This window comes from Camellia sinensis, chromosome 4 (genome assembly GCF_055761805.1).
Source record: "Camellia sinensis isolate YWXY chromosome 4, ASM5576180v1, whole genome shotgun sequence".
In the NCBI taxonomy this organism is placed as follows: domain Eukaryota; kingdom Viridiplantae; phylum Streptophyta; class Magnoliopsida; order Ericales; family Theaceae; genus Camellia; species Camellia sinensis.
This window is the reverse complement of record NC_138964.1, coordinates 22,661,393-22,733,481: the sequence shown is the minus strand read 5'-3', so window position 1 is coordinate 22,733,481 and position 72,089 is coordinate 22,661,393. Positions and strand designations below refer to the sequence as shown.

Here is a 72,089-nt window from a genome sequence, read left to right as displayed (position 1 = left end):
TAAAGGTTGTGGACTCATGCCCAGCATATTCAGCTTGTGGCTATTTCTTCTGGCGACGTCTAGTCGATGCCTCTGGTGAAGGATGGTGGTGCGAATGGATGTGCAATCTGTCAACCATCAACATTGCTTGGCGCTACCCCTGGCTCAATCTGCCAGCGATAAGTTACAACATGTCTCGCCAGCTCGGGATTCAGTTGATCGACCTGACACACTGCGTCTTTTACTTCCCGTTTCGAATCCGACGCCAATTTGGGCATGATCAGACCTGCCCGGAAGAGGGGCTAGAGTACCCTACTGCATTTTCAGTCCGAGGCGCACAACTAGCTCGGTATGCCACAGCATGGAGAACGAGAGAGCTTTTGGCCCTCGTTTCCACTTTCAGTTGCACCCTCTCTGATGAATGCATAGCTTGGCTCGATGAAGAGGCGCAGGTTGGGCCTACTTTGGCATCAGAGGCTTCCACAAGCTCTGGGAGGGGGCGCAGGAACACCTGACTTATCCATGCCCCCAGTACTTATTGCTTTATCAGTACTTTCAAGTTTTTTTTATGAATGTAATAAAAGGCAACTTCAATTTGTATTCAAGAGTAAGAGAACTTTGTACTGAAATCAATGTAATTGAAGGTTGTGGGTACTGAAAATTTTCCGTTTGGTCCAAAAATGGTCTAAGTCGTAAAAAGAGTAATTTGAGCAAAATCAACTTTTATTAAAACGTTTCAAAATCATTTTCGATATGGATCACAACTGGACACGCCCAAGATCTATCACTGAGATGTACAACCCCGGATCCAGCAACTGGAAAGTTTCCCCTAGTCTGAATAGCACTGCATTGGAGATCATAACCGAGCTCTTGAATGCAGAAAAGACAAAGATGACCAACATGATCACACGGACAAAGTTGATTTGGAAGTGTTTATGGCTGGACTTCAGAATGAAGTTGCCTACGTATCCGGAAGATGGGAATCAAGCCTTACGTAGTTTGGTTCAGGTTCACTCATTCATTAACACTCTCCTTTTGCGCTCTAACTTTTGCCAAGGCTGCCCTTTCTGGGTTTTCAACCTTGCGAACTTAGTTTTTATTATTTCAAAATTTTCATGCTCTAATTTTTGCCTAGGTCGCGCTTTCGGGTTTGCGGCCTAGCGAGCCACTCAGGGATAGTATTTCTTCAACTTGTCCATGTTGATTGGTAGGGAGAACTCTAGGCCATCTAGGTCCATCAGAATGATAGCTCCACCTGACCAAATAGACTTGATGATGTAGAGACCAATCCAATTAGGTCTGAACTTGCTCCTAGGGTCGTGGATGGGAGCTCGGTTGTCTTTGAGCACTAGATCCCCCTCTTTCAAATTCCTGGACTTAACGTTCTTGTTGAAAGCCCTAGCAATTTTTCATTGATAACCCTAGACATGGTACAGTGCTTTCAACCTTCTTTCATCAAAAAGCATGAGTTCTTTGAACCTGCTTTGCTGCCAATCTGCCTCAGCTATCTGACACTCAGCCAATACCCGTAATGATGGAACCTCAACTTCGATAGGCAGAACAGCCTCCATCCCATAAACCAAGGAATACGGAGTTGCCCCAGTAGGAGTTCGAATTGAAGTCCGGTATCCCCAAAGAGCAAATGGCAGCTTATCTGGCTAGTCCCTGTAGGTTTTCACCATCTTCTGCAAAATGTGTTTCATGTTCTTGTTAACAGCTTTAACTGCTCCATTGGTTTGCTGCCGATATGTAGATGACTTATGAAAAGCCACGTTATACTTCCGCAATAACTCGATCACCTCCTTCTTGAAGTGGGAACCATTATCCGAAATAATCTCATTCGGGACCCCGTAGCGACGGATAATGTTGTTCCTGATAAACTTAGCGACATGCGATGCCTTCAACACCACGTAAGATTGGGCCTTAACCCACTTCGTGAAATAGTCTATCGCTACCAGAATGTACTCATGCCCATTGGGCCCCTTCGGGGTGACAGCCCCAATTACATCAATCCCCCAGACTAAAAAAGGCCCTGGCGAAGTCATATTGTACAGTTTTGACGGCAAAATGTTCATGCAATTTGCGTGGATCTGGCATTTGTGGCATCACCGGACAAAGCCAGTGCAATCCTCCTCCATGGTTGACCAGTAATAACCTTGCCTAAGCATCTTCCTGACTAGCATCACCCCACTCATGTGTGTTCTGCACTTTCTTCCATGGATGGCCTCCATTAGGCGCTTGGATTCTTCAGCATCAACGCATAGCTTATGTATCCCGAGATGACCCCTCTTGTACAGTTTACCTCCGCAGACGATGAACTAAGCAGCCATTCTTCGAATTGCCCTCTTATCTTTGGCATTTGCCCCTGGTGGATAAGCTTCCTTTTCCAAGAAGTTCTAGATGTCGTAAAACCAAGGGCTTTGATCTTGTACCTCATCTATGGCAGCAATCAGCTCGTAGGTCGGTACCAATTTCTGTTCAATGGTGATCGGAGGTATCCGGACTCCGAAAGGGATGTCTATCATAGAAGATAAAGTTGCTAATGAATCGGCGAACCTGTTGTTCTTTCTTAACAGATGAGCGAAGTTCAGTTTCTCAAACCGAGGAATCAGAATGTCCAAGGTCTAGTGATAGATTCTCATATTTTCTTCTTTAACTTTCCAATCTCCTCTAGCTTGAGATACAACAAGGTTCGAGTCCTCGATGACATCTAACCGTTTTGCCCCTAGTTCCAGGGCGGCTTCTAGTCCAGTAATACATGCCTCATATTCTGCCTTATTGTTCGACACTTTGAACCGGAGTTTGAATGCTAGAGGTATAAGGGAATTGTCGGCTGCTATCAGCAACACCCCTGTCCCACACCCGTATTGGTTTGACACTTCGTCAAAGTACATCGTCCAAGTCTCTTCTTCGACATACAGAATGGCCTCGTCTGCGAACAGATATTCTACTGCTTCATCCCCTTCAACTAGGTGGTCGGCTAGGAATTCTGCTACCGCTCTCTCTTTCACTAACTTGCGCGTCATGTACTTCAGATCAAATTCAAAAAGCAGAAGCAACCAACGGGCTAGCCTACCCGTAAGTGCTGGTTTCTCGAAGAGATATTTAATGGGATCTAATCTCAAAACCAGTATTACAAACTGAGCTAACAGGTAGTGCCTCAACTTCCAGGTAGCCCATACCAAGGCTAGACAAGCCTTCTCCAGCGAAGTGTAGCGGGTCTCATAATCCAGCATTTTCTTACTCAAGTAGTAGATAGCCTTCTACACTTTGTCCTCAGACTCCTGTGCAAGCATACAGCCCATTGTCGTTTCAGTCACTGATAGGTACAGAATCAATGGTTTCCTCGGCTCAGGCGGTGACAACACAGGTGGGTTCTGTAGATATTGCTTGATCTGCTCGAAAGCAACTTGGCATCGGTCGTCCCATTGGAACTTCTTTCCTTTCTTCAGGAGACCAAACAGTGGTTCACAAGTCAAGGTTAATTTTGCAATAAACCGTCTTATGAATTATATTTTACCCAGAAAGCCTCGCACCTCCTTTTCAGTCCTCGGTGGTGGCATTTCTAAGATAGCCTTGATTTTGGAAGGATCGTCCTCGATACCCCTTTATGTGATCAAGAACCCCAACATTTTCCCTGCTGTAACACCAAATGTACATTTTTGAGGATTCAGCCGCAACCGATACTCTCTGATCCATTGGAAGAATTTATGCAAGGCGATGTAGTGGCCCTCTCTTTCCTTGGACTTGACAATCATGTCATCCACGTACACCGCAACCTCTTTATGGAGCATATCGTGCAAAATCATGGTCGCAGCCCGTTGATACGTAGCTCCAGCATTCTTCAAGCCAAACGGCATCACCATATAACAATAGGTTCCCCATGAGGTAGTGAAAGCAGTCTTCTCCATGAACGAGAGTAGTGCATGCCTAGCAGTGAAGTCCACTAATTCGTCGATATGCAGCAGAGGAAAGTCGTCTTTCGGACTGCCTTTGTTCAAATCTCTGAAGTCCACACCTACCCGAATTCTGCAATCCTTCTTCGGCACCGAAACTATATTGGCCAACCAAGTTGGATACTCAGATACTAACAGGAACCCTGCATCAATCTGCTTGGTGACCTCTTCTTTAATCTTCAGAGCCTAGTCCGGGCAGATCCTTCGGAGCTTTTGCTTAACAGGTCAGGCCTCTAGGTCAAGAGGGATCTGGTGCTGTACAATCTCAGGATTGATTCCAGACATGTCTTCGTAGGGCCACGCAAAAACATCTTTGAAATCTTTTAATAAAGCGACTAAGTGCTCGCACTCCTCCGAGACAACATGGACCCGATCTGGACCAGCCGCGGGTCCTTCTCAATACCAACATTAATTGTGGTGATTTCATCAACCAAAGGTTTTACAAACCTCTCATGCTCTTGATTAATCAAACGTTATAAAACTGGAGGAATTTCTTCTTCATCGTTTTCATCAAAATTTTGAAAGTCTTGATTAATGCAATAAATTAAAGGCACAGAAAAGTACTCGGAAGCCACAGTCGTACCATTCTCATTAATAACATCTAGTCCGTCTGATTTCTCTATTACAACAGACTCAAAGGAAAAAGAAAAAGACGACCTAGACAGGACAGCGGCATCCGGGTTATCACCCCCAAGAATACCAAACTCAGACTCAAAAGAGTTGGAATTTGATTTCGACTCCATAGACACAGTGGAATCAGATTCCGGCTCACTACCAGACCCGGAACTGCTCAATAAAAAGCCCTCCTCGTATTGCCAGACAAGGGAGGGTGCGATGGATGCATCAAGAATGCCTGAAGATGGGCCCACAGTCGTTTCATCCCCGATCATGGAAACTAAGAAGTTATTCCCCAAGAGCTCCGGTACAATCTGAGGATCTGAGAGGAGACAAGCCAGCGCTACCCTCATCTCACTTTCTGTGCTCTTGGAATCCTCCTCCTTGCACTGCTCAGCCTCAGCTGGTGGGTCTGTCTATTCTTCGGCAACTTCATCCCCGGACAACTGAAGATCAAAAAAGATTTTGAAGCCGAGCAAACGCCACTTCTATGAATTCATCCAGGGCTCCGAAAAGCAGCAAAATGGGAAGTCTTCTCCCTCCCGGACAAAGCGTCCGTTCAGGGTCCCTTGGATAGGTCGGTGCACCAACTCATAATGCTTCCCGGCTTGCTTTGCCCTGGCTCTTCCGGCCATCTCTCTTCCTTTCCTCGCCCAATCTTCTTTGGTTGGCAGATAACCTAAGCCAAAGGTATATGGGTTATGTGGCACTTCGGCCGATGCTGCAATACCCTTCCGGCCACTTCGCCCTAATCCCATCCTGGGCATGTGCTGAAGCTTGTTCATAAGGTAGACAGACTGTGCACTGACGTATAGCCGCTCATCAACAGCTAGCATATTTTGTATAGCCCGGGCCTCAGCTAGGGTGAATCCTAATAGAAATGCATCCTCCGCGCCATGCTCAATCTCCAGAACTGGTGTAGAAACCTCTGGTGGCGGATGTATCAAAGAAATCCCAAAAACAATTGCCACCCCCTTCCCGTGGGGGTACTTCAGCATTTGGTGTAAGGTGGAAGAGAGAGTTTTCACCTGGTGTAGCCACGGCCACCCAAGGAGTAGATTGAAGGTTGCGGGAACATCCAAGACATGAAACTCAATGTCCTGTTGTCCTGGGCCAACCTGAGTCTTAATCTGTACGGTCCCCATCACCTCCCAGCTGGTATTATCATAGGCCCATATCACCTGGGCCATAGGTACGAAATCCGTGGACTTCAACCCGATAGCATTTGCCGTTCTCGATGGACATACATTGATAGCAGATCCTGTGTCAACAAGGACCACCGGTATCCATTTCTCTCTATACTCGACAAAGATATAGAGCGGTTTGTTATGATCTGAGCTCTCAGGCAGCAGTTCCTTGTCAGTGAAGGTCAAGGTTGGGGAAGCTCCTCCCAGAAAAACTAGCCTTACTAACTACTCCGGAGTTGTATCGATTGAAAGCTTGTCCTTATCCATGGCAGAAAGGAATGTGAACTCTCGAGGCCATAAGCAGTCCCCAGATGGAGATGTCTGCTTGGATTTTCTTAAGCTGTTTCAGTACAGCCTCCTCCTCCAGCAGCTTTTCTTTCTGGCTGTCTGCTTCTTTGTCCTTCCCAGACGCCTCTGGCTGGTCCAAGTGTGGGGGCTTGAAACACCACCCACTCCTGGTCATATGGTCAACCTCCTCAACGTACCAGGTGTCATCTGGTTGGTTCTGTCCCCAATCCTCATCAGTGTGAGCAAGGCGCAAGTCGTTGTCTTGCTACCACATCCCGTCGGCAACCAACAGACAGCTGTCCGGTTCCGTTGCAACTGTTTCTGTGCTCACAGCACATTCGGTCCCCACGGGGGCCTTGGCCTTCCTAGCCCTCTCAAGATCCTCGATCTTTTCTTGCTCAAGCCGCTTCAATGCAGCCTTCTGTTCAATGTCTATTGTATTCAAACTGCTCGAATCCCGAGAAAAATTCTTCGCGCCGGTGCTCTCCGGTGATTTCTCCTAATTCTCAGCCATTTCGGCCACTGTTGATATTCCGGCTTCTGATTGCCCCTGTTCTGGCTGAGGTTCCTCAGCAACATCTGGCTAGTCACTGAACCACCCCGCATTCTCTACCGATCCATCCAAGTCGAACCAATTGAGGTTCACATCCCCTGAGTCCTGCTCTTCAAAGAACTGCAGATTCGCAATGTCCTCTTCCAGCTCTACTAGGTCATCTAACCCCTGACTTGGTCCATCTTCCCGGACCACACTGATTTCTTTCCCAGCTGGCAACTCTATGCTCGGCTTAACCTGATCTGTTGATGTGATATAACCACTCGGGTTGTACGCAAAGCTCCCAGACCCCTCAGGCTCTGAATCAACATTCCCATCTGCCTCCGAAATCATCCTGGTTCTGTCCTCGACAGACACCACCACCGGTTCGAGTTGGGTTAGGGAGGTGCTTAACATGCACAAGTCTGTGCTATCTGGGATGAACATCTCAGGCTTGGGTAGGTGGGAGGGTGTGATGTATATGCTTGGCTCATATGGAATGGCCGCGGTTTGGATCAGGTTGATGTATTTGGGTGGTGGAGCTTGGTTATGTGGTGGGAGTGGGTTGGTGGTGACATTCGGCTTTTCTGGAGGCGCGATCATCTTGTTGTCGATGAGATCCTGAATCTCATGACGCAGTCTGAAGCACTGGTTGGTGTCATGACCATGTTGTTGGTGAAAGGCACAGTATTTGGCCAGGTTATAGGTTGGTGGGAGGTTATTTGGTAATGGCCATGGCTCCAGGGGCTTCAGATGCCCCTTCCTGATTAAAACCCCCAGGGCTTTGGACAAAGGCATATACGGCGGAGTATAAGTCCTCTGGCCCCGGGGTGGGTATTTGGCTGTTTGTGAGCTGGTACCGGACACACCGGTCAATGGGGTGGCTGCTTTTGGTGTGGTGGTGGTGACCATGCCCACATCAGAAGTTCTAGCAACTGCAGCACTACTCGTGCCTGCATTCAAACTGCGGGTAAATGCCCTCTTGGGTTACTCTCTCTCGTGGTCAATCAGACCCTACTACATGGCGTCCTCAATCTGTACCCCAATCTCGTGTAAATCAGTAAAAGTGGGGAGGGGTAAGACGATCATCTTTTGTATCAGTTTGGGTTGGAGGTTGCGCACAACCATCCGTATCTGATCCTTCTCGATCGGCCTGATGGTCATCATAGAAGCTTTGGCCCTCCAACGGGTTACAAAGTCAGAGAAGCCCTCTTTCGGCTCATGTCTGGTTGTCTCAAGATCACGAGTTGTGATCTCGATCTGTGTGTTGTATGAGTACTGGGCAGTGAAGGCCTCGGCCATTTCTTCCCAACTTCTCTTGATAAAATCTTCCAACTTCGCATACCAGATGGCCGCGACACCCGACAGGGTCCGGCCGAAGAGGGAAAGCTTTTGCAGTCTGGAGAGGCCCATTGGCCTTAGGATATCTGAGAACAACCGCAGGTGTACCATGGGATCCCCAGAACCTTCAAAACGGTCTATATGCGGCATCTTGAACTAGTCTGGAAAAGTCACCACCGAATCGGTGTATCCATCCTCTATGTCCGAAATGGAATTAACGGCTTGAGCTTTTTTGAACAATTTTTCTAACTTGCTCACTTTCAGCGATGTTGGATCCACCACAAATTCAAATGGTGTATCCACTGGATTAGCTGGTGCTTTGGACAGTTGAGGTGGAATTGGGGGTGGAACTGGCCCTGTTGGGATGTCCGTATTTTCCTGGACGTGAGTTGCATCTCCGGGTATCGGAACCCTAGGTGGGGGTGGGGATGGGGATTGGGGTGGATGCGAAGCAGATGCTCCAGCTTGTTGTGGTTGCTGCTGTTGCTGAAGTCTGGCAATCAGCTATGTCTATTGAGCCACAACCTCTGCCTGAAGCGCGGCAAACTCTGCCTGGTAGACAACATCCCGCTGCATGGCTTACATGGTCACTTGGAGCTGATGCATCATGTCCTCCATACTAACCATAAGTTGCTGATCTAACTAAACAATAGGTGTATCTCTCTCTGCGGAAACCTCAGCCCGTCTACACACTGGTGGGGTAGATAAGGACCGCTGATCTGGTAACCGCTGTATTGATGAACTATGCCTAACTGACCTCTGTCTAGTAACCGGGGGTAATGAAAATAACACTGCTTGTCCGTCAACTAGATCCTTGGATCGATGAAGCCTTTTACCTATAACCCAGAGTGCTTTGGGGGAAACTTCCTTTTCGGAAGCAATGATGCCATACTACCTTCCAAAAGGATAAATAAAGCAAAATAAGGAAACAAACAACCAGAAAAACGGACAGCATTTCGGCTTAAATAAACACAACACACAGCTGACATTGTAAGCTGAACACACTGTTCTCAACACTGATCGTTGTCCCCAAATCACTGCCTTAAATCTAATACCCCCAAATACTGATGTCCTCAGACTGATACCCAGAGTTCCAAACTGATACATGCATTCCTGTAGAGACACTCTAAAAGCACATAACAAGCAAGTGAGAGCCAAAACACCCCCATGGAGGGGTAGGGTTCCCCTGTCCTAATTTCATCAGGAACTAGGGTTTAACTACGCACGCATCGGTTTCAAACAACCTACAATCAAGTAAACACCCTATCCTAGCTTGGAATGGTCACTATAGTTTCCAATATGCAACTAGGTCGAATGGTCAAAAAGGGCGCCTCGGTAACAACCGAGGTTTGTGCTCCCATTGTGGCAGAGCTCGTAACCGGTCAACCTTATTGCCAGCTTTTCCAAGCAAGCCTCGAGCAAGCCGTTCAGGAATAACAGATGGCAGACACTGTGACTTAGGCACACCTATGCAAATGCAATGCAAAGAAACACATAAGTGTAAACAAAACAACATATCATGAATTCGAGTCAAGTTCTCTAAATCCCCAGCAGACTCGCCAGAAACTATAGACCACCCGAACACCGCTCTGCGCGCGAGGGCGAGAATTGTAGTTCTAGCTACTACAGTTCGGACTCCTGTCACAATTCTGAATCTAATCTCACAAAGTGCAATGTAAGACTGATAAATCACCAAAGAGTCCAAATCCGGCAAATCATTTTGGAAAATCGATTTTAATCAAAAAGCGCCAAACATGGACTGCTTTGCCAGATTTCAGAGTCGTCACCTAAATATTTTGTTTTGGAAAATTTAGGAAACCCTGACTTGTGCCTAAGGCCACGTGTCCGTCATCACCAAAGTTGCCTCGACTCAGGAACTTGGGTATGAAAGGGGAAGGTCCTGAAATGAGCATCCCCACTCGCCCGATCAAAGGATCGGCCTCTACTAACATGATATGTTATTTTTGAAAACACATGTGTTCTTATTACGATTTATTAGCTAGCTTACTATGTGATGCGCACAGCAAACAAGTATAGACTCAATCACGCGGATTGGAACAAAACAACTCATGTTTGTTTTTTAAAGTGGTTTGAAAATGCTACTCACAACTAGGCTAAAGCGCGGATTTGCCACCCTCAAGTGGGCTTAAAACTCACAATCATCGAGTTGTTCCAATTCAGGCAATCAAACCTTCATCCACAGGCATTCATGCATTTAAACGCATATGCACATAGCCTCATGGCAAGCATGCTATCATAGCAGTCACTTACATACATGCAAGGATGCTAAAGCGTAAACACTCACAGTATACTCCGAGCCAAAACAGAAGCTAGTTAGAAATCATGCATGATCCTAGCTATGTTAAGATGCCTAATGCAACACATGCAAAAATGTAACTAAAATAGGCTCGGCTATTTAGAATGGCATATGAATGCAACACTTGATAACATGCTTTGAAACACGTATTCAAGAAAGTGTATTGAAATAGAATGCAATTTGTATGATGTGCCGAGCCCGGTGCATGCAAGACGAATGAATGATGCATGCATGCAAAGCATAAGTATGCTAATTGAAACATGCCCTAAACTAACCATCGAAAGCTGATAAGTAAAAAGGAAAAAGAAATGGGGTTGGAAGGCATGCATCACGTCACACACACGCACACTTATTGCAACATTTGCCCTCTCGATGGAGGGTCCAAATGAATAAGCTAAGCTATTCTAGGCTAAGCTGAGCTAACTAATCTAATTAAACTAATTAAATTAATGATTACAAACCGAAACCAATTAGCTATTCTAGTTAACTAACTAGTTATTGCAATACAAATCAATTATTAAGCACGTTAACTAATTAAGTACAAAACCGACGAACTAGCTAACTAAGTAAAGCAATTAAAAGAGGTCCTCGGGGCGAGGGGTGCATGCATGCTCGATCGTCTCGCTCAGAAATCCATTACTATGCCCAGAATTGCCTCTGTTTGCATTTGATTTGATCTCAGAACACTGCACAAACTTCCAGATTGCTTCTGCTCCAACATGGTGACCTCCTGGTGGGCTGTCGACCAGAAAAGGGGGCTGTAGACCACCTGTAGGCCAGAAAAACTTGTTGTAGACCAGAAAAAGTGGTCGGTCAACCACCTTTACTGGTCTGCCAACCAGAAATCTGCCAATCTCCAGTTTTACTGCAACAGAGAACAAGAAAGGGCATAGGAGTGTATTTGCAAGATATGTGTGCACAACCACCTTCCCTATCATTTTTCAAGCTCAAGAGAGTGTGGTACTCGACTCTCGGGCCACCAAATGAGCATCGCAATGCACAATGGCCGAGAAGCTGAGTTTGCACAAGTCAATGTCAATGAATGCACAAATAACACATAAGGGCCTCCACCTCTATCATGCATGATCAAGAGGGTCGGCGACCAAGAAATGCAACACGTTTCACCACTTCGAGTATGAAACGTGCCACATTCCTTGTGTTTGGATTAACGTTCGATCCAAACATAATGCAACACAAACAAGATGATCAACCTATCAATGTTAATGTGGCATACACAAGCTTCTATCATGTTAACAATGCATGCAAGACATGTTTAAAGCTAAGGCAAACAAAGCTAATGAAACATACTACACATGAGGCATGCACTATCAATCTCAAATGGTCAAACCAATTATGGATAGACCTAAGACATCTCAAAGCAGTGGCAAAAACACATTAAGACTTAGGCACAAAAGGGCAAGATGTACATGCTCATTCATTCGGTCGCAAGCAAGGCAAAAGGTTTAACTTTCAAACACAGTGAATGAGTGACAAATGTGAGAGTGTAGCTACACTATATGAACTGAAATCATGTGTGAAATGATGCCAAATCATCCAAACAACACAAGCGTAACATCCTAAGGACCTTGAATCATTAGGCTAGTCAAAGCTATTGCACTACAACCAAGCATAACAAATACCATATGACCCAAACTACTCAAAACAGAGTTGAGGCATACTAAATCAAGGCCAAAAACATGCTAAAACATAGGCTCAAAAGGCAAGCAAAGTGTGCTCATTCATTGGCCCACAAGTAAGGCATAATGCATAATCCTCAAGGGCAATGAAAGAGTGATAAACATGGGAATATAGCAAAGACATAAGCTCTGAAATTACATTCCAAATGATGCCATATCATGCACATATCACAAATGAAGCATGCTAGGAGGCTCAAAGCTTAAGGCTAGCAAAGGCACTTGCACCATAGCCATATCAAGCAACCCCCAAAGGGCCAAGATGATTCAAAACAGTCCTAAAACATGCGAAAACAAGGCCAAAAACATGCTTGAACATAGCCAACATATGCAAGAATAAAAGGCCAAAACACCAAGTAAGCTAGGCCAATGAGCATGATTACACTACAAGTGTAAGAAGCACATGAGGGATGCTCTAACCAACCAAAAACAGAGTTGTATCATGGAAAAATAAGACCAAAAAAACAATGAGATGGTAGCCCAAAAAAAGCTTAGGCAAGCATGCATGCCAATTGGCTCATGATTGAGGCATAAAGCATAACCCTCCAAAAGCATCGAAAGAGTGAAGCATGGGAGAGTATGACCACACTTCATGCACTGAAATCATGTGAGAAAAGAGGCCAAAGCATGCAAACAACTCAAGTAAGCCATGCTAGAGACTATGAAACTCAAAGCTAGTGAGCAAGATTGCACTATAGCTATACAAAGCAAGGCATGCATAACCAAAACCACTTAAAATAGAGCTTAAGCATGGAAAAACATGGGTAAAATCTTACAGGAGTGGAGCCAAAAACATGCTAAAATGGTGGTCTAAAGCATGATGCATATTAAGGCTATAGGGAGGATTGCACTACAAGGGTATGAAGCATGCAAGCGGAAATCAAACTGACCCAAAATAGAGATATGTCATGTTGAAATAGCATCAAAAACATGTTGAGATAGAACCAAAATAGGCCAGCATGATAGATCAAAGCATTGAGCACACAAGGCTAAATGGCAAGATTACACTACAAGTGTAAAAAGCATGCATGAGGTGACTCAACCAAGCCAAAACAGAGTTATGCCATGCTAAAATAATGCCAAAAACAAGCTAAGAACAAGCCAACACATGGTAGAAAAACATGCTCAAACATGAGGCCATCAACACAAGCAACCAAGACACAAGGAGAGGGGATGACCCCCTCATATTTTGGACCTCAAAACACACTTTCTACCACTGAAAATCCACTAGATTTCAGTGGCTAAAAGGCCAAACAAAGATGACCTCAAAGGCCTAAAGAGATGGCACAAATCAAAGCTAAACAAGCCATCAAAGAGGGTAGACCACCCCTAACTCAAACACAGCCTCAAACAACCATTTTAAGCACTTGAAAATAGAACTTTTTACACTTGAAAGCTAAGCCAAAAAGAAGCATGCAAAGATTGCTAGGTAAGCAACTAAAACAAAGCTTTAAAGAGGATAAAGACGCACCCTTGAAGAACCACAGCAAAACAGCAACTTCTGAGGTAAAAACCAAGCTTTTGAGCTTCAAACAAACCTCCAAGAATCTCAGCTCAAGAGTGAAGGTGTTTCACTAGGTGTTTAGTGCAAAAGTTTGAACAAAACTCACTTTAAGGCACAAAATGGAACAAATATAGAGAGAGAGAGGGTGAAATCAAGATAGAGATAGATATGTTTAGCCCTAAGAAAATTTCTGAACCTTGAACAAGAGGGAGAAGGCTCCCTTATATAGAATTTCATGCCTCAAGCTTGTTAGACAAGTTAGAGGCTTGAAGCAATCCCTCCATACGCGTGTATGGAGGATGCCTTCTGTGCCCAATAGCTGGCACAGCTGGCAAGGAAAATATCTACAGAAAATGCAGGAAGGCTGCCGACCAGTTAAAGTGGTCGACCGACCACTCCCCCTAGTCAACCGACCACAAAAAGTGGTCTACAGGGAATAAAACTAGTCGGCAAGGGAGGAAGAGGGTCTGCAGGGAGAGTAGAAGGTGGTGGCAAGCTGCCGACCACCAAAAGTGATCTACGGGGGAGGAAAAGTGGTCTGCAGGGGGAAAAACTAGTCTACACCCCTGTTCCACCCTCCAAGCAAAGGGTAACAAGGTTTGGTTCAAAAACAAATCAAAAAGGAAGCAAGACAAGAGTCTGCAAGGCGAGGCACTCAGCCGGAAGCCCCGAAAACTAGTCTACAGGTACAAAAAGTGGTCTACGAGAGGGAAAGGTAATCTACGGCTACAAAAAGTGGCCTACAGGCCTCTGTCTCCCTCTAGGCAAAGGCAGCAAGGCATGGTTCAAAAACCAGGCTAAGAGGAGAAAGTTAAGAGGTCCCGAGACAAGGCACTCAGCTGAAGGCTCCGGAAACTCAAAACGAGCACAAACATGAACAATCATCGAGCGCTCAATCGATGACGTCTGAGTCTTAAGGTTAGTCAAAAATGGGTGTCTATAATCCTTGTCTAACATTTTCAGGAATTGATGAGGTACCACCACCTCAGTGAGATCAAGTATACTCTTTTGTTTTGATTAAAGCGTTGAGACTCATGAATGTTTAAATGTGGAAGCTCTGAGCTTATTTGCTTAGGACCGTGAGTCCATTTTTGTTATGACAAGGCAATGCCTCGAATTATTTTTGTACGCCATTAAGGCATTCTATCTTGTATCCTCTAACTTGTTGAACTTTGTCTTATGGAAGTGTATTTAATATGTTGAACACGGAATTGTGAAGGAAAACCTTAGTTCAATGAGAAAGAGGACCTTTTGGTGTTTAATTATGCTTTGATTGATGTTTTCACGTTAAATATTTTGGGGGCGTTACATCATTTGTGGAATCAATCCCATAGTAATTGTCAGATGTGCGTATTCCATGAATCACGATATTTCCTTGTATATCCAAAATTTGACATTTGTCTTTTGAAAATAAAACCTCGTGATGTGAATCGCACATTTGACTAATGCTAATCAAACTTTCCTTGAGTCTATCCACAAGTAAAACATTGTCAAGTTTTGGTAGCCCGGTATAGACACCCCATTTTTGACTGCCCTTAAGACTTGGATGCTTTATTCTGAACACCCGATGATGAGAGTTACACTGTGCAATCTTTTGAATTCTTAGTGAAAAAATTTGGATTCAAGCTCCAATCCCCTACCTTACACCCTATTTTGGCCAAACTATTTTAGACCTTAAAACCCTATTTTTCAAAATATTTTCTCAAAAGCTTCTACGATGTTCCAAGGCTCCCATTTCGTGTAAAACATTGCACTTTCAGTAAACCGAGTAAGGAAAAAGTGGAAATAAATGAAAGGGAGGTGAAATCTTTGAAAAAAATCTTTAAAATATCTTATTTATAGGTTTGGAGTTGAAGAAAATAGGATGGGAGGGAAGAAAACTAGTTTAGAAAGAAGTTGAGCATCAATCCGTTAGGACAGAAATGAGCAACCTTCACTAAAATAGGCATATTTCTTTGTACACATATAATTTAGATGTGAAGCCACTACCATTAAAAACTAGACTTCCGGGGCTTCAATTTAGACTCAAGAATCACCTAAAATCGAGTTCGGATGAGGGAGATATACCCATTTGAAGTCAAGCCTGAATGTAGATTTTTGAAGCCCGACCGGGTCCATTTAAAACTGGCCGTGCCTCATTGAGGCCCAGCCGAGCCTCAATGAAAACTTTTCCTGGGTTGTTTTTTAGGCCTGGTCATGCATTTTTGGGCCCAGCCGGGTCTCAATGGCGCCAGATGGACAGTTGGAGGGAATTGAACAACTATCGTTGTTTGAAGATATTTTTAACCATTTTGGCTCAAATTCTATAAATAGGACCTCTTCCTTCAGAATTCAAGGTCAGCAAATTTTTCAAAAGCTTTGAAGAGCTAAAAGACCTCCTTCCATCTTCCTTCCTCCTTTGACCCTCAAACCTTCTTTAGCTATACATACACAATACATACACCATTAGAGCTTGTTCTTGAAGCTTTTTGGTAAAGTTTCAAACCATATTTTATAAACTTGAGGGTGTTTAGAATCAAGTTTGATCAACAACCAAAGCTTCCTCTCTTTAAAGAGGTATAATCTTGTCACCTTTTTCCTTACTTTCATTTTAATCTTTTTCTATATTTTTCTTATGTTTTCCTACTGTTTTGGGCCTATTTCAAGTGTTGGAACTTGGGGTTGTAGAGCTACCAAAGGTAGAGAGGCTTAACACCCTTTCTTGCACCTTATCCCATAGCTCATACCCTTTGTTTTTGCACTCTTTTCTTTGGTTTTCATACTAATTTTCAGAGCTTAAAAAGGCTGGAAAACAAGGTTTAAAAGTCCCAAAAGTGGAGGAGGTATCCACCTCTCCTTGATTTTGCTTACTAGCTTTATATCTCTTACTTTTGTCTATCTTTTCGTGCTCTTTAAACACACTTTTAGCCACTATTTTTGGGCTGTTTTGGGACTGTTCTTGGATTGTTTGGGGGTTGAAACATGTGATTTAAAATTGCAAAAGTGAAGGGGTTAGCCACCCCTCCTTAGGCTTTCTTCCATAGCTTTTTCTCTACTCTTTTTACTTACTTTCCCTTGCTTTTAGCTACTTTTTTTTACATTTTCGGGGCTATTATGGGCTGTTTAATTCATTTAAATAGTGTATGCTTTGAATATATAGCTTGTTGTGTCATAAGTCCTCATATCTAGCTTGTTGTGTTGTGTTACCCATGCTTTGGTAGCTTTTCTTTGGTTAATTTTCATGTCAAGAGTCTCATTCTAATAATCAAATTCATGTGTTCATTTCTGCAACCTCCCTCTTTTTTCTTTTCTTTTGTTTGAGGGTTATTTCAACCGATTGACGGTTATTCAAAGCATGAAAATGAGACCAATGCTCAATGGCTTAATCTCTACAGAGGTTCATCGTTAACGGCATGGTCTCTCTTTCATGTTTAGGATCACCACTCATTTGATGTTTCTTAATGGACTTAATTATCACTTCGGACAAATGGACTAAAGAATGGAATGGACTAAGAAAATTGCTAAAATGAACCAACCAATGTAAAGAAAATAAGTTATATTGCTTGGGTTCGGCCGGACGTTATGCCGAGTCTATTGTGTCAAGAGTCGTCACACATCAATTCATGGTGTTCTGACGTCCCTTGAAGCGTCTTTATCTCCCTCTTTGAGCTTACTTCATTACTGATTTTTGTTCAAAATTGTGCCCGAGATCATCAAGAATCAATTTTCCCATTGATGGTTTTGGAAATAATTTTAACCTTCTCTCGAGGATTTCCCATAACAGATAAGTTGAGAGGGACAAACAGAGTTCAGAACAACTCTGTCTGTACTGTTTTCACTTCAGAACACAAAAATAGCATTTTACATGAAATTGAGGCACGACCGGCCTTCTTTAGGCCCGCCCGACAGAGGCAGTGGCTGAAAGTGAAACAAATAGCATTTTACATCAAATTGAGGCTAGTCGATCCTCAATATTTGGTCAATAGTGTAGTTTTGCAGAAAACAGAGGCAGTGGCTGAAAGTGAAACAAAGCAAGCCAAGGTAGACAGTGCTATTTTGGGACCTTGTGCATGCAACCCTTGTGTATTAATGCTCTATCCATTGTTGTAATTATTATTGTTGATTTGTCATTATTGTAGTTAATTAACTTATGGTTACCCTTGTTGTACTAGCCTAATTAGCTTGTTAATGCTTTAATTTATTCATTCAGTTTTGTAATAAGCAGTTTAATTCGGACTTTCGAACTTTGATTCGTACCCTCTTGCACGAGGGTAATGTTGTAATAAGTTGTATGTCTTCCAACCCCATGTCTTTCTCCATTTTACTTACCTTCTTACAATGGTTAGTTTAGAAACATCACGTTTCGTTAGCATACTCCATGTTTTGCAGCCATTGTCTTGCATGCATCCCAGGCTCGGCTCATCATGCTAACCTATTATCAAATGTTCAAATTCATTACTCGAATACGTGCCCTCTCGCACGTCTTGAATGGATTCATATGACATGCTCATAGCCGAGCCTACAAAATAAATAATGTATGCGTTGCATTAGTCATATCGCATTAATTAGGAACATGCATACTTTTCTAATTATTTTGCTTTGTTTTGGCTCAGAGTACTAGGTGAGCTATTTTGAGCTTTAGCATATTGCATGAATGTTTGTGTTTCCATGTCTAAGCATGCTTTCCATGAGGCTAATTACTTAAATGATATAATTGTTTGAATGCCTGTGGATAAAGGCTAATTGCTTGAATTGGGATGATTTGATTTGATTGATTGTCCAGTTTAGCCCACTTTTTTCAAGTGGCATATTGTAGACATCTCATTTTTAACCGTTCTCAAGACTTGGACGTCATCGTTTGACACTCGATGATTTTGTATGTTTGTGTTCGTTTTGAGTGCTCGAAGTTCTCGGCGGAGTGCCTTGTCTTTGAGCCTCTAACCTATCTTTTTTTGTGCTTGGTTGTGGACCAAGAGCTTATTGTTTCAAGTCTGGAGGAGAAGGTGGCCTGTCGGCCAGGCCCATGGCCTGCTGGCCATGACTTGTGCCTGTCGGCCATCAATGGTGGCCGGTCGGCTACTTTGACGGCCAGTCGGCCACTTGTGGTTGCTAACAGCTATTTTTCTCCTTTTCAGATATTTATTTGCCAGCTATGCCAACTGTTGTTCACTGAAGTGCATCTCCATACACGTGTATGGAGGGATGAATACAAGCCTAAACCTTGTTTTTCTATATATAGGGGGTGTTCTCCCCCATTTTTGAGGGTTAAAAAATTTTGATCAAAATTCTTTCTCTTTCTCTCTCTCTAGAATTCTCTCTCTCTCTTCTTATGTTGTGCCTTATAGTTAGATTTCTCTACACTTTTGTACATGGAGCCTTAACCAAACACTCTCACCTTTGAGTTGAGGTTCTTTAGGGTTTAGTTTGAGCTCTTAAAGGAGGTTTGAGCTGGAATTTGTGCCTATTTTGTGCCGTGCTCCAAAAGGTATAAGACTCACCTTGTAAGCTTTGTTTTGACCACTTTTTTTGTCATCTTTTTACACTGTTTTTGGCCTGGTTTTCAACTTCAAAAAAATATGATTTTTGAGCCTTAGCATGGTGGTTTGAGGCCATTTTGTGTTAAGGGGTAGTCTACCCTTCTTGTTGCTTAATTGTGAAGCCTTTTGTGCCATCTTTTAGCATACTCAAATCAAACTTTTTGGGCCTTTAAACCACTGAAATTCAGAGTTATTTCAGTGGTGGAAAACATGTGTTGAAGTCCAAAATTAGAGGGGTTACCCTCCCCTCCTTGTGTCTTACTTGCATGCCTAGTTAGCTTTACATGGTAGCATGTTTTTGCAGCCTAACTTAGCTTATCTCCAGCATATTTTTGCCTCTGATTTGAACTGTTTTGGGCTGCTTTGGTCATATGAGTCTTGTATTTAGTGCAATCTCCTTCACTAGCTTAATGTTTTATGCTTTTAAACATGAATTGCATGAGTTGCTTGCATGTTTTAGTGTCTTTTTGCACTCCATTTTAGCACTGAAATCTCTGCAATCTCCCTCTATTCTTTACTCTTTCATTTATTTTGAAAGGGGCTTTGAACCCTTTGTTGGCTTGAGTGTGTAATTGAGACACTTGTGCTTAATGGTTTTAATCCTCTTTTGAGGGTTTCTACTAACCAACGGCATGAGGACTCTTTCATGCTCAAGGCACTTGTGGTTTAACCCTACTTTCAATTAGAGGGAACTCACTTTTGGACTAATCAATTAAGGAATGGATTGGTAATCTAAAATGAGTAAATAAAACATGACAAGTAAAAGAGGCAAGATAAAGCATCTTTCATGTTGCATTGCATGTGTTCGGATCGGATGTTAATCCGAACACGAGAAAAATGGGACGTTTCATACTCAAAGTGATGAAACGTGTCATTTTTCTTGGTCACCATCACCCTTGATCATGCATGATAGGGTTATGGTTTTGTTGAGTCTTGTTTTGCACTCATTAAACTTGTACAAGCTTGGTTCTTTGGCCATCATGCATTGAAAATGCTTGGTTGATGGTTTGAGAATCAAGAGTTGCACTCCTTTGAGCTTATGTAATGATAAGGAGGGTAGCAGTCTATACACTCCTTGAGAATACACTTCTTTGCCTCTTTTTGCTCTCTGTTGCAGCAAAAAAGAAAAGTCCAGGGAAGCAATGACCAACCGGCCACCTGTATCAGCCGACCAGCCACCAATGGTAGCTTACCGGCTAGAAATGAATTTTGCACCAGTGTGCTCCTGAGTTGGGACAAAAGCATTCTGGAAGTTGGCATAATTTTCAGAGATCAAACGAGTGTAAACAGAGGCATCTGATGGCAAAGCGGTGGTATTTTCGGGTGGAGCAACCAAGCATGCATGCATCCCTCGCCCCTCGAGGCCATTTAACTGTTTTATTTAGTTCATTAGTGGTAGCTAATTTACTTGCTTTGTAATTATTTAGTTAAAGTGTTTAGCTAATTAATTTATTTTGTAATATTTAATTAGCTTAGAATAAGTTAGTTAAATTCTTTTCAATTGTTGTAATAATTAGTTAACTAGAATAGTTATTTAGTATTGTGTTGTAATAATTAGCTTAGCTTAGATTAGCTTAGCTTATTCATTCGGACCTCCTTCGCAAGGGCATAATGTTGTAATAAGTGTGCATGCGTGTGTGTATGTCTTCCAACCCCACGTCTTTCTCCATTTTATTTATCCGCTTTTGATGGGTAGATTAGGGATCAAATTTTGATTAGCATACCTTATGCTCACATATTTGCATCATTCATTTGTCTTGCATGCACCGAGGCTCGGCGTATCATTCAAACTGCATTTCAATTTCAATACTTCTTTGAATACGTGTTTAACCACATGTTATCTAATCGAATCAAATGCCATATTAGTAGCCGAGCCTATTAATTGCATATTGCATGTGTTGCATTAGGCATCTTGTATAGTTAGGATCATGCATTTTTCTAACTAGTTTTTGTTTTGGCTTGGAGTACTCGGTAAGTTTTATGTTTTAGCATACTTGCATGAGTGTGATTGCCATAAGTGCCATGATTTGCATGCTTGCCACAAGGCTATGTGCTTACTTGATAAATTGCATGAATGCCTGTGGATGAAGGCTTGATTGTTTGAAATAGAATGATTCAATAAATGTGAGTTTTAAGCCCACTTGAGGTGGCAAATCATGTTTTAAGCCCACTTGAGGTGGCAAATCCGTAAACTTTTAAGCCCACTTGAGGGTGGCAAATTCAAACCATTTGCGAAAACAAACATGAGTTGAGTTGTTCCAATTCTTGCGATTTTAGTCTATACTTGCTTGTGTGAGTCACATAGTAAAGTTAGATTAATAATTGGGATAAGAACACATAAGGTTTATAAAATAACATATCATGATTAGTAGAGGCTGATCTTTGATCGGGCGAGCGGGGGTGCTCAATTCATAACCATCCCCCCTCGTACCCAAGTTCCTGAGCTGAGGTAACTTTGGTGATGACGGACACGTGGCCTTTGGCACGAGTCAGGGTTTCTTAAATTTCCCCAAAATAAAATATTTAGGTGGCGACTCTGTAATCTGGCAAAGCAGTCTAATTTTGGCATTATTTGATTTAAAATCGATTTTTCAAAATGATTTGCCAGATTGGACTCTTTGGTGTTTATCAGTTTTACATTGCACTTGTAAAACTAAATTCGGAACCGCGGGAGTCCAAACTGTAGGACCAATTCGAGCTTCCGAAAAGGGACAAGAAAAAGTCGAGCTACAGTTTCTGGCGACTCTACTGGGGATTTAGAGAACTTGACTTGAACTCATGATATGTTATTTTATTTACACTTGTGTGTTTCTTTGCATTTGCATTTGCATCGGTGCGCCCAAGTCACAGTTTTTGCCATCTGCTATTCCTGAGTGGTTTGCCAGAGGCTTGCTTGGAAAAGCTTGCCATAAGGCTAACCGGTTGCGGGCTCTACCACGATGGGAACATAACCCTTGGATCTGGATTACCGCTGTACCATTTGATCCTCCATTCACTTCTCAGTGTTAGGAGCGAGAGGTATATTAGATGGTTTGCTGAGGCACCCTTTTTGACCAATCAACCTAGTTACATATCAGAAGCCTTAAAGACTATTCCAAACTAGGATAGGTTGCTCACCCGAATGCAGGATTGTATGAAACCGCTTGTTTGCATAATGAACCCCTAGTTCCTGAAGAAATTAGGACAGGGTAACCCTACCCCATAGGGGTGTTTTGGCTCTCACTTGCTTGATACGTGCTTTTAGAGTGAAACTCTGCAGGAATGTATGTATCAATTGCAAGTCTGGGTATCAGTTTGAGGGTATCAGTTTTCAGGCAGAAATCAGTGTTTGAGCACAGTTGTCCAGCTTATGATTACAACTACGAGTTGTTTCTGTCTGAGCCGAGGTGCTGTGCATTTTCTGATTTCCTGTTTCTTTTTGCAAGGTAGTGTTTCACAATTGCTTCAGACGAGGCTGTTACCCCCCAAGCACTCTAGACTAGAGTAAGGTGAATTTACCGATCTGAGGATCTTATTGGAGGACAACCAATGTTTGTTTCACTACCCCTGATTACAAGACGGAGGAGAGTTAGGCATAGCTCACCGGTTCAGCAGTCGCCAATTCAACGGCCACTATCTACTTCACCTGTGCTCAGTCAGGCCCAATTATCTGCTTCAACTTCGGAAAGGGAATACACACCAGTTCTGACATAACACCATCCTGTAGTCAACATGGAGGACATGCTCCCCCAACTCCAACAAACCATCGAGGCAATACAGCTAGACGCTGCTTGCCAAGCGGAAGTCACCATCCGCCAAGCATAAATTACAGCCCAGCAGGTTGAGTTGATCTCTAGGCTGCAGCAACAACAGCCACAACAAGCAACAGCTTCTGCTTCACATCCATCCCCAATTAGGGTTCCAATACTCGGGGATACAACTAATATCCAAGAGAATACGGACATTCCGGCAGAGCCAGTTCCACCCCAGACTTCCAAAGCACCGATTTACCCAACAGAGGCACCCTTTGAGTTTGAGGTCGACCTTACCGCGCTGAAAGTGAGCAAGCTTGAGATGCTTTTTAAATGAGCTTAAGGTGTCAATTCGATCCCAGATATTAAGGACGGCTATACGATTCGGCGGTGACATTTTCGGATAGGTTTAAAATGCCGCATATAGATCGCTTTGATGGCTCAAGTGATCCCATGGTCCACTTGCAGCTATTTTCAGACATTCTGTGGCCGATAGGCCTATCCAAACTGCAGAAGTTATCCCTCTTCGACCGGACCCTATCAGATATCGCGACCATCTGGTATGCTAAACTTGAGGATTCTATAAAAAGAAATTGGAAGGAAATGGCTGAGGCCTTCGTACTGCAGTATTTCTACAACACACAGATTAAAATCACAACTCGTAATCTCAAAGCAACCCGCAAAGATCAGAAGGAGGAATTCTTCTATTTTGTAACCCGGTGGAGGGCCAAGGCCTCCATGATGACCACCTGACCCACTGAAAAGGACCAGATTTGAATGATGGTTCATAACCTGCAACCGAGGCTGCTACAGAAAATGATAGTCTTACCTCTGCCTACATTTGCTGACCTCCATGAAATAGGGGTGCAGATAGAGAATGCAATGAAACAGAGTTTGATAGACCATGAGAAAGAGCAGCCCAAGAGGGCTTTTACACGTAGTTCCAATGCAGTTATGAGTAGTAATGTAGCTGCAAGGACCTCTGATGTCGGTATGGTCACCACCACACCGAAAATTGCCAATCCCTTTGCCGGTACATCCGAAACCACCTCACAACCTGCAAAACACCAACCCCGAGGCCAAAGGGTCTTTACCCCTTCTGAGAGTCCTAACCAAAAAAAGGCACCTGAAGCCACTAGAGTCTCATCCTTTACCCGAAACATAACCCGGCCAAGTACTGCGCCTTCCACCAATAGCATGGTCATGACACCGACCTATGCTTCAGATTGCGTCATGAGATTCAGGATCTCATTGACAATAAAGTGATAGCACCTAATCAAAAGCCTAACGTCACTACAAACCCGTTTCTACCACATAACCAGGTCCCCCCATCTCGGCAAATAAACCTTATCCAAACACTGGCCGTCCCTTACGACCCCAGTATATACATCACCCCCTTCCACCTACCTAAGTCGGCGTTGTTCATCCTAGAAAGCACAGACGTGTGCATGATGAGCGCATCCATATCCAACCCAAACCTATGGTGGTGGCTGTAGTAGAAGAAGGCATGTCTGAGGGCTCCTTGAGCTTAACTGAGGAGGAATACAACCCATGTCGCTACATTATGCCAACCAGTTAGGCCAGACCAATGGTGGAATTGCCGACGGAAACGGAGGTTAATGTAGTCTAGGAGGACGGACCAAACCAGGGACTGCATGACTTAGCCGATCTCAAGGAGGACATCAATAAACTGCAGTTCTTTAATGAACAAGATCTAGGGAGTGTATAGATTGACAGGTTTGATATGAATGGATCAACAAATAATTCAGGGTGGCTTAGTGGTGAACCGGATGTTGATGAGGGGTCTCAACCAAAGCAGGAACAGTTGGAAACGAGAATTATTGCAACGGCAAGAATGGTCGACGACAAGGGAAAGTTGTTGGAGAGCACCGGTGCTAAGAATTGTGCTCAGGAATTGGGTAGCATTTGTACGGCTAGTACAGAACAAGAGGCCGCACTGAAGCGGTTCAAACATAAAAGAACTGAGAATGATCAGAAGGCTAGAAAAGCCAAAGGCCCTGCGGGAACTGACTGTGTTGTAGATGCGGGAATACTTACACGGAACCGGACAGTTGCTTGTCGGTTGCCGGAGGAATGTTGTGGAAAGATGACGATATGCATCTTGCCCACACGGATGAAGTTTGGGAACAAAATCTGCCAAATGATACATGGTATTCTGAGGAAGTCAATCACATGACTCAGAGCTGGTGGTATTTTAAGCCCCCACACCTAGACTAACCAGAAGCATCTAGGAAAGATAAGGAGGCAGAAAAATAGAAGGAGAAATTGCTAGAAGAAGAAGTTGTACTGAAGCAGCTAAAGAAGATTCAAGCAGACATATCCATTTGGGGATTGCTCATGGCTTCCTGGGTGCACAGACAAGCCGTCCTATCAGCAATGGATAAGGCTAAGCTCTCTATCGACACAAACCCAAGCAATTAGTGGGACCAGTTTTCCCAGGAGGGGCTTCTCCGACTTTGACTTTCTCAGATAAAGAATTGCCGCCTGAGGGCTCTGCGCATAACAAACCGTTGTACATCTCAGTTGAATGTAGAGAGAAGTGGGTGTCAGTTGTGTTGGTGGACACTGGGTCCGCAATTAATGTGTGTCTGTACCACATAGCCTATGCTATTGGCTTGAAGCCAGCGGATTTTGTACCAACGACCCAGGTGATCTAGACCTATGACAATACGAGTCGAGAAGTGATGGGGACAGTTCAGATCAGAACACAGGTTGGCCCGGCGCAACAGGATATTGAGTTTCGCATCTTTGGTGTTTCGGCCACCTTTAACTTACTCCTTGGATGGTCGTGGCTGCACCAAGTAAAAGCTGTCTCTTCCACTCTACAACAAATGCTGAAGTACCCCCTTGGAAAAAAGGTAGCCATTGTGTTTGGAAACTCATCAATACATCCTCCGCCTGAGGTCACCACGCTAGTGTTGGAAATTATGCACGGGGATGAAGATGTTTCCCTGTCTGGATTTACCTTAGCTGAGGCCTGGGTGGTGCAAGATATTTTGGCTGTTGATGAGGGTCTGTATGTCAGTGCTCAATCTTTCTACCTCATGAACAAGCTACAGCATATACTAGAGATGGGATTAGGAAAGAGTGGCCGAAAGGGCGTTTTCTGCACTGGTTAAAGTGCCACATTACCCTCATACCTTTGGTCTAGGTTACACGCCTACCAAAGAGGATTGGGTAAGAAAGGGAAAGAAAATGGCAGGAAGAGCCAAAACAAGGCAAAGTGTGAAGCACTATGAGCTAGTACATAGGCCAATTCAAGGAACTCTAAATGGCCGCTTTGTCCGGGAGGGGGAAGACTTTCCATTTTATGGCTTTCCTGAGCCATAGTTGAACTTTGAGAAGCGGTGTCTGCCCAACTTTGAGATTTTCTTTGATCTACAACTACAAGAGGATGAAGCAACAGGAGAACAGACTGAATTAACTGCTGAGATAGAACAGAGTACAGAGGATGAGTCCAATGGCAGTGAACTTGAGATAGGAGCAGCGCTGGCTTGTCTCCTTTTGGATCCTCAAATCAAACCGGAGAGCTTGGGGGATAACTTCACCATTGTAGACGCGCCCGCAAAGGGGGCCTTCGCTACTACAGTTCGGACTCGCGATCTTGTTGTCGCGGTTCTTAATCTGAACCAAAGAGTCCAAATCTGGCAAATCGTTTTGAGAAACAGATTTTTGAAAAAGTAGTGCCAAACATGGACTGCTTTGCCAGATATAGAGTCGCCACCTAAATATTTTTAAAATGGGGAAATTTAGGAAACCCTGACTCGGTGCCGAAGGCCACATGTCTGTCATCACCGGAGTTGTCTCGGCTCGGGAGCTTGGGTACGATCGGGGAAGGTCAGCTATGAGCACCCCCTTTCGCCCGGTCCGAAGACCGGCCTCTACTAACCGTGATATTTTGTTTTGAAAACGTTTATGTGTTCTTAAACCAATTGTTAGCCTAGAATTACTATGTTGTGCGCACAGCAAACAAGTATAGACTAGATTGCCTAATTTGGAAATAAGCATTACATATCCGTTTGTTTTGAGAATGCTTTGGAATTTGCTACTCGCAAGTAGGCTAAAACACGGATTTCAATGAGTTTTTCCAACTCAAACAATCCACCCTTCACCCACAGGTATTCAAACAGTTTACCGCATATAAGCACTTAGCCACATGGCAAGCATACTGTCATGGCAACATTCACACGCATGCGAGATGCTAAAGCATAAATACTTACATCGTACTCCGTGCCAAAATAGTAAACTAGTTAGCAGACATGCGTGTCCTAGTTCTTGTTAAATTGCCTAATGCAACACATACAGGATGCAATTAGATAGGCTCGGCTAATCTAAGCATGGCATATGAAATGCGATCAACTATCACATATTCAATTTTTTGAATTGAAGTACAAATGCAGTTAGCGTGATGTATCGAGCCTAATGCATGCAATACAAATGCATGGATGCACACATGTATAGCATAAGGTATGCTAAATTAAACGTGCCCTAATCTACCATCGTAAGAAGGTAAATAAAAGGGAAGAAAGACGTGAGGTTGGAAGACATACACACACTCACGCACACTTATTACATATTTACCCTCACTCGGAGGGACCAAATAAATATTACAAATTAATTAACTACGCAAGCTAATTAAAAATTACAAATTGCCTAATCAACTAAGCAAATTGACTAAAACTAAGAAAACAGGGAAAACGCCTCGGGAAACGCGCTGCCATGCATAGGTTGCCTCTGTTTTCCTTCCTTCACTCCTCTGGAGGCTGTCAAAGCCTCAGGACTGCATCCCTGGACACTGGGGAGTGCCACCGGCTGAGTGGAATTACCACCGGCAGTGGTATGTGGCCATCGGCACAAAATGAAGCTGTCGGTAGAGCAATTGTTGCCGGTCGGCACCTTACACTGCCGGTCGGCAGAGTGTTCCTGCAGAATCTGCAAATGACAGCAACAGAGGGCAAGGCAAAGCATGGCAGCACAATTCAAGGCATATATGCACCAACCATGTCCCTTATCATGATAATGACTCAAAGGGGCATGTACCTCGATTCTCGGACCACCAATCACGCATTTCCATGCATGATGGCCCAAAGAACCAAGTATGCAACTTTGATTTCAAATGCATGCAAACCAAATCAAACCAAACAAGGCCCAATTCCTATCATCAAGTCAAGGAATAAGGCATGCATGCAAGATGCAATGCAACCTAAGCATGCAAGCTAAGGATGCAACATGGCATGGCGACTAACTTATGCAAGCATACAAGCAAACATAGGGGCATGCAAATGGATGTAAAGATGGACTTATGCATGAATTAGGCAACTCTAAAATAGGCCTAAAACAGTAGCCAAAATGCTAAAATGAGGGGCCAAATACACATGCACACATACACATGTTGAAAGGCCAACACTTGGGCACAAGTTGAACAACCCTCAAACACATTTGAAAGGAGGAATCATGGACTAATTAGCATGCAACATCAGCATTGAAATCATGCTAAAACATGGTGCCAAACCAAGCAATAAATCAAGCCAAGCATGCAACAAATGGCCCAAATGCTCAAAACAAACCAATGGAGCATTGGACTACACCTAGCAAGACCAAGCATGGCATGAGCTTATTGACCAAAAACAGAGTTTTGGGACTAATACAAGGCCTAAGGACCACTTAGATGGCATCTAAATGACTCAAAAACAAAGGCATGCATAAACACCAAAACATGGAGCATTGCTACACAAGCTTCCAAAGCATTAAAGAGGCATGCAAGGCAATCAAACAAGCATGGAAATGGGACTGAAATAACATGTGGGGGGACCCCAAATCACCAAATCGATGCAAAGATGTCATGCTACACATGCACATACTCAAGGCCAACAAGCCCAAATACAAAGGAGCTATATCAAGCATGCCAAAATCAACCCAAACAACCTAGGACAGACCTAGAACATGGCAAAACATGCACAAAATCTTCACAAGACTAAGCCTAAAACTTGCTCCAACAAAGGCTAACAACCTAAGACATGTTAAGGCGTAACAAGGCATTACAAGGCAACTATGCTAAACATGCATGGAGTACCAAAACCAATTTAAAATCATGTTATATTATGGATATATAAGCATGAAAAACAGCCTAAACATGCTCAACACACACTCAAGCATAATGCTCTCTCAAGAGGCCAAAACATGCCCTTTTCAAGGACAACAAGGAGAGGGGGTCTCCTTCTTGGGACTTCAAGGCATCATCTTCACCACTGAAATCCCTCAAGATTTCAGTGGTGAAGAGACCCCAACACCAAAATCCCGGAGCTAACACAAAATGGCTCAAAATAAGGCCTTTCAAGGCCTAAGGGGGGTCAACCACCCTCAAACAACAAAACACTCTTAATAAACAATAAAGAGGGCCTAAAAACAGAACTTTTTTGTATTATACAACAAGCACAAAAACAGCTCTAAGATAGGTAGAAGATCAATGCAAAAATGGGGAAAAAGGAGACTAGGTTCTCACCCTTGAAGACCCCTTCACAAATGGTGCTCCAATGGCCTCCTTTAGCTTGAATCCAACACCAAAACTTCAAAATCAGTCTCTTAGAACCTCAGTTCCAAAAGGAAGGTGAAACACTAGGTGTTTGTGTGCAATAGTAAGACACAAAACACCTAGTGCACAAAAGAGAGGGAAAGAGATATAGGAAGTGTATCTAACTCAAACCCTAAGACCAGAGCTTAACAATTGCTGTTCTTGCTCTCAAAAATATCTAAACTCTCTCTCCAAGTCTCTCCTCCTTTTTGCCACAAGAGAGAAGGCTCCCTCTTATTGTCTTGTAAAGCTTACAAGACAAGCTTCATAAGAGGGAGATCCCTCCATACACGTGTATGGAGGGATGCAAAAGTAATACAGCTGTCTAAAAATATCTGCAAAAGCAGATGCACAGCAATCGGCCGGCCAAAAATGCCATCTTGGCCAAAAGAGTGCCGGCCGGCACAAAATAGTGCTGACCGGTAACAAATAGTGCCGGCCGGCAATAAAAATTGCCGGTGGCAGCAAAAACCAGCCGGTGGCTTCTAGCCACTGCCGGTGGTGGGTGGGGATGGTCTACAAGCCCTACCCTGCCTCTCAAAGGCAAGATGCAAGTGTTTGGTGTGAAACCAGACACTAAACGGTCGAGTTCGGGGATCCTGAAGCAAGGCGCGCGAGCCGAGACTTCCGGGAACTCCAAACGAACACAAACATGGATAATCACCGAGTGTTCCAACGGTGACGTCCAAGTCTTGAGGACGGTCAAAAATGGGGTGTCTACAACCATTTCCATGATCGGAGATCAATCAGCTGTGGACCCTTCCAGTGGTATTCTGGATACATCTATTGCACCCTCCCTCGTTTGGCAGTTCGAGGAGGGCTTTTTGTCCGGCAATTCTGAATCAGGTAGTGAGTCAAAATCTGATTCCATAGAGTCTGTGGAGTCAGAATCTGATTCCACAGAGTCTGTGGTGTTAGAATCTGATTCCAATTCTTCTAAGTCGGAATTCGGTATTCCTGGGGTTGATAACCCGGATGCCGTTGTTTTGTCCAGGTCATCTTTTTCCTTTTCTTTTGAGTCGGTTGTAATTGAGGAATTGGATGAGCTGGAAGCTTTGAATGAGAATGGTACCACTGCTGTTTCTGAGTACTTTTATGTGCCACTCGTATATTGCATTGATCATGACTTTCAAAATTTTGATAAAAACGATGAGGAAGGAATTCCTCTGGCTTTAAAACATTTGATTAATCGAGAGGAGGAGAGGTTTGTAAGAGCCTTGGTTGATGAAATCATTTCAATTAATGTGGGTACTGAGAATGATCCGTGTCTGGTCTAGATCGGGTCCACGTTGTCTTCAGAGGAACGCGAGCGCTTAGTCGCTTTATTAAAAGAATTCAAAGATGTTTTCGCATGGTCCTACGAAGACATGCCTGGAATCGATCCTGAGATTGTACAGCACCGGATTCCTCTTGGCCCTAAGGCCCGACCCATTAAGCAGAAGCTTCAGAGAATACACCTAGATTGGGCTTTGAAAATTAAGGAGGATGTCACCAAGCAGATAGACGCAGGGTTTTGCTAGTATCTGAATTTCTGACTTGGTTGGCCAACATTGTTCCGATGCCGAAGGAAGACGGCAAAATTTGGGTGTGTGTGGATTTCAGGGATCTAAACAAAGCTAGTCCGAAGGACGACTTTCCTCTACTGCACATCGATGAATTGGTGGACTTCACCGCAGGCCATGTGCTGTTTTCCTTTATGGATGGATTTTCCAGGTACCACCAGATGTTGATGGCACCCAAGGATAGAGACAAGACTGTTTTCACCATGCCGTGGGGAACCTACTACTATAGGGTGATGCCATTCGGTTTGAAAAATGTTGGGGCTACTTATCAACGAGTTGCAACCACGATCTTGCATGATATGATCCACAAAGAAGTTGAGGTGTATGTGAACGACATGATTGTCAAGTCCAAGGAAAGAAAAGGCCACTACACCGCCTTGAAAAAAAATTTCCAACAGATCAGAGAATATCGGTTGAGGCTGAATCCTCAGAAATGCACTTTTGGTGTCACAGCATGGAAAATGTAGGGGTTTTTTTATTACACAAAGGGGCATCAAGGTTAATCCTTCCAAAATCATGGCCATCCTAGAAATGCCACCACCAAGGACTGAAAAGGAGGTGCGCGGCTTTCTAGGTAAAATGCAATTCATAAGACGGTTTATTGCAAAATTAAGCTTGACTTGTGAACTACTATTTGGTCTCCTGGAGAAAGGAAAGAAATTCCAGTGGGATGACCGATGCCAGGTTACTTTTGTGCAGATCAAGTAGTACCTTCAAAACCCGCCCGTGTTGTCACCACCAGATCCGGGGATGCCGTTGATTTTGCATCTGTCAATAACCGACACGACAATGGCCTGCATGCTTGCGCAGGAATCTGAGGATAGAGTGGAGAATGCCATCTATTACCTGCACAAGAAGATGCTGGAATATGAGACCCGTTACACCCCGCTGGAGAAGGCTTGCTTAGCCTTGGTATGGGTTACCAGGAAGTTGAGGCATTACCTGTTAGCTCACTTCATAATTCTAGTTTCGAGATTAGATCCTATCAAATATCTCTTCAAGAAACCAGCGCTTATGGGTAGGCTAGCCCATTGGTTGCTTTTTCTCTCCGAATTTGATTTGAAGTATATGACTCGCAAGTCTATTAAGGGGAGAGCTGTGGCAAAATTCTTGGCAGATCACCCAGTGGAAAGGGATGAAGTAGTAGAGTATTTGTTCCTATACGAGGCTATTATGCAAGTTGAAGAAAAGATTTGGACCATGTACTTTGACGGAGTGTCTAACCAATACAGTTATGGGATAGGGGTGTTGCTGATAGCACCCGACAATTCCCATATGCCTTTAGCCTTCAAACTCCTGTTCAAGGTATCGAACAATGAAGCAGAATACGAGGCATGTATCACTAGCTTGGAAGCCGCCCTGGAACTAGGGGCAAAACGGTTAGACGTCATTGGGGACTCAAACCTAGTTGTGTGTTAAGCGAAAGGAGACTGGAAGGTTATGGAAAAAAAGATGAAAATCTATCACCAAACCCTAGATGTCTTGATTCCCAGGTTTGAGAAGTTAACCTTTACGCATCTGTTAAGAGAGAACAACAGGTTCACTGACGCTTTATCAACTCTATCTTCCATGATAGACATCCCTTTGGGAGTCCAGATGCATCCGATCATTATTGAACAGAGATATGTGTCGGCTTACGAGTTGATCGCCGCAATAGATGAAGTCCAAGATCAGAACCCCTGGTATCATGATATCTGGAACTTCTTGAAAAGGGAGGCTTATCCACTAGGGGAAAATGCCAAAGATAAAAAGGCAATACAGCGAATGGCTGCTCAGTTTAACATCTGCGAGGGTAAATTGTACAAACGAGGCCATCTGGAAATGCACAAGCTGTGCGTTGATGCAGAAGAGTCAAAGCGCCTAATAGAGGCCATCCACGGAGGAGAGTGTGGAGCATACATGAGCGGAGTAATGCTAGCTCGGAAGATTCTCAGACAGGGTTATTACTGGTCAACCATGGATGAGGATTGTATTGGTTTTGTTCGGTGATGCCACAAGTGCCAGATCCATGCAAATCACATGAACATCCCGCCGTCGAAGCTGTACAACATGACTTCACCATGGCCATTTTCAGTCTAGGGAATTGATGTTATTGGGGCAGTTACTCCAAAGGGGTCAAATGGGCATGAGTATATCCTGGTGGCAATAGACTACTTTACAAAGTGGGTGGAAGCCCAATCCTACGCAGTGCTGAAAGCATCGCACATAGCCAAGTTCATCAGGAATAACATCATCTATCATTATGAGGTCTTAAATGAGATCATTTTAGACAATGGCTCCTATTTCAAAAGAGAAGTGTACGACTTGTTGGAGAAATACAATGTGGCTTTTCATAAGTTATCCACATATCAGCCGTAAACCAACGGAACTGTTGAGGCCGCCAACAAGAACATCAAGCACATTCTACAGAATATGGTGGAAACCTACAGGGACTGACCAGACAAGTTACCATTTGCTCTCTGGGGCTATAGGACATCAATCCGAACATCTACTGGGGTAACTCCGTATTCTCTGGTTTATGGGATGGAAGTTGTTCTGCCAATTGAAGTTAAAGTTTCGTCGCTGTGGGTTATGGCTGAGTGTCAGATAGTAGAAGTGGATTGGCAGCAGAGTAGGTTTGAGGAACTAATGTTGCTCGACGAGAGGAGGTTAAAAGCACTGTACCACGTCCAAAGTCATCAACGCAGAATCGCCATGGCTTTCAACAAGAAAGTGAAGTCCAGGAATCTTAAAGAAGGGGATTTTGTTCTCAAAGACAACTAAGCTCCCATCCATGACCCTAGGGGCAAGTTCAGACCCAATTGGACTAGTCCTTACATCATCAAATCTATCTGGTCGGGTGGAGCTATCATTCTTATGGACCTAGATGGCATCGAATTCTCCCAACCAATCAACATGGACAAGTTGAAGAAATACTATCCTTGAGTGGCTTGCTAGGCCAAAAACCCAGAAGGGCAACCTGAGAAAAAGTTAAAGCACAAAAAATTAGAAAAAAAAAAAAAAAAAACTGAGCTCGCAAGGTTGAAAACCCGGAAAAAGCGGCCTTGGCAAAAGAAGAGTGTTAATACCTGTGTGAACCCGAACCGAACTACGTAAAGCTTGATTCCCATCTTTGGGATACGTAGGCAACTTCATTCTGAAGTCCATCCATAAACACTTCCAAATCAACTGTGTCCATGAGATTGTTCTGGTCATCTTTGTCTTTTCTACATCCAAGAGTTCGATTGTGATCTTCACTATGAGAGCTGGTTACAGTACAGTGCAGTGCTATTCAAACAAGGGGTAACTTTCCATTTGCTGGATTTGGGGTTGTACGTCTCAAAGGTAGATTCCGAGTGTGTCCATTTGTGATCCATATCAAAAATGGTTTTGAAAAGTTTTAATAAAAGTTGATTTTGTTCAAATTAATCTTTTTATAACTTAAACCATTTTTGGATCAAAAGAAAAATTTGCAGTGCCCACAACTTCAATTTCATTGATTTCAATACAGAGTTCTCTACCTCTTGATACAAATTAAAGTTGTTTTTTATTACATTCAAAAGGACAACTTGAAAGTTAGATCAAAGCAATAAACTTGGGGCACAAATGAGTCAGGTGTTCTTGCGTCTCCTCCCAGAGCTTGTGGAAGCTTCAGATGCTAAAGTAGGCCTGGTTTGTGCCTCATCCTCAAGCCAAGTTATGCATTCGCCAGAAAGGGCGCAACTAAAATTGAGAGCAGGAGCCAGAAGTTCTCTTGTCCTCCATGCAGTGGGATATCGAGCTAGTTGTGAACCTCGGATTGGAAATGAAGCCGGGCACTCTACCCCCTCTTCTGGGCAGGTCTGGTCATGTCCGAACTTATGCCTGAACCGGAAAGAAAAATAGAAGACACAGTCTATCAAGCCAATGAATTGAATGCCAGGCTGTCGAGACATGCTGTAGCTCATCTCGGGGAGATCAAACCAGGGGCAATGCCAAGTACTGTCGACAGCAGACATGTGGCACATCCAATGGCACCACCATCCCTCGTTCTGAAAATCAACTAGCCGTTAGCGAAAGAAATAGCCTCGTGCTGAGTATGCAGGGCAAGAGTCTACTACTTTCAACCTGTCCATGACCCATTTCTAGGGAGGGATGAAAAATAAGAGAGATTAAAGAATAGAGAGATGTGCGTTCAGAGGAAAAAGTGAGAAAGGGTTTTGAGAGAGAAATAAAGCCTAAGGGCCGAGTGATGTGAGAAACACATGTGAGATAGAGTGGGAAACATTACCTACAAAAGTAGTTGACTTCCTGGGAATTTGGTTGTTTCTCGCCGGTGGAAGACGTCTAAGCCTATTAAAGTCTCGGCTAATGCCAAGCCAATGCAGCTCTTGCCTTCTTTCAAGCCTTGGGCTACTTCGATCAAGCGAACGCTAGACCCTCCAAAACCAGGGGCAAGAAGAAAATGAACCAACATACACAAGCAGAGAGCATGCTGCCAAAAAGCTTGACAAAGACGGTCGCAGCGGTCGCCAACATCAGAAAATCAATGAATGAGACTGGGAATGTCTAGTTCTCTATTGTGAACTAAAGATCGAGCAACGTGTAAAGTGAGCCCACACATCCATCCTAAAGCCTAGATGTGACTAAAACGGGACTGGGGGAAGATTTCCTCGTCATGCTGGGATTCCATAAGAACTTGCAATTCTTCAATTGTTGGACACATCTCTTTTCCCCCGAAGTTAAACACATGCATAGCCAAGTTCCAACATCTAGCCGCGGCGTGAAGGAACGGAAAACACCGCGGGGTATGACTTAGCGAGAATAGTGCATTTATTTCGAAACTCCGGAAATTCACTTTTTTCGATCCATCTAGAGTTGCAATCCAAATTGAGAGTTTTTCCATGAAGAATGGATCCATTTGTGGCAAAAACAGAGCTGGAATGAAGAAACTATGAAGTCCCAACTTTTGTAGAAGATAGGGTGTTGAGTGGAAGACACGTGGCAGCAATCTGGAGGTTCCCTGCACTAGTGGCCGACCGGCCAGTGTTGGTGGCTGATCGGCCACTTTTGTAGCTGACCAGCCAGTGCTAGTGGCCGACAGCCACTTTTGGTGGCCGACAACCTCTGCCTATAGACGATATAATTCCTATGGCTTTCCTATGTGTTGGGAGTGCTGAGAACTTGTGTTTTGTTCTACTCTTGGTGCACTTTGCCTCCTTGTTTTAAGAGTTTTGTTGAGTTGCTTTTTATGTTGTTTCGATTTGTTTATCGAGTTGTTTTGTCGTTGCTTATCGAGTTGTACTTGTTTTGCTTATCGAGTTGTTGTTTTGTTTATCGAGTTGTTGCATTAGTTGTTCATTGAGTTGTTTTACTCTGTTTATTATGTTCATTGCTTGATTTAGAAGTTGCCAATACAACATACAATATTCAATTTCCATTAATCCAGTTTGTGTGCAAAATGGTGCAATGCAATGCTCAGAATGTAAAACGCAACATGTTTCATCAAAAAGCTAATTTTCATTCCAATCATGGTTTCTTTTTTTTACAAAAGGGTACAAGTTTTAAAGAAAATAAAACTGTACAATGTGCTAACACTACTAGTTAAAAGAAAAAAAGCAAAAAAAGAACATATAAATCAGTGCCATCTGCCTCAGGATCGAGAGGCCCTCTTCGTCCTCTTTCTAGGCATGGACTCAGAGCTATCTCCATCAGCACCACTGTCAGAGGACCCTATGTCTGAGCTAGCTGTTGAACCGGCCTCAACATCATCTTAGCCCTCAAAATTTGAGCCAGTGTCACCCTCTACATCCTCAAATGACTCTGACTGTGGACTCGTCGCCTCCTCGTCCTCACTCGTCTCATCATCATCATCGTCCGGAACGGGCTCTGAAGGGCCACTCTCGTCATGGGTGCCCCTAGCTCTGCCTCGGCTACGAGCTGGAACCTCTCGTCTCTTTCTCCCCACTGCTAGAGGAGGCACCGATGGTCCTGCTGCAGCTCCCGCTGGAGCGTTCGGTGGGGGCGGGATCTGAAAAAGACAGTTTGACAAATACATCAATCGCGGTGTATATCAGATGCAAAAGATGATGTACAGTATGCAGTGTATGTATGTAGTGTATGGGTGCAGTGTATGGGAGCAGTGTATCAATGCAGTGTTTGAGTATAATGTGTCAGAATAGTACAGTGTGGAACAGATTATGTTTGAAATGCTAATTTATTGACAGGAAGTTTCATGGCATGAAGTGTGAATTGAAGGAAATTATCAGAATCTTGTAGAGACTGAGCAGGTTCATACTCCTCTGCACCATCTCCGTCAAGGAAGCCACTAGCTCAAGGGCCTGCCCGGTGTACTCTATGGGTGCCTACAAGTGCGTTGAGAAGATCAGTGTTCTATAAACATAACTGAAATGAAGTAAATATGCAAAATTTAAAGTATGGTACATACTGGAGTCGGGCCTTGAACCTTGACAAGCTCATGCCTAGCTGGTGCAGGCTCAATGGGGATCTGGCAAGCCTCCCCAGTATGTTGCTAGTAGGTGAGTGTGGCAGGCAGCTCTGGCCACCCAATCCTCTGTCTCGTCCCAGAACCTCTCCTGCCATGGGTCCTGGTCACCCCAGCCCCTCTGCCTCTCTCTCCCATAGTTGGAGCCCTCGCTCTCTCACCTCCACGGGCGCCAGTCAGAGGTGGCCTGAGGTATGTCTGGATGAAGGCTGTGTAATCACCCTCGACTAGGAAGAAGTCGGCGTCCCAGGCTCTCATGAAATCAATCATTTCCTGCAAAGTGTATTTCTCTATGGCTTTCATGTATCTCGGAGGCGGCATCGAAACTACCGGCTCGGCCAAGCAATGGTCTGGCGTAAGAATCGCTCCCCTAAGAACCATGCCCAACAAACCGGGCACTCGAACAGAAGCAGGAAGCGGGAATTCTCTCGAGCACCAGCAAACTGATCTTTGACTCCCTGAGGCATCGCCGCCCAGGGCTGTCAAGTGTTCTATAAATAAAGAATGTGCAGATTGTTAGCTATCATCAGATATTGCAATATGAGTTAGAATCGAAGGAAAACGAAAATAAATAGAGAAGCTTGAGTTACCTTAGCCGCAATCACCATATCGAAGTATCGATGGAAGAAGGAGAAGGACTCTCGGGACCTCTGCTAACATCTCATGTTGTATCGGTGAGAATATGGTACAACAGGCGGCATATCCACCTCTGGCTTCGGGACAAGTCTCGAAAAATAGGCGTACACCCATAACTGCAGAAAGAAAAAGGGGGACAGTGAGTATACAACAGATAAATACAGATAGAGTAGAGAGTAGATTGTGTGTAGTGTAGTGTACAGTGTGTGCAGTGTACAAAAAGTGCAGAGCAGAGAGCAGATTGTGGGTAGTGTAGTGTACAGTGTGTGCAGTGTACAAAGAGTGCAGAGCAGAGAGCAGATTGTGGATAGTGCAGTGTATAGTGTATGCGGTGTACAGAGAATGCTAAGCAGAAATCACAACAGGAAATGCAAAACAGAGAAGTAAAGCATACCTCATAGGCCCTCCAGTAGCCTCCTATCAGATGCCCGCTCCTGCGAGAGGTAGAGCTCATGTACCCGTATATGGTGGCCAAGCCAGCGCCGCCCCAATCGTAGAGTCGGACATGGGATAGGTCCACCAGGGCGCTCATGAGGTATAGCCCGACAGTGTTCGCCTGGGTGGCAAACAATGTAGTGCCAAACAAGAACATCAGAAAACCTCGGGCATACTGCTCGGTCTCCTCTCGGGTTGTAGGAGCCGTCCCTCTTTAGTTGTCTGCAAACCAGGAGTATCAAACCTTCCTTGATCGGGAGATAGGTGGCCGAGTCCCCAGCAGATAAATCTGAGCGGCCTCCCACTCGCCCATATCAGTATCATAAGGAATCATATGACCTCCCACCTTTATGCTGGTGAGCATAGAGAAGTCGAAGGGAGTCATCGTCATCTCCTCTACAGTAGAGAAGTGAAAGGAATCGGTGGTATTCCACCACCTCTCTTCCAAGGCACCCAGTAGAGGTCTGCTCGCTATGAGGCATGAGAGCCCCATGCGGAATGAGCCAAAGCTGGCCTCGTTGATGATGTGGCGAACATCGTCAGGGAGCTCCATGTACCACTCCCTCGCTGATGTGGTCTCGTATCCTCTGATGGCGCATGAATCCCCTTGTGATCAAGACAAGTAGATGAAATGTAATGTAAGTAATACAGTGCAAAAGTGTGATTGGGTAAGCAATGCAAGGTACATTGAGAAAATGCAAGAATACAGTGTATACCTCGGAGGTGCCATGAGATAAATGTGACTCCAGCTCACACAGTAAAAGGTCTTTCGGTGTGCCTCGTGTAAACCCCCTAAACTGACGAAGGCTATCGGGCGGTAGCACGTGTATCTCGGGATGATACGTCGCCGGGTCAAAAGGTCGAACACTAAGTGGCAGTGGCTCAAACTTCGGATCCACCTCCATTTTTGGAGAAGCTCTATCATGTGGGATGTCGTCTGCCATCTCGAGGAAAGATGAGAAATTGGTCAAAAATGGGGAAAATGGGTGAAGAATGCCAAAAGTCAACAAAAGTCAACTCTAAGAGAGAAAATGGGGAAAATAGTCAAAGCCCAGGAAAGGGCACCAAACCCAAGGGTAACTAAAGGGAAACAAGCCTCAAGTGGTGGGAATGAAGAAAGAAGCACCGAAATTGGTTTTCAATCGGTTCAAAATAGAGTAAACTACGAGGGTTTAGCGAAGAAAATGTTCGTGGGGCGTTGGAAAACGCGTATAATGCTCGGATCGAAGGAGAAAAATGGTCTTGAGAGAGAGGAGGATGATTTTCGGCAATAGAGAAGTGGGGAAATAGGGTTTGGAACCCTATACTTAAACACCCGAGGTGAAATAGCCATTTTGCCCCGAATCTACCATCGGTGGCCGACTGGCCAGCACTGGTGGCCAACAACCTTTTTAGGTGGCTGATGGGTGGCCAATCACCTTCCTTGGTGGCCGACAAGCCTTCAGTGCTCTCCATGTGTGTTTTACTACTGTTTTGTGCCCTTAGTTCTTGAGAAAGTGCAAGGAAGGCTCACTTTTATGCTCAAAGTGTCTCTACGGAAGCCCTGAACTATGTCTTCAGTGCATGGCTCATCACTACTCAACATGGGCGAGGTGTATCCTTTCTTAAAACATAATGCAACTCTTCTGAGAGATAAATCGGGAGTTGCGATTGAGTCGTCTTCATCAAACACGCTTTTGTCGTTGCATAGAACGTGCACGTCTTTGTCGTTGTATGGAACATGCATTTTGTATTGTTACATAGAACATGCATCCCCATGTTTACATAGAATATGCATGTTGCATTGAATATGCATTGTTGTTATTTTGCATGGAATATGCAGGTTGCATTGAATATGCATTGTCGTTGTTTTCATAGAATATGCATGTTGCGTTGTATTGCATTGTACATGCTCTCATGTTTGCATTGAATATGCATTGCCGTCATTTGCATAGAGTTTGCATGTTGCGTTGTATTGCATTGTACATGCCCTTACATTCGCATAGAAAATGTTTGTATCTGTTGCATAAAACATGTGTTTGCAATTATTGCATGGAATATGTGTTTTGGTGTTGCATAGAGCATGCTCTCGCTCGCACCGCATAGAATATGCTTCTGTTTTGTTCCTTGCATGTTGTGCATGAAACATGCCTCCAGCATTGTGTCACAGTTATTTGTCTTGCATAAAACATGCATTGTTATTGTATTGTACCTATTAAGTTTCTTTCTTATGCAGGCACGATATTGTATGCACAGTTCATTCAAAGATGGCGCAACCAGACAATATTGTATGTACGGTTCATTCAGAGGAGCTCTAGGTAAGATCATTCTTGTCCCTTGAACGCCGTGCTTTGGTTAGAAATATTCGGGTACGCCCAATGTTTACACCACACCTTATTTTGGTTAGAAACATTCGGGTACGCCCGGTATTTATACCACCTTGCTTTGGTTAGAAACATTTGAGTATGCCCGGTGTTTATACCACCTTGCTTTGGTTATAAACATTCGGGTACGCCCGGTGTTTACACCACTCCCTTGCTTTGGTTAGAAACATTGGGATGTGTTCCCGATGTTTATACCAACCCCCCCGGTTAAAAGCATTTGGGACATGTTCCGATGCTTATACCACCTTGCTTTGGTTAGAAACATTGGGACGTGTTCCCGATGTTTATACCACCCCTCCAGTTAGAAGCGTTTGGGATGTGTTCCGATGCTTATACTACCTTGCTTTGGTTAGAAATGTTTGGGACGTGTTCCGATGCTTATATCACCTTGCTTTGGTTAGAAACATTGGGACGTGTTCCCGATGTTTATACCCCCCCCCGGTTAGAAGCATTTGGAACGTGTTCCGATGCCTATACCACCCTGTTTTGGTTAGAAACATTAGGACGTGCTCCGATGTTTATACCACCCTCCGGTGTTTACACCACTCCCTTCTTCCTTTCGCGTGCGACACGTTTGGACGTTTCGGTTAGAGACATTTGGCCGTGTCCCGGTATTCTCATTCCTCTTTCTCCTCTCGCGTGCAACGCGTTAGGACGCTTTGTTTGGAGACACGCAGGGCGCATCCCAATGTTCTCGTTCCCTTTTATCCTCTCGCGTGCAACGCGTTAGGATGCTTCGGTTAGAGACACGTGGGTGCATCTTGATGCTCTCGCTATCTCTTCTCCCCTGACGTGCGACGCGTTGGAATGCTTTGTTTAAAACGCTTGGGTGTGTCCCTATGTTTGTACCATCTTTCTCCTCGCGTGTGTAACGCGTTGGAATCTTGTTTGACACCTCGGGTGCGCTTGAGGGTTGTGTTGTTCTTTGCCTTTCCTGCATAATCCGTAGTTAAGCTTGCCTAATTTTCTTACATCCTTTCCAAATCACTTTCATCATCCCAAGTGACAGCAAGAACTTTCTTCCTCTTTTTTCTTAGATGGACACTCAAGAGCAAAATTTAACTTCTTAAAATTTATTTATCAGATTTTACAAAATTTTTGAGTCACTCATTCCCTTTTTCCTTAGAAGTTGAATCCTTAAGATTTGACGTTTTCTTTTTCAGAATTTTTTTGTATTGTTTAGTAAACAACGCCAGCATCTCGGATTCAAATTCATCATCAACCTCAGATTTATTTACATCCTCATGAGTACTTTTGAAAGCTAAAGCATCTTTCTATTTTTTCTTTGAAAGAAAATTTGACTCATAGGTTTGTAAATTTCCAATCAATTGATCCATCTTTAGAGTGTCAATGTTTTGAGGTTCCTTTATAGCTATAACTTTCAATTGAAAATGATCAGGTAATGATCTCAAAATTTTTGCAACAATCTTAGATTCAAGAATTTTCTTGCCCAAAGTAAAAGTAGAATTGACAATATCACTTAGCTTGGCATAAAATTCATCAAATGACTCATTATCACACATTATAAGAGTTTCAAAATTGGCAGTGAGTTTTTGAAGTTTAGCCCTTTTAATAGAATTTGTGCCCCCATATATCCCATGCTTTTTTAGCAATTTCACACGTGCAAATACAATGGAAATCCTCAAGTGTGACAAAGCTAAAGAGAGCATTGATAGCCTTGCTATTCCAGTTTGAATTCGAGCAATCGTTAGTATCCCATTTGCCAACGGGTTTCAAGATAGTAACTTCATCAATGGTAATCATGGGTTCACTCCACCCATTTATGACGGATTGCCAAACTCTCTCATCGATTGATTTTAAATAAGCCCTCATATGAGCCTTTCAATAAGACTAGTTTGTTCCAGAAGGGAAAGAAATTTATTGTTGTTTCCCCCTTGATTTGAATCCATAATCAATATCACGAAGAACAAATCACGTTACTATAGCTTTTCTTGAAAGCAAAAGACAAGCGATCCACTCTGACACCAATTGAAAAATTATAGTCCCATGATCTTGTGATTATTTATTTAGAGTTTCAAACCACCCAAGCTCAACAATAAAAGAAAGAACAAAAAGCAAACAAAACACAATGTTTTTTACGTGGAAAAATCATAGTTGGAATCCACCAACAAGTGATTAAAAAACCACGGGCCCTCGGCCACAATAACAATCCACTATGAAGAAGAGTAGTACAAAAGATTTCTTACAGCGACTAGACACTTCAAGCTTGCTTGAGACCAACAAGTAACTCAAAATCTATCCTTCAATCAGTGTATGTCCGCCATCACAATTGAGATGTCAAATCCATGACTCACTCAAGAACACTCACGAATTATTTTGTGATTTGGTTAAGACTCGATGATTTCATGAAAGAACAAATGAGAATGAATCATCAAGCAAACATGAGAGAAATATACAATGTAACCTCACTACAACACTCTCTCAAAATACAAACTTAAGATACAAACTCAAGGGATAGAAATACACAACTGAACGAGCATGCTATTTATAGACAACACATTCGCAGGCACGAGCTGAGGGTCGCAGGCATGAGATGCTGGTCGCGGTATACAGAGAAAAGTATCGGGACCATGTTTTTCTCATAGCCTGTTTGAGGTCTGGTTGTGGCCGCTATGCCTCTTAATCGCGGGCACAATGATGCATGGCAAACAAGCTGTTTTTTCAGACTTTTGCAGCCTTCTTCTCTCCATGTGCTAAGGCATGATTTTCTCCATTCATTTTCCAGACAAACAACAGCCCTTGTGCTCAACTTTCTACAAATGTCAATATGCTTTTGACAAAGAAACCAATGCACCAAGACAACACACATTTATTAAACCAAGAAGGAAATTACAAGATTTTTGCTCAAGCATGCCATCAAAAATTTTGACCATTATTCCATAAAAACTCATATAGATAATGTACCAACAATCAACAAGACCATATGTTTTGTGAGGAAATTGCCAAACTCTTAGGATAAGAATCCTAACATTTTTAATGGCAAAATTATAAATTTACCCAATTCAGTTAGTTAATCTTAACTAATTTAATGATAATATTTTTTAAAAAATACTAACGATATTATTAATTAGACTAAATTGACACAAAATTTAAAATTAAAAGTTAAAATCGAGTCAATTGAAAGTATAAAGACCAAAATGATACAAGAAGTAAAATACAAGGACTACTAGTGTAATTTGCCCTAATAGTTATTAGAATTTACTATATATATATGTGTGTGTGTGATAATACTATGTGTATCATATAAGTTACGACTTATAACTCAATTTTATAGGAGTCATAATTAAAAAAGAAGAAAAAAGAGTTATAACTAAAACCCATATAACTAAAGAGTTCTTGAATTATAACTAAACTAATGTTATAACTAATATTACAATGAGTCATAACTAACACCTTAATAGATCATAACCAAATATTACAATGATCATAACTATGGTGCATATCGTACACACCCCAAATGTGTGTACCATAGAATTTCTCGTTTATATTTATATAATATGAAATACTACATGAAGGCACAGTATAAATAAAATAAGTGATCAAGAAGGGAAAAATAAAAAAATAAAGAAATATAGAGGGAAAAAAAAGAGGGAAATAAAAAAGATAAAAATGAGAGAGAGAGAGAGAGAGAGAGAGCATGAGTGAAAAAAAATGGAGAAAAGAAGATGGATGAGTGAAAATTAAAGAAATCTTGACCCTATGATGAATTTGGGAATTAATTTCAGCTATTGATACAAAATGTATCTCTTAGGCATTTTGACACATTTTAAAAAATAGTCCTACGTTATTACATATATTTTGTTTACATTTCATATGTTTTTAGTAATGACACATAAAATAATAAATTAAATAACAAATTAACACCTCAATAGATCATATCCAAATATCACAAAGATTACAACTATGGTGCATATGCACCCCAAATGTGTATACCATAGAATTTCCCTTTTATATTTATATAATATAAAATATTAGTGTATACCTGTGCCTAAAGGCACCACGTAAATAAAATAAGTGAACAAAAAGGAAAAAAAATAAAAATAAAAAAAAGAAATATGGATGAAAATAAAAAATGGAGGGAAATAAAAATAAATAAAATAAAAAGATGGAGGAATGTGGGCAGAAACGAGAGAGAGAGAGAGAGAGAGAGAGAGAGAGAGAGAATGCATGAGTGAAGAAAAAGGGGGGGAAATCTTGACCCTACGATGAATTTGAGAATTAATCTCAGCCATTGATACAAAGGGTTGGTTTGGGTTGTTCTAAAAAAGTGCACTTTTTGACTTATTAGCTTATATGGGTTGGGTTTGGGTTGGATTTGATGTGATGTGTTAGAGAGGTGATATGATTTAAATAAGATGATGTGACTTAAATAGGATAGTGACTTTTTGACTTTTTGTATTATTTAGGACATGTCAAACCAAGCCAAAATGTATCTTTTAAACATTTTGACACATTTTCAAAAATAGTCCTACCTTATTACATAGATTTTGCTTACATTACATATGTTTTTAATAATGACACATAAAATAACAAATTGCATTGATAGTTTTTATACCTTGATCTTTGTATTATTTTGGTTTTTACAATTTTAACTAACTTGATTTCGACCATTAATTTTTTATTTTTGTATCAATTTAGTCTAATTAATTATATTAGCATTATTTTATAATAAAAAAAGGACATATAAGTTGCGCGTGTCATGTTTTTAGAGAGAAATTTGTAAACTTAATCAATTCAGTGAATTAATCTCAATAAACTCAATGATCATTTTTTTTAAACAAACCTAATAGCATTGTTAATTGGACTAAATTGACACAACAATTGAAAGTTTAAGGATTAAAATAACAGGCCAAAGTGTAAGGACTATCAATGTAATTTACCTAAATAAAATATGATAGATAAATGAGATCATCATGATAGTATTAACATTGCAATGATCATATTTGTATACCACCAAATGCTTTATCGTCGTATGTGACACATGAGATAGTAAATTGTATACAAAATGTAGTCGTTGTACATTTATTTGTGGGCAATGGAGTAATTTAGGAGATCCCCCTTCCTTTTGTCCTACAACTTCTTCTTCTCTTCTTGTCCAGCTAAGTGTGGGCTCGTTTCGAAAATAAGCTTATTTAGTTTTTTTTTTTTTTTTTTTTTACAAAAAGATATATAAAAGTATAAAAAATAGACAACTGTAATGACTTTTTGTCGTTTTAATTAAAAATCTTACTTCCTAAACACCCCCTAATTCAAGTCAAGTGTTAATAAAATATTGGTGTTTGAAACAGGTTTGAAAGAACTCTATGAAATATATGAAGAGGTTTTTTTTTTTTTTTTTTTTTTTGGCAAAATAAGAATTTCATTCAAAGAGAATAACAAACATACATAAGAGTTCTCATATTCAAATTACATAGCCAACCAAAAACCATTGCAAACATAAACTAAAGAATAATGCTATATGCACCAATTGGTATAGTAATTAGTCTATTAACGGATGATTTAGCATAATTTTAGAAGCTTTGGATTTTTGGAGTTTGTATAATGGGTAGAGTCATAGTGTTGAAGTGGCAAGGTCATAGTGTTGAAGTGGCAATGTCATAGCATATGATATACTAATTGGTATACCAATTGATACATGTAACCCCACCATAAACTAAAACAAGGAAGCTAAATTACGACCAAGAAAGATTGTAAAATATCAATAATGGACACCAACCTGATTTCACAATTATTTAGGAATATGAAGTATATGTTTTGTGTGAATATTTGTATTATATAGCTCAGCCAAGTCAAGTCTGTCAACTCTTGTCCTATCCTATGACTGCATTACAAATTTTATAAAGTGAATATTAATAACAATAGTAACCACAACAACCTTCTAATTCTGTATTGTTTTTAGCTTTCTATCTGAAACTCAAACCAGTTATGGAAGGGCATAACCCTGTCTCTCTCTTTAGATTGTTGTTAATACAATCATTCACGGTTTGGTTGGCCATGTCTTCTTCCAACATCACTGATCAGTAAGCTTTACTTGCCTTCAAGTTTGGAATCAAGTTTGATCCCACAAATGTCTTGGTCCACAATTGGACCACTTCAACCAGTTTTTGTAATTGGATTGGGGTCACCTGTAGTACCCGTAGACAACGGGTTACTGTTTTGGACCTTGGACACATGGGTCTTCAAGGCACCATCTCCCGACACCTCTCTAACCTCTCCTTTCTCGTGGTGTTAGACCGACAAAACAACAGTTTCCATGGCAGCCTGGCACATGAGTTTGGCCATTTACATCGTCTGAAAGGACTATGGTTGCAATACAACTACTTGGAAGGAACAATCCCAACAAGTTTACACCAGTGCCGAAGATTACGAGTGATATATCTGGCAGATAACAACGTCACTGGTGGTATACCAGAAGAGTTGGGCATGTTACCTGAGCTTCGTTATCTATCCATAGGTGAAAATTACAACCTTCTGGGTACCATTCCATTATCACTTGGCAACATCACAAAATGGGAGTACTTGGCAGTGGAGAGAAGCGGGTTGACAGTTTCAATTCCTTTTGCTATCTTTAATCTCATCTCACTGTGGTACATTTTTCTTCCACAAAACATCATCTCTGGCACTCTGCCTGATGACCTTTGCCTCAATTGTCCAAATCCTGAAGAGTTTGTTCTTGCTTACAACCAGATAAGTGGCCCACTCCATTCTATGCTACACTTGTGTCAAGAGCTTACACAATTAGTTCTATATAATAATAGTTTAAATGGAAGTATCGCAGAAGGAATCGAGAGTCTTCCTAAGCTTGAGAAGTTTTATATTGGAAATAACAAGATTGCTGGAACCATCCCACCTTCTCTGGGCAACATTTCATTTCAAGTTTGCCGCAACTGTATTTAGGGGATGGCCATATTCGTGGAAACATTCCTAATGATTTGGGTCGCCTTTCAAAACTAATTGAATTTAATATTGAAGTGAATTACCTCACTGGGGCAATACCTCAAGAAATATTTAACATCTCCTCCCTACAATATATTTGCCTTGATTTTAATGATCTCTCTGGAAACCTCCCGGAAACTGCTGGGCTTCGGCTTCCAAATCTTATGTTGCTTCAGCTGCAATACAACCAACTTGGTGGAAACATTCCTGCATATTTGTCTAATTCTTCCAGGCTAACAAGGTTGAATCTAGAAGTCAACTTATTTACTGGACACATGCTGACAAATTTTGGAAATTTGCAGCTACTCCAGGAGATCAATGTTGGAGACAATCAGCTAACAAGAGATCCTTGAAGTCCGGAACTTCATTTTCTCACTTCTTTGACAAATTGTAGAAGCTTGGAAAATTTGGTTGTTGAAAACAACCAATTCAATGGCATCTTACCAAATTCTATTGGAAATCGCACAAGTCCCCTTCTACTTTTTGTTACTTCTAACTGCCAAATAATGGGTCACATTCCTAGGGGAATCGGTTATTTTGAAAACTTGAATACGCTTTATCTGGACAACAATGGTCTGAAAGGAACCATCCCATCAACAATCGGGAAATTACAGAGCCTACAAAGATTGTATCTTGATGGAAACAAGATGGAGGGAATCATTCCAAATGAGCTTTGTCTTTTGAAAAAGTTAGCAGAGTTGTCACTCCAAAACAATGGCCTCTCTGGACCAATCCCACCTTGCATAGCAAATATTAGTCTTCTACAGAAGGTGGTGCTAGGTTCTAATGCCCTCAACTCATCAATACCGGTAAACTTTTGGAGCCTTGAAAATCTAATAGTCTTGAATTTATCTTCTAACGATTTTGGAGGAAGTTTACCACTGAATATAGGAAAGTTGGAAATCATAGAAAACATGGATTTATCTTGGAACAAAATCTCGGGAAACATATTGCCATTCATTGGGGCCTTTCAGCGCCTTAGCTCTCTAAACTTGTCAAGAAACTCATTTGAAGGTACCATTCCACAATCTTTTGGTGATGTGATAGCATTGGAATCTATAGATCTCTCTTGCAATAATCTATCTGGCAGCATACCCAAATCTCTTGAGAAACTTAGGTATCTCAGTCACTACAAGAAAAATAGGAAATTACGACGTTTTTTTTCTGACGTTTTTTGAAAAACGTCGTGAAATCTATTATAATTTTTACTTTTTGAGCAATTTTAGTTATCCCATCTTGTTTTGTGTGCCGTTATTACAAAATTGTGAAATAACATTTATTTGTGAGGGAAGAGGCAAACTTCTCTGATCAAAACAGAGGCGTGACTTCAGAGAACAGAGCGTGACTTTTGAGAGAGAGAGAGAGAGGCAGAGAGAGAAATCAAGGCCTTGGATCTTCCATCTCCATCGATTCTTTGGTTGTATGATCTGGAAACTCTTGTTCTACACTTGATTTGAATGTTTGTCTGTAATATCGTTTGAATCCCTCTTATCTAAGTCGATCTAATCGTTAGCAACAGTGAGTAGAAGCAAGCACAACGACGTAGAGATGTAGATCTTATTCTCAGATCTGCTCTCTATCCCATCAGATCTGCTCTCTCTGTCTCTCCGACCTGCTATTATGGTAATATCAAATCTGCTTTCTTAATCTCTCCGATCGAATTTCACGTATTCTCTTCATTGCTCTATGAGATTTGGACCTCTCTCCCTCTCTATTTTTGATTGAATCTCATTATCTTTCTCACTCTATCACATTTTCCTTATAGAAAATGTCAAAACAGTTTCTAAAATTGGTGCTGGTGACTAGTTCGTTGGTGCTCTCCTATGCATGTTGATGATGACCGATTTGTAGTTGAGGTTAGTATTCCTGATGCTATGATTCTTATCCTACTGACATAAAAAAAAAATTATGGATTTTTTTTTTTTTGTTGGAATAGCTTGTTGATATTGTGATTCTTATTGTATCATTTTCCTTGCATGTCAAATGTTAGATAAAATGTGTCAATGGAAAAATTTTGTTATTTTTATTTTATCTTTTAATTTTTACCCAAACACTAGAAAATAAAAATGATGTTCAACTTTTATTGTAAAATAAACAGTATCTTCTGCTAATCTAAAAGGGGTGTTATCTGTGTAATCATCTGTCTCATAATCTTTGCGCCGCTTCGGCAGCCTCAGGGACAGGATTTTTAGAATCACAAGTATTAGCAGCATTACTATTAGTTAAGTTCTTAGCTTCATTGTGCTCTATCGTGGTTTCGTGATGCGATGGTTTGCAAAAAATCCATCTTCGCTTTCCTCTCTTCTACAAAAAATTTCATTTATAGAAAACACATCGAGAATGATGTTGTAGCAGGATTGTTGTTACCTTCTCTTCCTCTTCTTGTTCATTGTCTTCTAATCTCCCTCTGCTACTACTTTTTTGGGTGTCTTTAGTGGGAGACCTGAAAGCCTTTTTCACTGCATTCAATCAAGAGCCTTCTCTAATCTTTCCCATGATTGAATTAAAAATCAGAGATTCAATTAACAGTTGAGCTACATTTACAATGAAACCCGAGTTGGGAAAAGACCAGTGGGAATTTTGTTCACTAAATGCAAGAAATACAAGAAAGAGAGAGAGAGAGAGAGTGATAATAAAATCAAGAAACAGGGAACAGGATCTAACAAGGAACTGACATATCCCCAGTAAATTTGAAAGAGAGCAGAGAGCTTGGTAATAATGTATAAATTTGGAAGAGAGTAGAGAGCTTGGAAATTATATGCAGGAGTAGAGAAGTAAAGAAGAGAGAGCTTGGCAATTATGTAATCATCTATCTCACAATCTTTTTGTTGTCTATAATATTAGCTCCCCTTATCTTTCCTGATATCCTTTTGATATTGTTTTCTATGAGAAATATCAAATGTTGCATTTTTGGAGATAAATGTTCTGGACATTTGAAGATTCACCCACATTTTCAATTTGATGTCAAACAAGCTTGTCTAAATGGTTATTTTGATACTAAGAACAGTCATTATCAGGTTAGACTGTTATCGAGCATGAATATGAAGTAACTAGGCAGCTATAGACTAAAGATTTTGATCCATAGCTCTTATTTGTTAAGTGACTTGTTTGTCATACTATTCAGAAACAGTCCTTTACTTTTGTTTGTAAATCTTACATTTTAATATTGAAATGGCAGAACCGCACACTTTGCTTGTGATTTTGATTAGAAAGGTCATGATGAAATAATAAAGTTCTCTATTATATATTTTCTTGAATGCTGGTTTCCTGATATTGAGATGATTTGAAAGAAAAAAATTTCAACATATAATTCTTTTATGAGTTAAATCCATGAAACACTGAAACAAATCTGGGAATCATTATATATTTTATATTTTGGGTCAGAAAGATCACACTGGAATTATTCCTATTTGGAACTTCAACGCTATACCTGATCACACTGTAATTATTCTTATTTGGTCGAATCCATTAGCTGGGAAGGAGTAACATCTCTGAAGTCTCTTAACTTGTTTTTTATTTATTTATTTATTAAGTTGTTTAACTTAAGTCTTTCTTTAATATGTTCCTTCAGAAATTTTTATAACAAAAACTGGAATATGCTGGTGTTACAGCTAAAGAATCAAATATATTCACTGTTGTTATTGTGTCTGCAACTAGTGATGGTTATTGAGCCTATTTGTTGTTCATACTTGGTTTTTTTTGGGGGTAAACCTCAACCATTTGCTATCAAACCACGACCATCACTTAAAAATATGGTAAAGACAAGACCCCCCAACCCACAAGGGAGACATTTGCTAGATTTCAAGAAGAATTCACTTTATATACAATTCATTGTTTGCTGATTTATAAAATTTCTCTTCTTCTAGATTATTGATGAAAAGTCTTCGATTAAAAAGTATCAAAGAGAAATATCAAGCCTCAAACTAGAACTGGATCAGTCATGAGGAGATTATTAGCTTAAGACAACAGGTTTCCTTCCAAATCTTTTATATTCTGCATTTGTATGGAATTGGCTTTGTTTGACTAACATTGAACCAAACCTGTTTGACATGTAATGGTGGTTTTTTTCTTAGTTTTTGATTTTCCAATCTTCCAGTGAGACTGGCTATGCAGATTTATGTTCTCATATGATGTTCACCTTTTGTTATTGATATAACAGTTGGAAGAAGGTCAAGTGAAAATGCAGTCAAGATTAGAGGAAGAGGAGGAAGCCAAGGCTGCTCTAATGAGTAGAATACAAAGGCTAATCAAGCTCATACTTGTTTCTACAAAGAATGCAATTCCTGCATGTTTGAATGATGTGCCCAATCATCAATGAAGGCATTTTGTTGGCGAGGATGATGTAAGCCGTCTTTTCTAGTTTCTGTAAATTAGAACTTAACTGATCCGTATCCCTCCCTCTCTCTATTCTTTTTCCTTCTTGTTTTCCTTAAACTCTTATTGTAGATTGACAAAGACAAATTGACATTAGGAATGCCTATAATATATAGTTTTATATTTTCAAATACAGCATTTATACCAGTTTGCTCCATAAAAACTGTCTTATATGCATACCTTTGGCTATGGCATACATATTTGACAGTTAGAGATTATGAAACACTTGAAAAACAAATAAATGGTTCAACAACAATTTAAAATAATAATAATAATAATAATAATAATAATAATAATAATAATAATAATAATAATAATAATAATAAATTTTCCTGTTATGTATTACTTTCAAGAATTTGGAAACATAATATTTCTACCTTTTAAGTTACATTGACTTTGGAAATTAGTTATTGGTGTTTGGTGTAGGTTTATTTCCACGACATACAAAATGAGGTTATTGATAGCCCGGTAAAAATAGACAAAAAATATATGGATTTTATTTGTAATTTTTTATATAATATGCCTACTCTATGCGGCGAGTTATGCTCAATGTTGCTGGAGGTTTGATGCTTGAACATCCTTTGACATTGCCCTTTGTTGACACTGTGGTAAGCATGTCATCCAATTTGTTATTCCTCTCATCCAATTTGTATCCGAGTAATTATGTAGATGATTGAGAATTCCTCTCATTGAATTTGTTTGTGAGTTGGTTACTTGCATCATTTGATGGGGTTGATTTCTCACAACATGGGCATCTATTCCTTTTCTCCTGCAGGAAGGGGCAATTGATTTTGTTATGGGACTTCCAAAATCTCTGACGGAGAAGCTTATTCAAGCTCTTTAAATTCTGTTAGTGGTGCTGATGTTCTGATCTTGCTTCATTGTCTTCGATGTTTGTTTTTTCGCCATATTGAAACAAAGCTCTCACCTTTAAGGTATTTGAATCATTGAAACAAAGCTCTCACCTTTAAGGTATTTGAATCTCACTGATTTGATTTCGAAACTCTGGATGTTCTTTGATTTCATTTTGATTGATTCTTGTTTTAGTTTTTGTTTTTGGTGAAATGGGTTGTTCTTGCTTCTGGGTCTTCAATCTGTTTTCTTTAGCTCTTAATTCAGCTGATAGTTATTTATTTTTTTTTTTCTATTTATTTTTATTTTAATTAAGTTCAGGTTTGATTTCATGGTATTTTAGATAAGTTTATCATCTGGGAAGATGCGTTGGATTTAGGTTTTTGGAAGGTTGGGATTTTTTTGTATATTTGATTTTTTATTTTTTGGAAATTTGGTATTTGTAAGAGAAATTCTCATCTTTTTGGGCTTTCACTAATCCTTTTGCTTTTTAAACTTTTTACCAACTCCTGTTTTTGGAACTTTGAATGATGGTGAAATTCTTGCACATCCTCTTTTTTAGTGTTTCAATTAAAGTGTGTTGTTGATGTTTGTTAATATTAACTCTTTTTGGAATTTTATTTAAGAAAGGTTGGTTAATTATGCTATTAATGCTCTAATACTATGATTGTTATCCTAGATATGTCGTACTTAGGTAATTAATTCATTCTTTCAAGCCAAAATTCATACTGTCTGCATCTGTCATGGTCTTCTATTCAAAGAAACATTTCCCCTCACTTTCTGCTCTTTAGGTGGCCACAATTTCTGTTGTTCCCTCATCATACATGTGAGTTAGGTGGCCACAATTTCTGCCAACGGTGACACTGAAATTGGGGAACTGATAGCACGGGCAATGGAGAAAGTTGGGAAGGAAGGAGTCATTACTGTTGCTGTGAGTACTCTAACATCTTATCATGTGATAGATAACGGTTAATCAATTCTGTTTAAAGTTTACTTGCATTCTGACTTGCAAAATTATGCAGGATGGAAATACTTTGGAGGATGAATTGGATGTGGTGGAAGGGATGAAGCTAGGAAGGGGTTATATATCTCCTTATTTTGTTACTGATCAGAAGACCCAGAAATGTGTATGTATAGCTCTTCAATTATCATAAACATTCCCTTACAGAAAAAAAACAGCTGAAAGGCAGATAGTCTATCTCATTTCCTACTTTTGATTATAATCACTTTTGGGAGAACCAAACTATAATTGGCCAAAGTCATTTCATGCACTATCCCTGTTTCGTTAATCCGAGTCTTGTTATTTATATGACCCTATCTGTTCCAATTTCATGATATCAATTGCAATTTGCATGTTCGTAGGAACTGGAAAATCCCCTCATCCTTATCCATGACAAGAAAATTTCAGACATGAACTCACTTGTCAGAATATTGGAGCTGGCTGTGAAGGTAATCAACCTTTTCTGGTGGGGTCCTCCATGTGGGGCAGTGGATATTGGCAAAGTCTTGAGGTTGTTGAGGAACTTATAATCAATAATTCTTTTTTTTTTTTCTCTCTCTCTTCGCTTGTTCAACAGAAACATCAACCCCTGCTTGTGGTTGCTGAGGATGTGGAGAGTGATGCACTGGCTATGCTCATTATAAACAAGCATCGTGCTGGGGTTAAGGTAATGGATTGCCTTTGCTTTCTTGGCATATTGCTCCAATCGAACCAAATTTTTGATGTATGAAACCCAATGGTTGAACTTTGTTACTTATAATGCATGTTTGTTGTCAACAGCCACAATTTTACTCATGGACTTTAAATCTGTCCTCCACATTCCTTATGTTTGTGCCATTAAAGCACCTGGTTTTGGGGAAAACAGAAGGGCTAATTTAGATGACCTTGCTATTCTCACTGGTGGAGAGGTAAATCAAACATCTAAATCCTAGGTTTTTATATTTTGCATGCTTGGTTTATTGGATTCACTGTGTTTGTTTTCAGGTTATCACTGAAGAATGTGGCTGCTGTGTGGTTATTAAGTATTTCAAGAATGCCAAAAAAGGGGTGAAATATTGAAAGCTAAGGTCAATGTGTAAATCATTTCTTGGCTAATTGCTCAACTATAGAGGACAACCAATGTCTTTCGAGTGTGAGGAACACTGTTTGTGACTTTTTAAATTTAGATTGCTTTTGGATTTGTAACGACTGCAGCTCAATTATTATTATTATTAATGTTTTTTTTTTTTTTGGGTACTATTTCAATATATTTTGAGAATGGTGATGGATGATATAGGTTTGGTTTGAACAAAAGTTAAAAGCTCATTAATTATGATTTTTCTTTTTTTTTTTTCAAAAAGATGAAAGAAATGGTGGCGTTTTTTTTAAAAACGTCGCGGAATGTCGTCATTATGACGTCAGAGATAACTCCATGACGTCAGAGATAACTCCTTTAACGTGGATAGTTAACTGCTGGAAAGAATTAGTGGCGTTTTATAAAACGTCGCCTAAAGTCTTTAGTGGCGTTTTTAAAACGTCACAAAGATACAACGACGGCCGCATCATCGACGAATTTTATGAACTAGTCATTCAATAAGTTGTCTGGAGAGATTCCAAGTGGAGGACCTTTTGCAAATTTCACTGCAAAATCTTTCTTGCATGATGAAGCACTCTGTGGAAGCTCATATTTACAAGTCCCACCATGCAACCATGGCCCCAAAAAATAGAATATGAAAAAAATTGTGCTCGCATGTGTCGTAGCAGCCACTGTTTTGGTGGTAGTTATTGGATTCTTATATATGCTGAGAAAATATCAACAAAGTAAAGTGCGGACTCCTAATTCTGTTGAATTGTTATCAACCGTGGAGCATAGATTGATTTGTGTTGCTACAAGTAATTTTAGCGAAGCAAACTTGCTTGGAGTAGGAAGTTTTGGTTCTGTTTACAGAGGAATGCTTTCGGATGGGACAGATGTAGCGGTAAAAATTCTAAATTTGCAAGTTGACGGAGCTTTCAGAAGTTTTGATGCAGAATGTCAAGTGTTGCGAACAGTCCGTCATAGAAATCTTGTTAAAGTCATAAGTTCATGCTCTAACCCTGAGGTAAGAGCATTGGTTTTGAAGTACATGCCCAATGGAAGCCTTGAGAAGTGGTTATATTCTCACAACTACTGCTTGAAATGGTTAGCATCATGCTTGATGTAGCACTAGCTTTGGAATATCTCCATCATGGTCAGTCCGAGCCTATTGTTCACTGTGATTTGAAGCCAAGCAACGTTCTGTTAGATGAAGACATGGTTGCTCATTTGGGTGACTTCGGCATTTCCAAAATTTTAGTTGAAAATAGGATTGCAACACAAACCCAGACTTTGGCTACCCTTGGCTATGTTTCCCCAGGTAAAATTTTCTTTTCCCTTCTGTATTTTGCAATATTTCTTTTTAATTTTTCATGACCATTCATTCAAATATGCGAAAGGTATATTATATTTAAAGAGACGTACGTGTAGGTCCTAATAGGTAGACTATTGGTCTTGTGATAATTAATGGTATTTTTTATCAAACACTATTAAAAAAATATCACTAATTAGAAGTTTTAGCGATAGTTTAAAAAAATTGTCACAAAAAAAATCACTAATTTTTTACTTTTAGTGACAATTCAAAAAATTTATCACATAAAAGCGTCACTAATTGTAAGTTTTAGAGACGATCTATAATAATCGTGACAAAAAAGTCATTAATTGTTAATTTTTAGCGACATAAGAAAAAAAGTGTCACAAAAAATTATTTTTAGCGACGATTTTATTAAGACTAACTTTCAATAGGATTTAATGAGACTTAAGTTTAACTATTAAGATCTATTAATAATTTATCTTATATTATTTAAACAACTATTGCAGATGACTTAGAAGGATCATGTAGATGGGGAGGCAAAACAATTTCACTTTTTCTTCTTTTGGTGACATGGTATAGCATATGGACGCAAACAATAATAAAAATACATATTGATGTTCGTTGCCTAACCTGAGAACGCTGTAAATTTTTTGATAAAAAAATAATTTTGTATTATATAATTTTGGATACTAATATATCTCATGCCAGAAATTAATCACTTCATTTAGGTTCCTTCCAGGTTGGACTACTGAATTTCAAGAAAATGAAATTTGTAGACTACACTCATTTAGTGTATAGTCCACATCACAATAAATTTGAACTTACACTTTAGGATAAATTACAAGTCCCTACAATTTAACATTTTTTTCGTTTAAGTCCCTAAAGTTTAAATTTTGCCAATTTAATCCTTAAAGTATTAAATTCAAATCAATTTAGTCCCGAAAACAATATAAAAATAAACGTAAGTCCAAAGATTATATAAAATTGTTACAATAAGGTCCGAATTTTAATTTATTGTTAGCTTAATTATCCTCCATGCATGTGTTTTAGAATTAATATCAAAGTTTGATTTATCAGTTTTGTCAATATTAATATATGAGTATTAGACACTGAAAAAGACGAATAAAATAATTTAAATAATAGTACTATACTACAAATAATTATCGAACAAAATAATAATCAGGTTATTAAAAGAACTTAATGAAAATCTTGAGGAAAGTCAATTAGAAATTATACATGATAAAGGTAAACAGTTAACTTTTATAGAAAAGAATACAGATAATTATCCTTATCCTTATTTTTACCAGGTAATCCTCCGAGAGAATCTTTTGAATTAATACCACCAGAAAAACAAAGAAATATATCTAAGTAATTATAATCTAAACGAATTATAAATAATGACAGGAAAAAATAAGATAAATAATAATGAAATAAAATAATATTAGAAATATCTGAAAAATAAGATAACATGGATTATTGCATCTTATAAGAAATAAATAATAGTAGAATAGAAATAAAAGTGGAAGATGACCTATATAAGTAATTAGAATTAATTAGTTTGAGAGAAATATACCAATTATAAAAACGCATGTGTAGAGGATAACAAACTTAACAATAAATTAAAATTTGGGTATGATCACAATTTTATATAACCTTTAGGCCTATATTCTATTTTTATATTGTCTTTAGGACTAAATTGATTCGAATTTAATACTTTAGGGACTTGATTGACAAAATTAAAACTTTAGAGACTTAAATGAAAAAAGGTGATAAACTTTAGGGGCTATTATTATAATTTATCCTACACTTTATTTTGGGCATTTTTTTGGGTATTGGTATCCTCTTCATGAGAAAAAATAACAACCCTTCTGCACTACTACAAACATATACATTTATTAAGGACAGCATTTTGAAATTTAGAGCTATGGAACTGATATGATGATGTAACTAATCTCGTTTGCTTGGCGGAAACTATGATGTTTGGCAGAGTATGGTTTGGAAGGAAGAGTTTCAATGAAATGCGACATATACAGCTATGGAATGATGTTGCTAGAGATATTTACAAGAAAGAGACCCACCGATGAAATGTTTGCTGGGGAACTGAGTTTGAGACAATTGGTGAAAGGATCACTTCCAAACTCAGTAGTGGAAGCGGTGGATGGCAACTTGTTAAGATTAATCGAAGTCAGCGAAAACATGATCGCTTATCTTTTACTAATCTTGGAAGTAGGTTTGGAGTATTGTGCAGAATTGCTTGAAGAGAGAATTAACATAAAAGATGTGGTAACCAAGCCTAACAAGATTAAATTGCAACTCCTTCGCAACGGACACACTTGTATTCCTGTATTTGTGTATTTCTATAATTTTGTAATTCTACATCTTTTTTGCAGTTTGTATTTCTGTAATTCCAAAATTTTGTATTTGTTTATTTCTGTAATTCTGCAGTGCAAATAATCATAGGTTTGTTATGCATATGTGTACCCAATATTGTTTTGAAAATCTCTTGGCAATATTATTATATATGGGTCCTGCTTGTCTCTAGGCTCGACTGTTTCGTTTGGGCCCATGTGACCTATCACAAAGTCTCACTTTGATGATCTGAATCATTCATTTTTAGACCTCTATGTATAAATTATTCATAAATAAAAAATAAGTCGATCCAATAATTATAGTCACATTAGTGAATATTTTTAGACCCCTAGTGAATATATAATATCTATTACAATACAATAATATGAGGAAAAAAATTAAATTTGAATTTAGGCATGTTTGGTAACGTTTACGTTTTCAGTTTATATTTACAAAAATTTTACAAACTGGTTTTTGTTTATTTTTTGTTTATTTTTAGAAAAACATAAACTACAAACACGTTTGGTTTAGCCAAAATGTTTAAAAAAATTTAAAAATATAAAAAAATAGTGAGAAATGACAAGTGGTGGCGGGTGGTGACGAGTGGTGACGGCGGAAGACGGTGGTGGAAAATGATTGCGGGTTGTGGTGACAGAAGGCGGTGGTGGAAAATGGTGGCAAGTGATGGGTGATGGTGGCAGAAGACGGTGGTGGAAAATGGGGGCAAGTGGCAGGTGCGTGGATGGTGGTGGAAAGCGGTGGCGGGTGGGTGGATGGTGGTGGCAAGTGGGTGGTGGATGGCGGGTGGCCAGTGGGTGGTGGTGGTGGGTGGGTGGGTGACAGTGGCAGGTGGTGGCGAGTGGGTGGTGGTGATGGTGGCGGCGGGTTGTGGGTGGTGGTGGCAGGTGGATAGTGGGTGGTGGCGGGTGGGAGGTGGTGGTGGTGGTGGTGGCGGCGGATTGTGGGTGGTGGTGGCAGGTGGATAGTGGGTGGTGGCAAGTGGGTGGTGGTGGTAGGTGGCAGGTGGGTGGTGGGTGATGGTGGTGGTGGTGGTGGTGGTGGTGGTGGTGGTTACGGGTGGTGGCAGGTGGTGGGTAGTGGGAGGTGGTGCTGGGCGGGTGGTGGGTGGCGGTGGCAGGTGGTGGTGGCGGGTTGGTGGTGGGTGATGGTAGTGGTGGTGGTGGTGGTGGTGGTGGGTGGTGGGTGATGGTGGCAGGTGGGTGGTGGGTGGTGATGGCGGGGGGTAGCAGGTAGGTGGTGGTGGTGGTGGCAGATAGGTGGTGGGTGGTGGTGGTGGTGGTGGTAGTGGGTGGTGGTGACGGATGGGTGGCAGGTGGGTGGTGGGTGGTGGGTGGTGGTGGTGGTGGTGGGTGGTGGGTGGGTGGCAGGTGGTGGTGGCGGAAGACGGTGGTGGAAAATGGTGGCGGGTTGTGGCTAGTGTTGGGTGGTAAAAAAAAAAAACAGAAAACTCAAAACGGAAACACATTTTTTGAGTTTATATTTTTTGGCTAAATTTATAAACTGAGACCACTGATTTATAAATAAATAATTTACCAAACAAGTTTTTATTTGAGTTTTTAAAATTTTTGTAAATATAAACTGAAAACATAAGTGTTACCAAATATTTTAGTTTTGAATTATTGGTTATATTTGGGGTGTTTGTTTCAGATTTTCAGAGCCAACTTATGGCTTTTAGCTTTGAAAAAGTTATTTTGGACTGTTTGGTTAAACTTATTTCAAACAGCTTCTGATTCTAACAGCTTATTTTAACTCAAAAAAGCTGATTCTGAGAAACTGTTCACCCCTTGCTTCTGATTATCAGCTTCTGCTGTGGACATGTTAATTTATGGTTATACTCTTAAATTTTTTTATTTTTTATTTTTTTTAAAATAGAAAAAGACTCAAATGAACTATAAATTATTATTTTTTTTATGAGAAATGTAGACAAACAAAAAATAAAAATTAATTGAAAAAACTATTTCACAGCTTATTTAACAAACACTACTCAGCAACTTAAATCTATAATCCAACAGTTACACCAAACAGATTAACAACTTCTGATTAAAGTCATAATCTATAATCTGTTAAGCTATAATCTATAAAATGTTTTAACAGCTATACCAAACGGGGCCATTGTTAAACTAGCCTACTGATGTACAAAAATTGGCTAACCCCCCAAGAATTGCCGCTGAAAGTGAGGGATCCTGTTGTGCCTAATAGGGAGTGCTCTGCCTCTCCATAGACTCCACCGTGGACCTCTTTTAATAATTCAAATTATTCATCTTATCAGACATGTTGAGAAAATTATCAATGCAAAAAAATTAAATTTATTGAAAATCAGTAACCACAAAATCAGATATTTTTGTTTCAAAAAATATTAATAATTTATTCTCAAAATCACAAATATCGTCCATATTTTTTTAGGACAAATATAATCTGATCATGTGGCTATCGATATCCAATCAAGCTAATGTTTTACATGAATGATCATCTTGATAGAATAAACAGAATAAATGGATTGAATCATTACATTACCCGAAGTGGAGCCATCTAAGGGGCACGAGATGGACCCTTATCCAACCTAATTAGACTATATGAGCAGTGCAAGCAACTAAATGAAACAAAATAAAAGATTTGAGCCCTTCTAATGCCACTCCATGAATTATTTCATTTAGATATTCACAATTTAATTTACTAAATATCGATACGTGGTATATGAGGAACAATATTCAAAGTCTTTAAATTATTTGAGGAGCTTAAAGTACGAGAAGTTGGAAGCATAATCAACGGTTGTAAATGTTCTGCAACAAAGCAAACAGAGGATCTCGTGGCCAAACTAAACAAAAGCAATTTCAGAGTTGCACATGACAACAAGACACAACTCAAGCTTATCCACTGCGAAGAAGCTGCAATTTGATATTTCCATAATGGCCAACAGATAATCTTTATTGACAAACACATCCCTACCATCTTCTGTTCTCAACAAACCACCATCCACAACTTCCATTACTCGGTCCGGAAGTGAAGCATTCAGCCATTGCTTCAAACTCTGTGCTTCAGAAAACATTTCATCTGTTGGTTTCTTTCTTGTGAATGTTTCTAGCAACGTTATTCCATAGTTGTATGTATCACCTTTGGTTGAGACTTTTCCTTCAGAACTATACTTTGACAAGAAGAATGACAACAAAAATAAAAATAAAAATGTTCTTAGAGCGTCTTTGATCTCTATGGTAGTTGTCATTGCTACAGGTAGAGAAAAAGTAGAGTTTAACTGCTGTTGCCTAAAAAAAGAAATTACACTTCTCCTATTGAAACATGGTTGCCAAATTTTAACATTTTGAATACTATAGCACACCAAATATCAGTTTGGTATGTGATTTTGGCAATTCAACATGAGAGATGGTCTTATAATAGTCTTATAATTTAAATATATATATATATATATATATTCTGTTAGGACTTGTTTTAGATTTGAGAGTGCTATCATTTTTTTTTCCTAGGGAGGTAATTTGAATATAGTCAGAAATTCAAAAGAGCAACACATATTTACACAAAATTGTTTGGGGGTAAATTTTTTTTTTTTTTGGGTGGATATTTGGTACTAGTATAGAGTTATACTTACACAACCAAGCCCATAATTTTTCCTATTTGGGTAAATTACACTTACCTCCCCTGAGATTTCTGACAAATATAGGGACCTCCCTTATAATTTCAATAATTACAATAACCTCCTCTACTTTACCTGACAATGTCAAGATTCTCCTTTTTTTTTTTTTTTTACTGCAATTTACACACTTCACAGAACCTGCTAATGTCATCAAAGCTAAACACTAAAATGCCCATAATTCCCCTCAAGTGTCCTCAACCTATCTATATATACCAATGCCAAATGTTGGCTGGTCGTCCACCCGGACGTCCGGAACAATACTTCTTTTTTTTTTTTTTTTTTTTGCAATTGCTACCTTTTATTTAAAAACACAACAACAAGCATGTTATCCACAACTATTAAAATTTATCTTATTTATTTATTTTATAGTATTACTCCAATCAAAATTTCAATTTACAGTGAGGTGAACACTAGAAGCAAAAACAAATAATTCGCCAAACAATAACAAAGAAACATGTTTGGTTCTCTTTTAGAATCACAAATTCCAATTAAAAATTTTCAAAAATCTTTTCAAAACTCATAACCAAATACACAACTCAAAACTATTCAAAACTCAATTCAAAAATTATTTTCAAAACTCATAACCAAACATACAACTCAAAACTCAATATAAAACTCTTTTCAAAACTCAAAGCCAAACTTTTCAAAACCCTATTTTAAAAGAAAAAATTTTAATTTTTTTTATTTTATATTTTAAAATTATTTTTAGAATCATGGTTGGAGTGTAGAGTCATATTTTGAGTTATGAGTTTTGAAAAGAAAAAATTTGTTTGGTTATAAGTTTTGAAAAAAGTTTTGAGTTGTATTTTGAAATTTTTTGGATTTATTTTTTTAGCGTAAATAGTTTATATTTTAAATATTTATTTATTTATTTTAATGTGCACTATATTTCATGCATTTATGTGCTGTATTTTTTTAAATATTTTAAATATATTTTTAAATATTAAAAAAAATTAAAATTAAATTTTTTTATTTTAAATATATGATTTTATTTTATAAATATATTTTTAAATATTTTAATTTTTTTGTTATGTGTTTGATTACAATTTGAGTGTAAAGTTTTGAAAGTAGTGTGGAGTTTCGAGTTATGTGTTTGGTTATGATGTTTGAAAATAATTTTTGAATTGAGTTTTGAGTCATGTGTTTAGTTACGATTTGATTGTGGAGTTGTGTTCTGAGTTTAGAATATTAAAATAAAAAAAAATTAAAATATTTACAAAAAAAAACTAAAATATTGAAAATACAAAAAATTAAAAATATTTAAATAAAAATTATATATTTAAAATAAAAAATATAATTTTCTTAAATATTTTTTAATATTTTAAAAAATTAGATCCAAAAAAGCAAGGGTAATAAGAGTAATAAATTCTAAAAAATAATTCATAATTTAATTAATATATAACATGAACAGAGGAGACAAGGGTATTATCGTCTTTTTGTGCTCAAAAGGAGGGATTAGAAGGTCATTTACTATATGCAAGTAACACCGTTTGTTTCAATTTGACGGAATGGGAGAATCTAGACAATGTCAATTAAAATAAAGGAGATTTGTATAATTATTCAAACTACAAGAAAAGTCCCTGTATTTGTCAGAAACTTCAAGGGAGGTGAATGCAATTTACCCTTCCTATTTCTATACTGATGGACAAGAACATGGGATATTTGTAATGGAAAAGTTAAGCTTACACTTACCAATCAAAGCCAACTAGATGTGATCTGAGTTAAGCTCACATACTATATATATATATATATATATATTGACAAATTAACCACTTTTAAGTTATACAAAGACTAACAAAAGACTTTAGCAATTAATCAGTTATATGCTTCTGAAAGTACATGGGAGAAAAAAATAGGGGAAATGGGAATGGATAGTGGTGGCAGCTTGGAATTAGGATCCTCTCCTTTCTCTCTCCTTGCCTTCCTACTTGCAATGGTGATGATGCATCCAAAGATGATCCAATGGTCCAGATTTGGTTTGTTTCATATCTTTATTTTTTAAAGTAGCCAGATCTGGACCGTTGAATTATCTTAGGATGCATCTCCACCGTTGCAAGTAGAAAGATAAGTAGAGAGAGTAAGGAGAGAATCTGCACTCGACAACTTGATCTTATTATTTTTCTTTTATTGCAATATCATAAATAGCTACTAAATTAATCAGGGGTCCAAAAATAATCCACATACTTGAAAATATTTGCATGGAATTGTCATAATATTAATGGTTGCCCAAAAATTTACAATTGCCACACTAAAATATATCATTGTTTTAAAAAAGAAAAGTTTTGGAAGGAAAAATGGCACAAATGTGTGAGGCATTCTTGGTGCAATGTAGCCGAGGGTGCCTAACGTCTTCGTGTTGTAGTCTTGTTTTGTGCTAAAATCTTTGCAATGCCAAAGTCAGCAACAAGTGCAACCATTTCATTTTCTAACAGAAGTATAACACCCCTAATAATACTATTTACAAAAATCATACTATTATCTGTTTTTAAATGCCTTAAGTTAAGTTAGGATTTATCTTATTATATAAAATAGTTAAATTAATGCTTGGAAAAAAAATCATAGTTAATACGTTTTGGAAACAAATTTCTATTTAGAAGGAGGAAATATGACACTTCAAATATTTAATAATAATAATAATAATAATAATAATAATAATAATATTAATAATAATAAAATATTTAATTTTATAGTTATGTGTGTTAAAATGTAATTTAATTTAAATTTAGGGGACATTGTGTTCTACCAAAATATAGCAATATAATTATTAAGTTAGTTGGGCCAAAGTGAAGTTTAGGTGAAAGGTGACAATTTGGCTGGGGGCTTCCATATTGAGCCCCCTGTGCAAGATCATGTTTACAAAACAGGATAAGGGTGTGAGTCATTGCTCGGCTCAAGTATATAACGAAGTTAGAGTAGCAAGCAAATGCAACAGCAAATTCAACGAAAATAATAAATCAGCAGAAGTAGTAAGTAAGGAGAGGGGCCTCGAAAAGATCAGAGAAAAATGGGAAGGAAATAATAGGAATCAACATTAAGGTGAGTTACATTATATCTTAAGTAATCATAAAATATTTTATTACTTTATAAATTGTTTTATGCATATCATGCTTTATAAGTTATATTAATATTTCAACTATGTATAGACACCCCATTTTTGACCGTCCTCAAGACTTGGACGTCATCGCTTGAATACTTGATGATTATCCATGTTTGTGTTCGTTTTGAACGCCCGAAGTTCTTGGCGAAGTGCCTTGCCTTTGAGCCTTTGAAACTTGTTTGTTTTGTGCTTGTTTGTGGACCAAATGCTTGCTTCTGAATGAGAGGGTGGCCTGCCGGCCATCCCTACAATCCATCGGCAAAGGTTTATTCCCATCGCCATCAATGGTGGCCGGTCGGCTACACTGATGGCCGGTTGGCCTCATTGATGGCCGACGGCCATTTTTCTCTTTTTTCAGATATTTTGTGTGCCAATTGTTGGTCACTGAAGCCATCCTCCATACACGTGTATGGAGGGATGGAAACAAGCTTGTAGCTTGTTTTTCTATATAAGGGGAGGTCCCTCTCCCATTTTGGGGGTTCATAAATTTTGTGAGCAAAAATTCACTCTCTCTCTCTAGAACTCTCTCTCTCTCTTCACATTTAGTGCTTGATAGTGAGTCTTCTTTACATATTTGCATACAACCCCTTAGCCAAATTAGACTACCTTGTTGCTGAGGTGCTTGGAGGTCTTATTTGGGCTCTCAAAGCTGATTTTGGCTCAGAAATTGTGTTGTTGTTGCTGTGTTTCAAGGGTAAGGCCTTATCCTCTTTAAAGCTTTGTTTCATTTAATTGTTTGTCCACCTTTGCATGCTACTTTTGGCCAAGTTTCCAACTGCAAAAACCTCTGTTTTTAAGGTTTAAAAATAATGGTTTAAGGCCTTTTTGGAGTTAGGGCTGGTCCACCCGCTATTGTTGCTTATTTGCTAAGAATTGTGCTACCTTTTAAAGCTTTTCTAACAACCTCTTTTTGGCCTTTTAACCACTGAAATCTAAGGGATTTTCCATGGCAAAAACTTGGTTTTGAGGACCAAAATGGAAGGGGGTGGTCCCCTCTCCACATGTCTTGTTTGCATGTGCAGTTGGCCTAAGAGGTAAGCATGTTTTTCTACCCTTTTGGGACTCCGTCTCAGCATGTTTTTGATAATGTTTTAGCATGCTTTAACTCTGTTTCGAGTGGTCTTGGTCACGTGTGCATCGCTTTGTATAGCTATAGTGTAAATGGCCTTTACTAGTTTTGTGTTTTAAGGCTCGTAGCGTGCTTTACTTGAGTTATTTGCATGATATGGCATCATTTAGCATGTGATTTCAGAGCATATTCCTCTGTCACGCTCTCACATATATCACTCTTTAATTGCTTTTGAGAGTTGTGTCTTATGCCTTGCTTGTGAGCCAATTTATGCTCATGATTTTCTTGCCTTTTAAGCTTCAATCTCAACATGATTTAGCTTTTGTTTTGGCATGCTTTAACTCTGTTTTGAGTTGGTTTAGCCCTTTGAGGCTTGTGTTGTAAGGTTGTGGTACAACCCCTTTCATTAGCTTAATGAGTTAAGTCGTTAAACATGCATTACATGGGCTGTTTGCATGATTTTAAGTCATTTAGAATGCTATTTCAGTGCTGAAATATATGTCATTGCACTCCATTGTTTCAATCTTTCATTCGCTTTTAAAGTGGTCTTAAGCCCCTTGTTGGCTTGAGCATGAAATTGAGGCATTCATGCCTAATGGTTTTAATCCTCCCTTGAGGATTTCTAGTAACCAACAGCATGATACCTCTTTCATGCTCAAGGCACTTGAGGCTTAGGCCATCTTTTCAATTAGAGGACAATCACATTGCACTTAACCAACTAAAGAATGGTTCAGAAAGCTAAAATGTGTAAACAAGAATTGAACCAAGTAAAACATGAGCAAGATAAGCATGTGTGTTGCATTGCATGTGTTTGGATCGGACGTTAATCCAAACACAAGAAATGCGGGACGTTTCATACTCAAAGTGATGAAACGTGTCACATTTCTTGGTCGCCGTCACCCTTGATCATGCATGATAGGGTGGTGGCCAATTGAGTCTTGTGTGTGCACTCACTAAGTTTGTACAAGCTTAGTTTTTGGGCCATCATGCATTGAGATACTTGATTGGTGGCTTGAGAGCCAAGTGTCGCACTCCTTTAAGCTTGAGACATGATGAAAAGAGTGGCAATACACACATTTCCTTGCAAATACATTGTCTTGGCTCTGTTGCTCTCTGTTGCAGCAAAAATAGAATTTTGGAGAAAGGGGTAACCGACATGACTCTAGTGCTCAACAATTGTAAGGAAAAGACCTAGGTTAAGCTGGGTGACCTTCAATCGGATCGTCTTCGAGAAAAGGCCCAGGTTGCCACCCTGAGGATGACTTTTAGTTCGGTATTGGATCCAACGGGGCTTATAACCTTGCAAAGTGTGTGGCATATTACTTGTTATTTTCTTGGTACCCAAAAAATTATTGGTATTCATGTTGTAATCTGTTTAAAGTGGAAAATGTCATTTATCATGTTCTTGAAAGACATGAGTATTTTAACTGTTGAACTGTGGAACCTTCTTTTTAAAACAGATTGTTTTTACCAAACTGTATGCCAATCTAGTTTCTGTGATATATATCTTATTTTGGAATTGAACCCTGTTTTCAAAACTGTATATACCATCCATGTTGCTACTCATTGAGCTATCAGTTGACTTAGTTGTTTACCATTTTCAGGTGTTAGAAGGACTTAGAGTGGACTCATGACATAACGGGGACTCAATCGCATGGACCTCTAGGACATTCATTTATTTTGTTTTAGATTGTTATGTCAAGTTTTGTGCATACATTGTGGTTGGTTTTACCATTTATACTTGTGACATGTCAGTGGGTTGGGTTTTGATTTATTTATTTCTGGGCTATTGTCACATTTATTCTTTATGATTTTGGATTCATGTTTTAGGCTTACGTGTGCCTTGGGCTTAGTACCTAATGGGCTACGGCCAGTCATGCCCGGAGTTGGGGTGTGACAGAATCATTCCCCCAACTTTCCCTTTTTTATGGCTTAAGGTATGGATGGTCTTTTGGGTAATGATGATATTGTCACTAGTGGGTCTACCAGGGACAAAACTACACTAGTTAGGACTAACAATTTTATTCAAGAGTGGTCTGATTCTCCCAACAAGGATTTTGGAAATGATTTTGTAGGACACATTATAGAGGCTTATGGGTCGGAACTGTTTGATAGTCTCAAGGTTCTCAATTTTGGGAATAAGAGCAATAAGAGTTCTATTGATCTAAGGGGATATGTAGTTATTAGCAAGGTAGTTTCTGACAAACTCACACAGTGGGACCAATAGTTTTCCAATAGGTATGATAAAAAAAACAGCTTGGAATCCATCTCTTCCAGGGGCTTTGAAAGCCTTAATATTTTTCATAGCCCTCCAGATTTCATCACTAGAAATCTCCTTAGACAACTCATCATTATCCTCCTGACTAATCAAGCCGGGAGTGAGGTTATTCTAACGATCAAGCTAAATAGTTGGAGTACCATTAAAGTGCTCCACAAAATATTCAAAAATCATGGATTTCAAAGTATCAATATTATCATGAGAGTCTTAATTTTGCATTTCCTCCTTTTGGTCAAGGTGGACAAGTGGAAGAACTTGGTGTTTCTATCCCTCTAGGTAATCCAATTGGATCTAGACTTTTGAAACCATAGTAGCTTCTCTTGATAGAGGATTTTATTGTACTGCTCAATAAGATCCATCTCCAGAAGATGGAGGTTGTGGGAATAATTATAATTTTGGGATTTCTGAATGCCCCCAATCCTCCCTAGCAACCACCTTTTATTTCTAAAAAGATTCCCAAACTTATCTTTATTCCACTCACTAGCCTTAAAAGCTAGTTTCTCCAGTTTATCCATAAAAGAAGGGGGTGAGTTAGCCCAATTGCTCTCCACCACAGACTTGAATTCATCATGAGAAATCCAAGCAACAATACATTTAAAAGATTTAGATCTAGGATTAGAAGAAGCCTTACCTTGGGTGAAAATCATCAACGGTGAATAATCAGAGTAGGTATAAGGTAGATTTTGAACCAGACCTTCAAGAAAGGTAGACCTCTATTCTGTATTGCACATAACTCTATCTAACCTTAACATGGTATTCGCCCACCCTTTCCTGTTGTTTGTCCAAGTTAACCTGGGCCCTGTACATCCCAAATCCATCAAGTTGCAGCTATTTATTCTGTCCAATAATTTTTTGGTTCTTCTCTGGTCTTGGCTCTGGCTTTGGTTTTGACCCCCCAAGTAAGCTTCTCTTCTCTGTTTGAGTAGCATAGTCGTTGAAATCCCTAACTAAAAGCCAAGGCTTAGACATGGTTTGGGCAATATCTTCAAGATTTTGCCACAGTTCATCTCTCTTGTTAGTGCTAGGACTTGCATCGACTATTGACAATATTCAGTCACAGTAATTTTGCCTAGATATTCTAGCAATTATCAGTTGGTAACTTGCCTTAGTTACTCTTACATTCACAACACTGGGGTTCCAAACCATTTAGATTCCCTTACTCCTTCCAATAGGGTCCACATGAGCTAAAGTGGTGAACCCCATTCTATTGAAGAACGTGCCCATAGAGCTAAACTCCACTTTGGTCTCCATAAGAACTATTAAATCAGGCTTGTGAATCTGAACTAGTTCTCTCATATTCCTCTTAAAACGTTTGTTATTCGTTCCTCTGCAATTCCAAATCAATAAATCCATACTTAACTGATTTAGTTGGAGAAGAGGGGTCTAGGCTGACATGTCCAGCAGTCCCCTTACTCTGCTATGATTATCTTCCATCGACAATGGGGGAGTTATTGAGACATAATGTCTCTCCTAGCATGCTTCTATCCGTCTCCATGGTTGGATCCTCATGCTTACTTCGTCTATCCACCATTCTGAGGTAACGAGGTGAAACACTTCTCTCTCTGGGGTTAGTATCGTCAAAACTCTGTTTTAAGTCAGTTTGTGTTGGCGTCAGGATCCTCTAGGGTGAAAACCCTCAAGTGATCTCTAGAGTGGTACATCCAACGATGAAAACTTCACCATAACGACGTCGTTTTGGTGAGTAATTTGAAGGAAAAAAAAAAAGGAAAGAAGAAGAAGAAAAGAAGAAACAGATATGAATTTGATGAGAGAATCGAAAGAATGAGAGAGAAACAGACATGTTGAGCTTAAAACTTTAAATCAAACCCATGTACATTTAAGAGCTACAAATATGAATTTTTTTTTTTTTTTTTTTTTGATAAAGTGTGTAATTTGATGAGAGAGAGAGAGAGACCTGTTGAGTTTATTTATTGATGATTCTGGTTTATTCAACAGCGTTCAAAAACACAAACACAGTGTTGTTATCAATGGAATGGATTTGATTGAGTATTTGAAGCTCCAATCGGGTAAAATTACTTAAACAACTACGCAAACCCACTGAGAGAATGAGAGAAAAGGAGGAGGACATCGCCACCAGCCCCTTCCCATCCCAGACGCGCTGCCGCCACTACCACACTGCTCCCCCGCCGCACCTCCCCTTCCTTACTTTTCCTCTTCCTTTCTTTTCCTTCTAGATCTATATATATATATATATATATATATAAATCAAAACAAACAAATATATCACACATAGAGATGATATATATATATACATATATAAATCAAAACAGCCATGGCAAAGATTTGAAAACCCAGCCATGGCAGAGATTGGGATCCTCTTCTGTCTCTCTCTCTTACTCTGTTTTTGTTTTTTTTTTTTTTTTTCAAATTACTCACTAAAACAACGTCGTTTTGCTGAGTTGAATCTCGATCCTTGGTTTGATGTGTGGGACACGTGTCGGCTGCTTGTCTTGCACTGTAGGAGATCATTGTAGGAACGTTACTCTAGAGGATCCTTACGCTTTGTGTTGATCCATTGGATAGTTGTCGCCTTCCACTTCCTCTATTTTTGTCTGGTGGCTCTTTGAACTTGGGTCTTGATTTCTTTCCCTAACCTGGGGGTTTATGGAAGAGATAATATGGGTGGTGTGTGATGGGTTGGTGGGGTTGATAAGTGATGGGTTAGTAGGGGTAGTAGCTGTTGGATAGTGACTAGAGATAAGCATTGGTGTATCAGCTTTAGTGCTCTGCTCAGAGCCAAGGCTACGTGTGCTAGCCTCCTTTACCCTTTTGTTTCCCCTTCTCTATGCTTTTCCTTAGCTATTTCCAGCTTGTTCCCCTTCTGATCTCTTCTCTGTGCTAAATCAGCTATTTCTAGCCTCCTTAGCTATTTCATTTGAGTGAGCCAAAAAACTACTTTAATGTTGTTGATCAATTAGGCCTTCATCTGATTTAGCACCTCAGTGTGGTGCAAAACTGCTGACATTGTAAAGGACTTGTTTGGGCTAGAGGTCTCGTTGGCACCTTGTTGACTAGTGGTTTAGGGTTTATTTGAACTTGATTAGCAAGGGTCTAAGTGTCAATTTGGTATGTATTCCTTTGCAAGTATGCTATTTTATTTGGCCTATCAATATATTTTAAAGAAATTAGGAAAAGAACTCTAAGATTTGACTTCTGTAATAAATCAAATCTTAAATTTTTTATTTTTCAATTTAATCATAATATTTTAAAATAGACCCAATTTAAACCATCCCTCCATCTCTCTTTTCTGTTCCAACAAATTTTATTTTATTTTTATTTTATAGAACAGATGGCATTATAGGCCCAATTTAAACCATCCCTCTCGATGTCTGAGGATTGCTGCGA

The 72,089-nt window shown here is 40.0% G+C and overlaps 2 protein-coding genes across 6 annotated transcripts; both read left to right on the top strand.

Moving 5' to 3' along the window:
* Positions 1-49,173: 49,173 nt before the first annotated feature.
* LOC114290437 (chaperonin CPN60-like 2, mitochondrial) lies at positions 49,174-55,119 on the top strand. 5 transcript variants are annotated; one of them, XM_082924450.1, is made up of 11 exons: positions 49,174-49,291; positions 49,434-49,524; positions 51,535-51,637; positions 51,828-52,010; positions 52,818-52,977; positions 53,686-53,825; positions 53,917-54,021; positions 54,257-54,343; positions 54,472-54,561; positions 54,675-54,802; positions 54,879-55,119. In XM_082924450.1, the coding sequence occupies exons 6-10, from the start codon at positions 53,787-53,789 to the stop codon at positions 54,771-54,773; spliced, it is 420 nt and encodes a 139-aa protein (XP_082780576.1). In that variant the 5' UTR covers positions 49,174-49,291; positions 49,434-49,524; positions 51,535-51,637; positions 51,828-52,010; positions 52,818-52,977; positions 53,686-53,786; the 3' UTR covers positions 54,774-54,802; positions 54,879-55,119. The 5 variants fall into 5 exon arrangements, with proteins under 5 accessions (XP_082780576.1, XP_082780578.1, XP_082780579.1 ...); XM_082924452.1 differs by having other exon boundaries at positions 52,818-53,014; XM_082924453.1 differs by lacking the exon at positions 51,535-51,637.
* Positions 55,120-55,603: 484 nt separating this feature from the next.
* LOC114295909 (putative LRR receptor-like serine/threonine-protein kinase At3g47570) lies at positions 55,604-58,668 on the top strand. Its single transcript, XM_082923121.1, has 4 exons — positions 55,604-55,975; positions 56,110-56,269; positions 58,251-58,546; positions 58,654-58,668. Exons 1-4 carry the CDS (start codon positions 55,604-55,606, stop codon positions 58,666-58,668), a joined length of 843 nt encoding a protein of 280 aa, XP_082779247.1.
* The last annotated feature ends 13,421 nt before the right edge of the window (positions 58,669-72,089 follow it).

Excerpts from the sequence above, each read along its gene's own strand:
- LOC114295909 (XM_082923121.1), top strand. The coding sequence starts at position 55,604 with ATGAAAAAAATTGTGCTCGCATGTGTCGTAGCAGCCACTGTTTTGGTG. Across the intron at positions 55,976-56,109 it reads GTTCATGCTCTAACCCTGAG|TCCGAGCCTATTGTTCACTG; the intron begins GTAAGAGCATTG and ends CATCATGGTCAG. Across the intron at positions 56,270-58,250 it reads CCTTGGCTATGTTTCCCCAG|AGTATGGTTTGGAAGGAAGA; the intron begins GTAAAATTTTCT and ends GATGTTTGGCAG.
- LOC114290437 (XM_082924453.1), top strand. The coding sequence starts at position 53,787 with ATGGAGAAAGTTGGGAAGGAAGGAGTCATTACTGTTGCT. Across the intron at positions 54,022-54,256 it reads ATCAGAAGACCCAGAAATGT|GAACTGGAAAATCCCCTCAT; the intron begins GTATGTATAGCT and ends GCATGTTCGTAG. Across the intron at positions 54,344-54,471 it reads TATTGGAGCTGGCTGTGAAG|AAACATCAACCCCTGCTTGT; the intron begins GTAATCAACCTT and ends CTTGTTCAACAG.